The following is a 72,089-nucleotide window of genomic DNA, read 5'->3' as shown; positions in this document are numbered from 1 at the left end:
TCTGTTCCCGAAGGGCTCTCTAATGAGAATCATTCATTCTTTGACAATAGTTGGCATAGGAAAATGAAAAGATTCGTGGAAGAAAATAGAACCTCTGCCACTCACTTTACAAATATACTTAAGTTAGAATATATCATCCTGAGCCAAAGGGCCCCTTTCTAATGTCATTCTTCATTCTTAATAAAGATACGTTTAAAGAAGAGAAAGATCTTAGGTTTATGGCTCTTTGGTTACAAGAGGCATCCCATACGACAGTATTAAAAATGAAAAATTGTCCCTTCATTAGTAAGGATGGAACTTTTTACAATATGGGGCCAGGCTGGTGAGTGGTAGGACTTTATTTTATAAAATAGAAGACAGTTTTCAATTTTTATTTATTTATTTTCTTTTTGAGAGAGAGGAAGAGTGTGTGGAAGGACAGAGAGAGAATCTTAAGGAGGCTCCATGCCCAGAACAGAGCCCTACAAGGGACTTGAGGCAGGGCTTGATCTCACCACCCTGAGACCACAACCTGAGCTGAAATCAAGGGCCAGATGCTTAACCAGCTGAGCCACCCAGATGCCGCAGTAGGAGAAACTTTTTAAAGAGGAGATATTAAAAGACCCACCAGGATAGTGCTTCAGTCAGACCCACTGCAAGGAAAAAGTACACATAGATGTTGAAGACTGGAATTTGATATCTCTTAAAATTGTTGTTACCACATAGACCTTGGAAAGGCACATACCAAGTACATGGATTCTGTGTGAAGAACGATTATGGGACTGTAAGACCTTCTGAATATAACCCTAACAATGGAACCATGCAGACCGCATGCACAAAGAGATTAAGGGACTGCCAGCTTGGTATGATTTTAAGGGCTTCAGGTGATTCTTTCACTATCACCAACCCAGCTTTTGATGCCTGACATTCCACTATCAAAAATTAATTTTACTTTCATTACTCATGAGTGTTCTTTCAACCCCTGGAGAGATATCATTGAAACCTGTAAGCCACTTGTATCTTAAAACCTTAGTGTACATGAGATTTTAGTCCTTGTCCAAAAATAGAAGAGCAGAGCACATAGAAAGATTGAAGGTGGTGGAAGGAGACAAAGACACACAAAGGCTGTACTGAGCCCTGAGTGCTCATTTTGATGGTGGCTAGGTGTGTTGTGGCTGCCAGCTCCAAGGGTCTCTTGACCCTAGTACGTACATTTCTATGACTGGTCAGTGCGGATAGCTTAGCTACATCGGTAATTATAGTCCTGCTTTATAACATGCTCTCCAGTCCCAAATTCAGTCTAACTTCCATATGTAATTTACCACTACTTCCAACCTTGAAATGATCCCAGGTGTTAAGTGTCATTATCCCATTTTAGAAAACCGAGATCTTCTTGGTCACACAACTACTATGTTTGTCTGTGTTATGGCACTCAAATGCCAGGTACCCTTTCATTCTCATTTTTAGCTTCCACCCAGAATTATTAGTAAGCAATGTGTACAAGGAAAGATGACTTAGGAAGGATTCCAATCACACATGCTCAAGCTACCAACCTTGGGCATAGCTCCTGTCCTCAGCTCTTTGTGTCACAAGATTAGTTTTTTCTTCCTAAGTGATCTAGTCTTGTTGGATCTTGTTTCTTCCATCCTAGACATGACGATCCCCTACCCTGAGTGCCTCTCCCCTCCATTATATAGAGAAATCCTCATCTAGATCAAATCCTATCCTGAAACGGCATTCCTTTCTTCATTAAACCAAAGCCCTGATGATTATCAGATGCTACTCATCTTAGAAACAATTTAGAAACCTTTTTTTGTTTTTGTTTTTGTTTTTAGCATAGTCTTTAAGAGTTTCAGGCTCTTCTCAAAAGGCCCATCATGAAAGTGTCCCAAGAAACTTGGTTTTTCACCTTCAAGGAATCCTCAGACCAACTTCTCAGAAAATAAAATATTCTCTGTGCTATTGTTATTATAATTCTATGTTAAATAGATAATTAGAGTGTATAATAAGGCAGGGGATGGTTTGATAATGGTACTCTCGCTTGCTACATAGAATAAGGTTATTGAACTTCTCTTTGTATTGTAATTACAACACCTTCCCTATTTATTTCACAAAGATGTTGAGGATCAAAACTAATTGTTTTTTTCTTTGTTAACTATTTGTTTTGAAAGGTATAAATGACTATGTAAGCCAAAATGAGGTTTATCATCATTATTGCAAAAGGTTTATCTTTAAATAAATTAGAATATTAGGCAGATGAGTCATATGAAAATAAGCTCTCAGTCTAGAAAAAGATCACTGTCTAATAATTTACTGAATAAACACATATAAGTTAGTGTGCATCCAGGGCTGAAACCACTGGATTATAGGAAAAATTTGAGTAAAATAGTATTTAAACTCTTTATTATGGTATAAAATGTTCTTCAGAATTTGGGCTCTAAAACTTTTTTTTCCTTTTTTTGAGATACAATTGACATATATATAAAATCACACATTGTATGATTTTAACGTGCAGTGTGCATAGATTTGATACATTTACATAGAGCAAAATTATCACTGTGGCATTAGCTAACACCCCCATAATTAACATTTCCTTTATGTGGTGAGACAATTTAAGATCAACTCTCTCGGTAACTTTCAAATATACAGTATGTTGCTGCTAACTATAATCACCATGCTGTATGCTAGAGCCCCAGAACTTATTATCTCACAGCCAGAAGTTTGTACCCTTTGAGTGTCTCCCTATTCCTCTCATCCTTCAGCCCTGGGTGACCACTATTCTATTTCTAGGAATTTGGCTTCATTAGATTCGACATATAAATGAAATCATATAGTATTCATCTGATTTATTTTAAAAGTATTATGCCCTGAGGGTCCACATGCATACGTACATGCCACATCTTCTTTATCCAATCATACCTCACATCATTGCCTAGTCATCTGTTGACAGTTACTTAGGTTATTTCTATATCTTGTCTGTTGTGATGAACATGCAATGGACATGAGAGTGCAGATCTTTGAGATCGTTTTCACTTCCTTTGGATATATACAGAGAGGTGGGATTCCCTGGTCACATGGTAGCTCTATTTTATTTTATTTTTTTTATTTTTATTTTTTAAAGATTTTATTTTATTTTTTAAAGATTGTATTTATTTATCCATGAGAGACAGAGAGAGAGAGAGAGAGGCAGGCAGACAGAGACACAGGCAGAGGAAGAAGCAGGCTCCATGCAGGGAGCCTGACATGGGACTTGATCCTGGATCTCCAGGATCACACCCTAAACTGAAGGCAGCGCTAAACCGCTGAGCCATCAGGGCTGCCCGGTAGCTCTATTTTAAACAAGAGGAACCTCCATGCTGATTTCCAGAGTGGCTGCACCAATTCACACTCCCACCAACAGTGCATGAGGGCTCCTTTTCTCCACATTCCCACGAACACTCATTGTCTTTTCTCGGACAGCCCTTCTAACAGGTGTGAGGTAATATCTCATTGCGGCTCTGATATGCATTTCCCTGATGATGAGTGATGCTGACTATCACTATTCATGGGCCTGTTGGCCATTTAGGTATCTTTGTTCCCTGCCTCATTTTCAAGTCTAGCCTCTTCTATCCCTTCACACTCCACACCCACCCTCCCAAGCACCATATATTTTCTAATCTCCATGATGTTGCACATGTGGTCTCCCAAACCTGAGATTTCCTTTCTAGTCTGTTTGGTGAACCACCAGTCATCCTTTAAGACCAAATCTGACTTCCGTAGGCAAAATGAATGTAGAGTCCTCAATATTCCTGCAGGGTTCCATGTGTACCTCTACTGCTCTGACTACTCCTACTAATGGCACACATAGGTTTTTTTTTTTTTTTTGGGGGGGGGGAGGTTTTAGCTAAGCAATTTATTAGGTGGCTTACATTGAATGTCTTTAATTCTTATGATTAAAAGGTAATCATTTTTTGATTTGTTACTTTAAGTCAGTAATAACTTACTTTGTTCATTGTAGTTTATATTCCAACAAATATCTTTTGTCAACTTTTGAACAAATGAACATCCTGAAAACCTAGTTTGTGGTGAGCATGATACTTGCCACTAAAATAAATGGCAGTCTCTGTCTTTAGGGAGATAATCACCAAGTGAAGAGGCAGGCATTTAGCCAACAAATAAAATTAGAAAGGCTTAACATCAAGCAGAAGCAGCCTGACATTACCTAAGAGAACCTATAGGGAAGTGGCCATTTATACACTAGCAGAGGGAAAGGAAAACATAGAACAATGAAGCAGGACGTATTTCCCCTGTGACAAACAGGTGAAATACACTATACCTATGTAATCAAACTTTTGGTCACATTGCAAACTTTGGTTTGCTTTGTAAAGTGGTGAGAAATGTTATAAGGTCAAATGGCAGATGATACAACATTTATTAAAAATCAGTAATTTGGGGGTTGCCTAGGTGGCTTAGTAGGTTAAACATCCAACTCTTGGTTTCCGCTCAGGTCCTGATCTCACGGATTGTGAGATCAAGCCCTGTGTTGGGCTCTGTGCCCAGTGGGAGTCTGCTTGAATATTCTGTCTCCTCCTTCTCTCTCTCTCTCTAAAAAAATAAATATATCTTTTTAAAAAATCAATAATTTTGTCAGTAGCCTCTCTATATCCCAGATCTCAACTAGGAAAAGTCACTCTCTTGCTCTGAGGTTTCCACCTGCCTTCTAAATGGAACATACAAATGCGAATACCATACTTGGGGTAACTGTGACCACCTGACTTTCCTACTTCAGTTGAGTTTTTCCTTCATTACCCAATTGGAAATCTATTTGAGGTTTTCCAGGGCTATGAAACAGCAGAGATTTCTACATTTCTCCCTCTGCTTCCAGCTCCAAAAGAGGTTATTTGGCAAAATGAACATGGAGTATGAGAAGTAACCACAAAACAACTCTATCCAAATCCTAATCTATTATTATTGATAGAATCCAAAATAATGAAATTTTACTATAAGGCATGTTAACGTTGTTAGAAGGAAAATGTATCAAAAATATAGTATCAAATATAACATTTTAAGCTTGACATAAATTAATATATGACAAAACTATAATGTAATTGAGGAAAACTATAGTGCCCCTAGGAAGTTGTAGCTGCGGAGATTAGAAATATAAACATGTTTTTACATGCTGAAGCCATGGAGACAAGTGTTTGTCTAAGCTGTTTTGTTCTGTTCAGTTGGCTGGTGGGTAGGAAGGAGAGAAAAAAAATCTTGGTAAAAAATGTATAATTCTAGTGTATGCTGAATTTAATATATATGTTATAACTTTAGTGTTTATTAAGAACGTAACACATGTTTATTTGCTAAAAATTGGTGTTTGACATTTGCTGGAAATGTTCTATTTTCATACAACAAAGTCAGTTGTTATTAACTTTAATTTACAAATTAGGAAATGATTATATTTTAATTGTGAGAATTTGAGATATTCAAAGTAAAATGACTAATCTGGTGCTTAGTAAAAAGCGGGTTGACATTGTATCCGGTTGTTAATAGCAGGAATAGTCAGAATAACTAACACATTTGGAAAATTCTGCAGGCACAGAGTGGACCATACAATTCCCTTCACCTAAGGAAGTTGGATTTGGGTCTTTAAGGATGACTGGGCATTCCAACAGCCCAGAAAGGAAATTCCAGGCCTGGGAGACAGAATGTGCACAGACATGGAGATAAGGAAATATGTGGCATTTTAGGAGGGCTGGTGTGGGTGGAAAGAAAGAGGGGGGGAGATTGGAAAGGAGGCAGAAGCCAAAGTCTGTAGGGCTTTTTATGCCATGAGAAGGCATGTAGAGATTATTTCACCTGTGATTATTTTCTATAAGCCAGTGGCTTCCACCCTGGAGGAACACATTACTGAACTGGGGAAATTTTTTTAAATACTAATTGGTTCATCTCCCTCACAACACACACAAACATATAGCCAGAGTTTGCAAATAGAAATACAGGATACCCAGGCAAATCAGAATTTTAATACTTTTTTTTCTAGCATAAGTATGTCCAGTGCAAACTTTGGAACACATTTCTAATAAAAGTATTTATTGTTGACTTGATATTCAAGTTTGACTCAGTGTCCGGTATTTTTTTTTTTTTCCCCTGGGAACCTACTCCTTTAGAATAATCAAATCAGAATCTCTGAGATGGCTTCTGGTCAACAGGGTCTCTTAAAGCCCTCCAAGCATTTTCACATGCAGGCAGGGTTAAGAACTCTGGGTCTAAGTGATGGACACTCGGATAATTTCAAACAAGGAAGTGGCATATTTGAAAGATCACTGAAGGAATAAATGTCCTCACCATTTTGTGGAGGAGAAGCTAAAGGAAGGAGAGACTAGTGACAGGGAATCTGCTATGAGATAATTTTGCAGGCATCTGGTCAAGAGATGGAGTTGGCTGGAGCTGTGGTAACATAGAGAATAAGTGATTTTTGACCAGTGACTCAGGTCATGTCAACTAAGAACTTACGGGAACATAGGTCACCATAAGAGTAGATGACCACTGGATCCCTGCCAATGTGGCCATTCCTTAGCTCCCCTCCTCCCTCTTCTTCCTCCTCTGTTTTAGGCTTGAGTATAGCTGCCTTTTATTACCTAGGTGACCTTGGACAAGACACTTAACCTTTCTAAGACTTGGTGATTCTTCTGTAAAATGGTGAGGGAGTAGTAGTAACCTATTTTGGAGCATTATTTGTAAAGATTACATGAAACACATTTAAAAGTCTCATGATTGGGATCCCTGGGTGGCGCAGTGGTTTGGCGCCTGCCTTTGGCCCAGGGTGTGATCCTGGAGACCCGGGATTGAATCCCACGTCGGGCTCCCGGTGCATGGAGCCTGCTTCTCCCTCTGCCTGTGTCTCTGCCTCTCTCTCTCTCTCTCTCTCTGTGTGACTATCGTAAATAAATAAAAATTAATAAAAAAATAAAAGTCTCATGATTAATAGGTTATAGCCATTATTACCCCCCACGTTGTTGTGATTATAAATTTAATCAACCGGATTCTGGTTGCTTTTCTCTTTCACTTTCTCTCCCGAGTCCTCTCCCATTCTTGGTTTCTAAACTCCTTCATCCTCTCCCCTCTCCCTCAACAGTGACTTTTTGAATCCTGGAGCATCTGGTGTTACCTGAGATATGCTGAGGAGAGTTTAGACTCATTTAAGGCAAGAAGATAGAATTAGTCTGAGTATGGTAGCTGTAACAAATTCTGAGAGGAAAGGACTATAGAATGGCCTAGGGAAAGCCTGAACTATACCATTATTCTGTTCTAGATAGCCAGCATCAAAGAATCAGCGGATCCGAGGTCAGGCAGCAAGGGTCCTAAACATGTATGAATGTAGCATGATATTCTATAAATTTAAATAATAGACACACTTAGGCACAGCTTTTTAGTTCGTATAGCCTGTGAGGATCTCACTCCACATCCAGCGTTTTGCATTGGTTGTATGTAGAGGAGTCCATAGGGAAGGCTCTTCCTTATTTGGACCATGGTCAAGAAATAAGTAATAAAAGTCACTCTGGGGACACTCCAGGAATTTCTCGTGTGGACCACAGTAGGTGACATTATTGAATGAATGCTTATTTTTATGATGTGGCAAATGGCACTGTGGCTAAATGAGAGAATGTTCTTCGTTTTAGGGCTAAAGGATCATGATGACTTATTTCCAGATGACTTAGCAGAAACCATTTGAAATAAATACATACACAGACACATGGATTCGTATTTATATCTGCAGGGGGCCGGGAGAAAAAACAAATATGGCAAAATTGGTGAGTGTAGCTGAAAGCTATGTGTGCTCTATTACTTTTTAAAAGAAAATACATCTAAGTTTTAAGATAAAGCAGCAGCAAGGAAAGTAAATTCCTAAACACATAGATACATGCATGATTTAATTGACTAAGTAGCACCGAATACATGATTACCATTACCCAAAAGAGGAGGAGAAACAGGCTCTGGAATCAGACAGATCTGAGCCCCAAACTTGTGCGGCTGGACAAGTTAGAAAACCCAAGCCTCAGTTTCCTCATCTGTAAAAAAAAGAAAGAAAGAAAGAAAGAAAGAAAGAAAGAAAGAAAGAAAGAAAGAGCTTAACAATGATATCGGGACTCCCTCCCTGCTACTCCTCTGTTACTATTGCATAATTGAGTAAGATGATAAAGGTGAGGAGCTTAGCCCCAGGCCGGGGACAGGCCGAGAGCCCCAAGCAGAGTCCTCTCTCTCACCATCGTGACCCCAGAGCATATGGGAGTAAAACCAGGAGCATCCTGCTGTTCAATCTTTGATCTGCTGGGTTACTTTTTTTTTTTTTTCCAGAAAAAAAGCAAAAATAGCATTTATTTTTTTATTTTTTAAATATATATATATATATTTATTTATTGATGTTCGATTTGTCAACATGTAACACCCAGGGCTCATCCCCTCAAGCGCCCTTTCTTTGACTTAAAAATGACCTGTCTCCAAGAAACTGACAAGTCAGTAAAAGAGCAGGGCCACTCTTTCGTGCGGGTACAGAAGCACAAATAAAAAGCCCTTTTCTGGGATCCCTGGGTGGCGCAGCGGTTTAGCGCCTGCCTTTGGCCCGGGGCGCGATCCTGGAGACCCGGGATCGAATCCCACATTGGGCTCCAGGTGCATGGAGCCTGCTTCTCCCTCTGCCTGTGTCTCTGCCTCTCTCTCTCGGTCTCTGTGTGACTATCATTAAAAAAAAAAAAAAAAAAAAAAAAAAAAAAGCCCTTTTCTATAGAGTAGGTGGCATAAGGGTGGCATTCCCCCTCACTGTCATCACTAAAGCCAGCCATAAACAAATCATAAAAAACGTGCTTAGAAATTTCACTCCCCAGTAATAGCCGAAACAAAGGCAGAAAATTGCAGCTCTCTGTGTAATAACTAAGCCTCTCGTTATGTGCTGCTGTATTAAATATAAAACATTTTCATTTCCTTTGTATAGGAAATTCAATAGGACCTGAAAAGGGGGTCAACCAAGTACTGTGACTCCCACAATAAAATGTGAGTGGTGCTAATATTCCTTTTCCAACTCTCGAGTGACTGCAAATAACCAAACAGATAAAATGTAGCTTTCATAAAACTCAAGGTTTGGTGGAGAATTAGCATGAGACTTGTACTTGCTACTTGCTAACGGAAGGTTGGCCAAGAGCTCAGATTTATGCCATGAAATTTAAATGGTTCTCTCTTGAGGTTTTCTTGACAATATCATCGTCCGCGGCTGAGTTCGTTTATTGGCACTTTAGTGCGGGGATTGTTTTTGGAGGGGTGGGGAGTGGGAGGGTAGGGGTGCCGGTAACCTATTTCTTGAAGAAACCCGGCACTTATGGGGCTCTAGGGGATTTTAAAGCAGGGAATTTGGAAGAGGAACACATGCAAAGAGTCTCCAACTGCTGAGGCAGAATCAACAACGTTTACAAAATTACATCGGGGGGAAAAAATAACATGGTAAGATCACAGTTCTTTTGTTGGGGTGTTTATAACATAACACATGGCTCCGTCTCACCAGGCTTCTGAAATTAGAATGATATCGCTAGAAGATTTGTATGGATCAGGCTTCGAATTTGCATGCAAGTTTGCAGGGAATTTTGCACAAAGCTGAAATCTCAAATTGAATTCAGACCCAGGTGTCCCAGTAGCCAGGGCGCGCCCGGTACAAGGTCGCTAACCGATTTAGAAATGGGAGGTCACAGATTAACGTTAGGGAAGGACGTTAGGCCTATAAGCAATTCAAGCAGAATTTAATTACAAAAAGGGTAGCTGAATAATGGCACACATAGCTAAAGGCAGCAATAGATGCAGGAATTGTAAATCAGTTCAAGGAAGCGGAGAGAAAACGGAAATAAAATAAAATAGGGAAAAAAAAAAAGAAGAAAACAAATCAAGTCTCTTAAAAAATATCCTAGGGTTAAGTGAACAAGCCTCAGTGGATCAGAGTCAAGGCTTTAATCTTTCCATGTCCCTGTGCTTTGAAAAAGACACCTAAGCAGTAGTTCATTGATTTCCACAAAGGCCAAAGACCTGGGTCATCCACCCAATTGAATTCCTTTGTGCCGTCCACGTGCTCACCCTATATTGTCTGTCCCCTTACAATTTTATCTCCCCGTGTACACATCTCTCCCACCACGGGTAGGACACAATTATTCTGTTCTTGCCAACACGAGCTACATAATCAGCCTGGGAGCTGACATTTCATCCCCGCCCTTGCCGTGCACCAGGGGAATTCAAGGTCCGCGTCCTCTGGGTCTTGTCGGGGCCACATAGCACTGCAAAAAAGAATTCGCCTCAAGCTGGAACTTTAAAAACAAAAAACAAAACAAAACAAAAAAACCCCCACACGTCTAATAATAATTATGCTGTTCTTTAAGTGACTGTATTTCTGGACAAGGAAATAAAAAGAAGGCCAACGTTCAAATGCCAAAACAGCAGAGGATGTGTGTGGAATGGAGCTTACAATGGAACTGCCAGCAAGCTCGAGCTAACATTAGAAGCATGTGAGAGTTGGCAACCCACGCTCACGTGGAGCGAAAGAAACATTTTTTTTTCTTTCTTTTTTTTTTTTTTTTGTACATTCCAGTTCCTGTTGGTTCTGATCCCTTGAATGTTGCTTGGGATATTACGCTCTCAATTCCAAACAAATTTCAGCTAAACCTCAAAATATTTTCAACGAGGAGAAACCAAACATGATTCCTACTAAGCATAATAAATCAGCTCAAATCTCAGTAAAGCTTTCAGAATCTACTTAGAACCCTGAGGTGTTAGAGTTCCCAGGAAAGAACTAACCATTCTCATGTCTAATTTGTAATGTTTGGGTTTTGGTTTTAGGTCGATTTGATATTTTTAAGCGATTTCACTCTCACTCCCCCGCACCACTCAATCTAGCGTCCACCAGTGCTTTGGGATCAGGCTGCTTATTTTTAAAAAAATAATCCAATTGACATTTATTGGGCAGGTGGTAGCCAGGCATCTTCTCTGGAGGGAGAGAAAATTATTTTAGGTGTTTCCCCATTCTCCTGCCTTTCGGACTAAGTGAATTTCAGCACCTGATCCAAATCACAAAGGTCATCCATTAGCAGAAAGCAGAAACTAATTTGGCTTTCCCTGGCACCTCTCATACCCCGTAATTGTCTAATAGTTTGCATGGTGATAAGTTGGAGCCTTGGAGAAAAATGGTTTGTATGCAGGTTACGTATCAGAACGCCACCACGTTCTTGGGGCCGACTTGCAACACCGCTTTAGACGTAAGGCTCCACCGCAAGAGGGTGGCTGTTAATTTATTGACCAGCCTGCTTTACATCGAGTTGTCTTTCTTACCGAATCTCAAATAACTATTTTGTTCTTCATTAATAATCTTAAAACAGCAGCTACACAAGTAGATTTCTGGTGGATTTTCCCCTTTTGTCATACTCTCTTCTCTCCTCTGTCATTAGTTCAATGACTTATGACTTCACAGTGGTAGGCCTAGAAAAGACGGTTGACAGTTTGAAACCAATATTTGATTGGCATCATGGTTTCTGTGACATCCTAGATACAGATGGAATGTGTGGGGTAGATTCACCCTCTGCCTTCCAATGGCTTCTTTTATAGAAAATGAGAGAACAGATTGATTAAGAAAACCTAGAAGAATAAATAAAGGTAAGGAATCTGCTGATGCAGCCCTACATGAAGAATTGTATTACTTATTTTTAGATTTACGCTTAGAAGACAAAGAAATCTATATGAGCCCCTGCCTGTCTCTATCTTTCCTCCAAGCTCTTTTAAAAAATTATATATATGTATTTATATATATATATATGCAATCACTTTGACATTATTCCAGAGAAATACATTTTTATTCTTTCCTATTGATTTATAACTTCTTATTTTTCTTACCCTTGTCAAAACTTTTCACTTATGACCCAAGAGCCAGGGAACCAAAATCAGTACTGTCCTGTTTTGAGTGTCATCGTGTGGTGATCCTAAGTGGCCCCTAAACACTTTTGTCAATATTTATTGATGGGATCCACAGGCACTCTGAGTGATCCCACTCTGGAGGGGCATAAACCAATGGCACGCTGAACGGGAGAAGGACGTGGTCCTGCTGTAGGCCAGAGCTGGCAAGGTAGCACTGGGCTACTCAGGGGTCATTGACAAAACGTCAAACATTTCAAATTTCTGACTAGCTCGCTGACTAATGCCATGCTAAGCAGAAACAGGACTATTTCCTCCAAGGAACCATCAGGCCCACAGACACACAAACACACAGAAATAAATACAGTTTCTGTGCGTTTTTTTTTTCTCTTCCAGTTGCCCGCTCCCTTGCTTTCTCTGTCTTACATGTGTGCTCTCTCACACCCACACACACATACACACACATACACACACACAAATAGTCTACAGGGAAATTAAGCGGTGCCAACGAAACAGTGTACTGAGAAAGTTCTTGGATAAATTAACAACGCAATTACATTACATGACATGCCACAAGATGGATGAGGAAAACTTGGCTGGTATTATGTTCTGTTTTCAAATTGCAATTTATTTGAGGGTTTTAATGGATGCCTTATTAAAACATCTCGGCCCTGGTCAGGTTTCAGCATATGTCACAGTGGCCTGTGATTGATGACACCCTCTGCTGCTTCTCTTGCACATTTGCAGGGAATTTAAGCAAAGAGGGAATGAGCTGAGGCCCAGCTTTGTATTGATCGTGTGGAGGTGCGCTGCCTGGGAGCACAGTCTAATAACATTCTCTTAGCTGAACTGCTTCACATGAAGGCATTTATTACGAGAACTAAAATGTTATATTGCTCAGAATAAAAGAATATTGTACAAACAAAAGAGTTAGCAGTGAGTGGGGGAGACGGGGAGGCACAGGCATGCTATGGAACCATGCCTTGTTATCTTTCAGAAGCCACATTTCTAACTGTTGGTGGAAAAAACTGAAGAAAGCTATGGTTAAAGAAAAGGTGAAAGAAAGAAAGGAAAAATGCTGTGGGCTTTATTTTTGCTCATTTCAACCAGTTATACATGTAGAACAGCAGAGTTCTGTGAGAAAGAGAATGCCAGGTGAGGATTGAGAAGTGAGCAGTCTTAAAGTCATTTGGAAAATAACTAAATATCAAAATAGAACATAGGACATTATTTGTAAGGCTACCCAAAATCTCTCTCATTTTATATATGCTGTTGTTAATTTTTCTGACAAGCGCCCACCAAAACACCAAGAGCCATTCACACCTGAAGCATAATTTTACTCCCATCCAAATTGTAGAAGTTTGATTTCTGTCATGTTTTAATTATAAAAAGGGCTCCATTTGCAATTTCAGCACTTGAAGTTTCATAAACCTGTATGTGAATTGTCAAGAAATGGATTAATGTTTAATCAAAAAAGCAGGATTCCCTTGGATATGCTGTATATGCAGGTACATCGAGTCACAGAAAAAAGACTAGAAGGATATAAAACTAGTTATTATTAGAGAAATGATGGTACTTTTCTTCTTTGTGCTTTTCTGTAGTACCTGAATTTTCTGCAACAAATGCATAGGACTTTTAAAAACAAAAGGATAAAAAAGCATTCTAAAGATGTTTGTGATATCCTGATTTATAAGAATACTTAGAGAAATCAGTATCCTTTGAAAGTCTACAATAAATATAATCTCAAGGAAAAGGATTCATTTTGCAGTAATATGTGAGTATTTCTTAGTAAGCAGACTTGCTGCATTGAAAACAGAAAACCACATGAATGAAAAAATAGTAACAATAGACAGGATGAAAATATCCCTATGCAACACGAAAAAAAAAGGTTAAGAAATAGAAGCTAAAAACAGTAAGAAGGAAACAAGAAAGTATGTTGCATTTCAAAACTCTGATAACATTAGGGCTTGTCAATCTCAGTCCAAAGGAGTTTATTTATTTATTTATTTGCTTGACCTGCTGATTGCTATTATTTGAACTGCCACATTTATTATTTTGTTAGCCTTTGAGGGCCTATAAAAATCTCACCTAATTATATCGGAATCACCTAGCATCACAGCTGAAGCCAAAGAAGGTGCAAAAATGCCCAACAGCTTTTCCTTGAAATGGAAGGGAAAAAATAGTTAAAGAATGAACAAACAACAGAAACCAAGAATACTCAGGAAAGCCAGCTTTATGAGTCTCCCAAGAAATGGATACAGAAAACATTTTTTAAATGTTGACAGAAACTGTTAAGTTGTAAAAATGGATTTTTTTAGCATTGTCAGTTGAATGCACCTTCTAATGTGTGAAATACCAAATTTACAGTCTTTGACTAGATTGTGATACCTTTGGTGGAGTGGTGCTGGGGAAAAAAAGGGAAATGTTACTTAACCTCCCAGGTCTCTTTTTCTCTTGGATCATAGATTTCATATCCCTCTTCTAGGCCTTCTTACGACCCTTCATCTTCTGTGACTGAATGCCTATCTGATTATCAAAAGGGAATAACTTTCTTTCCCTTTTACTGTGAAGACAGTTGCATAATGTCAGCAACTCTAGGTTTCTTTGTTCTAAAATGAGGACCAATTGTCCAGTCTTGGAGAATTACTTAATTACAAATTAATTTTAAGTCAGTTAATGTTCATTGAGCATTATCTATAACGCAGTGAGCAGGGCAGTAGCACCTCCGTTCTGACGACAGCCAGCTTTAAGAGCCAGCTTCTTCTCCCTACAAATGCATCCAGCCACACAGGCCACAAGTTAGTCACCCACCCACCCCAGCTTGGAACTGAAGAGCTAAAGCAATAAGATGAGGAGGAACGGCCTTTGTCAAAGCAGTGAAAACAAACATTTATCAATAATTGTGTAGCTCAGCTTGTGTGAACAAGCTATGGATGAAAACACCCACGGGTATGCCCTATCTTTCAGGGTCATTCACGGATCGTAGGCGGCCTTTATAGGAAATTTCCAATAGTGTAAAGCCGATGATGAGCCCAGGGCGGATGGGAAAGAACAGCCCATAGCAAATGGTAAAGCAACATCGGGAGGGACTGGGGACCGTGCCCTCCGCAGGAGCAGAGTGCCACCGTAGGGTGGGACACAGGAGGTGGGGGGGATCACGGGGCAACGGGGGAGGAACACAGCACAGGAATAAGAAGGGTGAGGTGAACACCCTGAACTAATACAATGTCACTTATCAATCATATCTATGAGGTCGGGGCAGGGAGGGCGGAGAAGGCCACATAGGACATGAAGTCTTGAATTATTGTAGCTATTCTCTGAGGCACTTCCACCCTGAGATCCAGGCAACATACACGCTTAGTAAAGGAGAAATGGAAATTCCGATTCTCACCCAGAGATGCAAAGCTAATGCAACTGTTGGACTTACAAAAGGTCCCTGGTAAGGAATATTTGCTCCCTGGTAAGGAATGTTTGCTGACCCAAACTCATGAATATACATATACTTCACTCATCATTCAACTTCTGAGTGAATCTGTATAAGTACAGTTCACGTGGTTTTCAGTTATTCTCAAGTAATCTCTTCGCGTTTCAAAGTCCCAATTTAAGTATCTATGTTAGTTAGGTTTCTTGGTTGCATCAGTGATTGATTTTGGCTGAATTTGCAAAAGGCAATTCCTTGGAAAACCAGTCAAGAAGCTCGGAGAAGCGGTGAGACTTTAAGTAGCTAGGAGTGGGGAGGGTCAGATCAGGTCCTGGATGGCCTCCCCCCCCCCCGTCTGAGGGTTAATTTTGCAAGAAGCCACTAGTTCAGGGTCCTTCTTCGTCACTCGTAGCCTACACTTTTTCGTATTGTGTATGGGTTCCAAACGCAGTGAGCAAGAGGGTAGCCTAATGGGTGAGCCCTTTTCCAGTCCGCTTGCATTCTGTTTGCTTAGGCCCTGTGGACCAAAACCGATCGCACAGTCAAGCCCAGAGTCCACATGGAGTGGAGACACAACTACACGAATACAAGGTGTGATTCATTGAGGGCCATTACGGTGTCTGTTCACACACTCAGCTTCTGACTTCCATAATAGAAGGGAAGTGCCTGAACTCTTCCTCCGACACAGCCAAGTCACAATGAATTAACGGAATAAAAGGGAATAAGGGTGACATTAAGAAGAATAATGGATAATGGGTGGCAAAAATACATGATAAATGGTCACCATGGAATGCTAATTAGATTTTTGAAATGGAACTGAATCCACATAGACACTGTTTTATTCCTCTGAAAATTCTGGGCTGCAGACAGGTATCATCCATAAGGAATTCGTGACTTCCCTAAACCACCAGTTCCCCATTACAATGCGTGTGAACTTTCCAAACTAGCCAAGAAAACTATGAATTATAATCTCCATCTATTTTTTCTGAACAGCCATAATAAATATTCCTCAACTGATTTAGGTTACATCTGTTCACATTTCAATTCTTGTGTCTAAATGAAAAATAATAGAAGCCAAATATGAAATGTATATTTTAAAAGAATCTCACTGCTCTAGAAACTTGTTATCTTATATGTCACACTCAGTTTCTTTCCTTCTGATTGGTAAATAGCAGTTACTGTACACTGAGAAATGAAAATAAGTAGATATTTTCTGGCATTTTAGTGCACAAATATAACCCTTTAACCCACAGCATCCAAAGGTTAAGTCTCAAAACTGAGTCCATTAACCTTCCTAAATGGTTGTGATATTAAAAACTGGCTCTTAATAGCTATGGGTCATCATCTAATGCAATAACCATCAGCAATAAAGAATTATGGATTAAGAACATTATCTATCTATAAAATGGTCATTTATGACACTTGTGCACAGACCAAAATGTACAGATACCCATGGTCAAGAGTTCAGGCCTAATAATATACATTATGCTTTTATTAGTATAGTTATGGTATTAGTGAGTTTTAAGAGAAAATCATTACATTTACAAAAGGTTCAGGGTGTTTACTTCAAACGAAACTAACAAAGAAAATCTTCTGAATTCTCTTTCACTGAGCTACAACTCAGCCAGGTGGGGCTAATTGACTCAGAAGGTCAAATAAAAAAGAAAATAAACATGTTTTTAAATTGTCTAGAGTCTGGGCTGCAGAACAAATTTGGACTCATCTACATAATTGAGCAACAGCCACTAGACCAAAGCTTCTGCGTCTTTTATCACATAGAAAACTATTTCTTTAAATTGAGCTTTTTTGGTTGTTTTTATTATGTCATAAAATTAATATACACTTACACGATAGTTACTATGTACCATCAGCAAGGATATGCTATGTCCGAATTCCATAGATATGAATAAAAGAAACTTTGATTTTCTAATAGAGACTTAGCCTCAGTCAATATTCCTAAGGACTTCAGTTCATTTTCTTAAGGAATTGCCACAAAATGCAATCTTCTGAAGAAATAGAACCATAGGGGATCCCTGGGTGGCTCAGCAATTTAGCATCTGCCTTCGGCTCAGGGCATGATCCTGGAGTCCCAGGATCAAGTCCCACTTCAGGCTCCCTGCATGGGGCCTGCTTCTCCCTCTGCCTGTGTCTCTGCCTCTCCCTCCCCCGCCCCTTGTCTCTCATGAATAAATCAATAAAATCTTTTTTAAAAAAAATCTTTTAAAAAAAGAAATAGAACCATAAAAATAACCAAAGTTATAGTTTTTAAATATATGTACTGTATTAACCTGTGTTTTTGTCTTCAGCCCTGCAAAAGGAAGAAAAAATGTACTCAGGGTGAAATCACATTCAACCTTGTTCTAAGGAGATGGAGAAAGACAGATATAAGGGGGAATACAGAAATTTGGGGTGTTTTGCATCTTCTAATCATTTTTTAAAAAATTCTCTGGTTAAAACATTTGTGTTTTCCTGTGTTATCTGAAATTCATTAATTTAGATTTCCTCCTCTACATTTATTTAATTTAGATTATCACTATCTGACTTTTTGGATACAGAATTAATGGTCCATGTAATTCCAAGTGACAATGAAAAAAAAATGTCAGTGTTCAGAAACATGAAATACAGATTTATTAATAGAAAAATCTAGCATAAATAGCAGATCCCTAAAATGTGTTTAAAAACACATCAGCAAGCGACTTGTAAATATACATTTCCCATCTCAAGGAGCTGTTTAGGCCATCTTTAAAGATTTTATGTATTTATTTGAGAGAGAGAGAGAGCGCATGGCTGGTGGGGGATTTGGGGGAAGGAGAGAGGAATAGAGGGAGACAAGGAGAATTCCAAGCAGTCTCCATTTTTAATATAAAAGAGGGCTAAAAAAATTAAAATTAAGAAAAAAAAGTAACCTGAGATCATGACCTGAGCTGAAACCAAGAGTCCGATGTTTAACCAACTGAGTGAGCCACCGAGGTGCTCCTGGCCATCTTAATTCTTTTTAAAAGTTGTTTGCCTTTTCCCCCTGCTTCTAGGAATCAAAGCTCTGATGCATTTAGAACCTGAGCCTCCTGAAGAGAAGCAACGGTGTCTTTGTTAGTGAGAATCCTTGTAAGTGATCTAACTCAGCTCACCTGGGCCACACACCTTCTTCCCAGAGTCCTTCAAGGTATCTATCACCAATTCTCCATGATTTCCCGGACTAGGATGACTAACATCTGATCCACTACTGATAATGTGTGAGCCTCAAAAAAAAAAAAAATGGTCAAATAAAATTACTAAAAAGTACTGCTTTTGTACTCCCTTACCCCATACTTACTCTCAACTTACTGCTGCCAATCTCAGGTCAGAATATTCCAAACCAATGCCAAGGAAATCAAGAAATTCTACAGGGTTGAATTAGCAAGTCCTATTAGTAAATGGTATGCCATACTAAATTATTAGGTTAATAGAAAAATAATTTCCAATACCAAGTGACATTTTAATAATCATAGAAGCATAACTTTTGTGTTTTACCTGCTCTTACAGAAGCCTAATGTTTATTTGGTATGCCAAACTTAAGCTCCTTGGAAGAAGGATTCATACCTATGAACCTTTATATCCAGCATCCCTAAAATGGCAATCAGAGTTCCATACATATTTATAAATTGATAATAACAAGTACTAAGCATCCTATAGTTGACTGTTCAGTGTACTTCAACAGATTCTCACAGTATAAGTTCTTGAAGTGTTTCCAGTCATGTTCTCAACTGGGCCACCAAGTACAGAGTTGAGAGCAAGCTTGCTTTCTGTTGGTAAATCTCCTTAGGATCCATCCTGTAATGTGGCTAGTTTGCCAGACTGCTTTCACCACAGGATGTTACAACAACATAATAATCAACCAAACTATGTTAACCAGACTCCCCAAAGGCATATATTCCATGAAATAAGTAGAAGCAATGCAATTTCACAATAAGTATAACATCGTTTAAAATTGTTGCCAACGATTCTCAAAGGTGTTATCTCTACATGTGTTAGCTCTTCATACAGATATCTAGAGTTCTTTTTCTGGAGGTATCCTTGTGACTTTCATTATAATCCATTGGGATTTCAGAAAAATATTTTTTTCTTTTTTCTACTTATGCTTAATTCTTAATCTCCTCCACTCATCCTTTTATTCTTCACCCACTCCCCTTCCGATTTTTGGATACTACAAATGATCACACAGTAGAGTTCCCATTTCTCGATATTTCATTTCTTTAAATGCTGGGCATTCGACAAGTTTTATTCGAACCACTGTCAGCTGGATCATTAACCAGGTACTGATATAGAGGGAAAGGGAATCTGTTTTACAGGAGGTGTCCCCCTGAAGTGTAAATTAAGTCAAACACTTCTTGAGTAATTGTATAGGGGAGTATTCAAAATAGTCACTTTAGGAGGCTTTACTTACTCCAACAACACAGATATTGTTAAAAACCCTAGAGCTTCTCCTGTGAAGTTGTCTTCAGGGCCTATGGTACATTTTATTGAAGTTCATTTGAATATCTAAACTTGAGTACTTTTTATTTAAACATGGTTCAGGAATGGAGGGGATAAACAATAGCCTTATTAGAGCTCACCGTAAGTCAGAAGGTTTTTTTTTTTTTTTAATTTACAAATATTCTTAAAGTTAAGCCTTCTTTCAAATAGAAATATGGTTGTGCTTAGATGATCTTGCAGGAGTTGTCTTCTTGTGGTAGAAGGTGGGGTTTCCATCGGCCTTAAGGAACTGGAGTACTGACGACTATCAGATTCACCTAAAATGGAAGCTGTCTCTACAGTCCTTTTATGGCTTGAAGACTTTTTTAAGAAAAGGCAGGAAATAAAGATCAGGGGTCTTTTCCACTGGGAAGCCCCTCCCTAGGAGCACCAGTTATGGGAATTGTCACAAACAACATGGAAAAATAACAGAGGACATGAACCCCTCCCCTCTACTACTTCCAGCTGGATCTCCAGAAAAATATATATATTAATCAATCAGCTCACTGATCTTGACAGAGCCGAGGACTCGGATATGTCCAGGACTAAGGCCCAGAAGTTCATATAGAGTCTTATTCACCTTCTGTTCCCTCCTAGTCTTTCCTCACGTCCACTATTCCTCACTCCAGCACCCTCCACAGCCATAGCCCATGGAGGCATTTGATATGATGATGAAGGAAGGAAGAGATGATCAACCTTAGCATACTGCCCACTTGTCCTCTCTCCACAAATGCACTATAGGGGGAACAGGAGTTATGTTCTTAAGCTGTCAAATTAAATATTCAGAACACATTGAAATTCCTTCTGTCTTTTCCTTTCTCCATCCTGTTTTTCAATCGTTAAGATTTGGGGCACTTGTCTGGACTTTGTTATAAAGTTACCCACTTTCCTACAGAAAATAATTTCTCCATCCTCATTTTCTCATCTTCTTTTAAAAAATTATAGACCTAGAATACAAATATATGCGCATATACATATAAATTTTATGCATCTATTATATATATCTACGTATAAGTAAAAGACCTAGGGATGTCTAATCTATTTCTAGGAGTTGGAAAAATAGCTATTGCTCTCAGAACCCACAATATAACTTCTGAAATAAGTTCTCCAGCTAAATATTTTGTATGTTCAGCTTTCTTTCCATAATGCCTCCTTGGGTGTTCATGTTATCAGCATCTCAGAAGGCCCTTATTAAAGGGCTAGGATTTGACAGGCAAACCAACTGTGCCAGTTGCCAATTTATTGCCTCTCAGCTCCAAAGCCACCCTTCATTGGCTGCTTGTGATACTGGAACATTTCTCCCTTGCCAGCTGGCACGAGGTTAATCTTTGTTAGTAGAGGGTATTGGAGGGACACTAGAAGAGGAAGGAGCTTCTTCTGACTCCTGTGTGCTTCATTTCTTCCCCCTTTGCAGCACTGGGTTGGTGTTTGGGACACACAATGGAGCTTATTTCCCCTATGGATACTCTGATGGCAGAAATTTGATTTGTTCTGTTGCCACCCAGACAAGAGGACTCTCATAAATCATTACAAATGTATCTAAGTTAATCAGAGGGAAGTGTTCCATTCCCTTTACCAGTTATCGGTCCTAGGGTAGATATGCAACCAAGTTGCAAATGGCAATATATGGTATATGAGGGAAAATACCCTAGAAGAACTTCCAGGAAAGATTTCTTTAACAAAAGTACACGAGATACAGGCAGCTGCATTTTCTGTCTCTGGTGTACCAACACCAGAGACAGATGGAGATGTGATGCGTGGGGCGGAGTGGCCATCTTGAGCCCCATAGGAGTAATAGCTGTAAAGCCAAGCATGGCAGAGTAAGAATAGAATCTGTATCTAGGGATGCCTTGGTGGCTCAGGGCGTGTTCCTGGGGTCCCTGGATCGAGTCCCGCATTGGGCTCCGTGCAGGGAGCCTGCTTCTCCCTCTGCCTATGTCTCTGCCTCTCTCTCTGTCATGAATAAATAAATAAAATCTTTAAAAAAAATCTGGATCTAGTGATGTGGTTGAGCTGCTGGATTAACCCTGAGGTCCCCTACCTTCAGACTTAGCATATACATGACAATTTTTTAAAGCCCCACACTATTTGGGATATTTGTTTTCTGATGAATTGCAGTTCAAAACACTCTAACATTCCTCAAAATGAACTTAACAAACACTCCCACTATACACCCATAAACCCCAGAATCCATTTTTATGTTCTAGAGAAGGCTAATCCTTATTGGAGGTCCTTAGACTCTTAGGGATTCTTGTCAAGAAGGTCAAGGAAATCTGAAAATCTTCACTCAACTGCTACAGAGATAGGATCTAGCCATTTTAAGACATGGAAAAAAATTCTCTACTGACTTTAGTTCTCTCCGCTTCCATTTTGGTCACTTTGTGAAAACACTGAAATTTATTTTCTGGTAGCTTATAAGGCAGCAAGATAGTCAAGTAGTTTAAAGAATGGGATCTGGAGTCCAAAGGTCTTTGTTCAAATCGTATTCCCTCTATTTTGCACAAAATATATGACACACAACTAATAGGGCTGCTGTTTACCACCTGTAAATAGGTACAATAGAACCTGCTTCATAAGGTTGTATATGGAACTTTGTTAGCCTTGAATACAGCTAACTTATTTTTTATTCATTAAAATCTCAATATTGCTTCAACAGAGTGCCAATAGACATATTTGGGGAATGTTCAGGACAATCCAGACAGAGGATGAGAGGCTTGGAAGGAATAATTCTGCATGGAAATATATCTATTTGGGATCTCATAAGAATTCTGAGTGGAACTCATATCTTTTGAAAAAGACAGGAGAAATAAGCCCTCCAACCAAAGAGGTGCTAATGGAGGGCTTCTTCCCCTTCATACTGGAAAGGACACTACTGATGAGCCTTGCCAAGTGGAGATGGGGCAAGTTGAAGATTATCCAGAAGCTCTCTAAAAGTGTGTGGGTTTAATGTCATGACTGCAAGGGATGGAAAGAGAACATTTTCATATACTTTGAAGAGCAACAAGAAACATTGAAAGGGAGGCCTCTTCATATTGTCTCCCCTACCCCACCACTCCTTGTTAAGGGTCAAACAGTTGTAGCATTGAAAATGTCACTATAAGTCACAGAGGAAATGCAAACGATGACCCTCTTCTCTCAAAATAAGCTGAAGCACCTTGTATAGTAGCAGAGCTTACAAAAAATTAAGTAAATAAATAATGGATGAACACTAACACCACTGTGCATTCAACACATCATTTAAGTCTTGGAACATTTGCAAGTGTTTATTTGCAAATATGTGCTTCTGGGCATTCACATATCCAAATTCCAAATCTGCGTAAACTCTAAACATTATATAGATAATGCAAAGTTTACACAAGGGATTCCAAAAATCCATCTTTATAGCGCTGACACTACATAAAGCAATATTTTCTGGTAATAATGTAAAAACCTTGAATTTTCAAATTGTTTCCTTTAAAAATAATCACCAGGCTCAGCCCTGGGAATGGTCTGATGAGGCAACACAGTTTGTAACTTTCCAGCCCTGTGCTTTGACTATTACCCTGTGACATTTGGTGTTCATAGGCATACTTAATCCCATAGCTTCTCTGCCCTTGGCCCACTCCCACTTCAGACCCACTGACAGTAGAACAAACAAAAAACCCTTTTGAAGCATTAGGACGAGTTTTGAAAAAAGTTCCATGGTTTCCCATTAGTAAGTATTCAATCAGGCATTCCTAGAAGAAGCCATGGAAGGAATCATGAAGGTTAATTCCAGGGGTAGGAGACAACCATGCATGTAGAGAAAGCTACAGAAAAGCCAATAGCACCTTTTTAATTCCCTTAAGATTTCTGCTACACTAATTATTGGTGGTCATATGAGATCACTGTACTTTATGAAATCACCCCTTTCACTGGGGAGAAGACAGGTACGTGTTTTGAGACCTGCCTGTAGCACGGGGCAGCCTTTGAGGACTGCTGTGTTAAACAGAAGTACAAACCAGAGCCCATGTGTTTTCTGACCTTATGGCAACTTGATATCTAACTAAGTGTGGGCATGTGTTAAGTCATATTCTGGTCCAAATTAAGAAACTTGAATTAAGAAACTGCTTCAGGAAGTTTAAACACACACACACACACACACACACACACACACACATGCATGTGCTTTATCTACATGTAAAACAAACCTCGGACCAAACACTGAAATCTTGCTCCGTGGAAAAATTATGAAAATATAGCTCAGAAGCACCAGAAACACCCAGTATCTGCCAAACAGATCTCACATGAGCCTCTCCCCTGCAGCGCCAGCAGTCCTGCCACTTTGTACCCTACCACTTACTCCTACATACGATTTGATTTGGATGAATGTAGGCTTTCTAGGATTTTTATGTGTCCCTTTATTTTTCTGATCATCTCTAAACCATGCCCTTAAAAGTAATAGCCTTTGAGAATCTCTAGGAAACCAGAATTTATCTTTCTTGCCTATGTGCATTTTCCCCCAAAACACACCTATCTTGCAGGGGTTTTTTTGATTTGTTTTGTTTTACATAAACTAAAATGTAATCGGCCACTTTTGGACACACAACAAACTCAGGTTAGACTAATAGAGTTATTAGTACAAAGAGAAGCTTGTCCATAGCCTGTAGATGGCTAACGAAGGAATGTACCTACAAGATATTTTGACTGCTCAAGAATGCCAAGACCTCCAATATTTTTTTCCTCTAAATTCTCTGTTAAACTAATTCTGTGTGATAGGCAGATATGCCCTCCACATGCTGGTGAATTAAAATTCAGCTTTCAGTGAATAAGATTAATTGCCTCTTCAGACAAAGCTGGATTTGCGCTCCTATTAGAGAAAGGGGAGGGGGAGAAGCAAGGGGCAGGGTGCCAGCTAGACTGCAGTATTCAGTTACACGTGAAATGATTTGTAATTCTGAGTAATCACTTAGGACAAGCCCTTGCACCATTTTATCTATACATGACTCTAGGCCAAAGTCAATACTCATAGTAAAATAATGAGATGAAGCTAACTGAGCCCTTTTATTAATGCTCCAAGGAGCAAATCTGATGCTTGAGTTTCTCCCATTGAAAGTATTCACTTCTTCCTAAAAAATGAACAAGTGGGTCAGGATGCCCAGTAGCAGCCAGGGTACCTGCTTTAGCAAAATCATAAATAACCAACCCTTCTTGCCTTCCCCCTTTTTGTTTGTGAAACCAGGCTTTACCCAGCTGCAGGTGAAAACACATGAATTTTGCATTACCTCTAGGCTCATTAAAGAGATCTGGCTCTCTCCTAATAGCTTCCCCTCACTTATGGGGGACACACTCACACACACACTCACACCATGATGAACTTTAAGAGAAACAATGAATAGGACTTTTGCTCTCTCTTCCTCATCAGTCTTGTAAAGAAAATCAACTGTTCTAGCAAATGCACAGCTTGGTGACAGAGTCAGCATGCAACTGTGAGGAAAATGAGATGGATAACCAGCTGTCCCAGTTTCCTGGAGATGAGGTTTGGGAAGGGAGAGGGTGCTGAAAAGGGAAAGGGCAAGAAAGGGTGTAGGGAAATTCTTGCTTTTAGCCCTTTGTGTTGTTTTTCCCATGTTACCACTGGTTGGGTGACCAATCTGGCAAAACAATATTAGTATCAAATGGCTCCCTCCCTAAGTAGTGGGCAGTATAGAACTCTTCTCCGTACTGGTTGAAGGCCTAAAGATCCACTAGGAAAACTTTAAAAAATATATTATCCTTCGTGTCATTTTCTAAAACTTGGAGAAACAAACTAATTTATGTGAGTAAAATGGTCTTTTATCAGAAAAACCTCGCAAAACATTTCTACTCATCAAAAAAAAAAAAAAAAAGTCTAAGCTTTTACTCATTAAGGCAAAATCTCAGCACACAGGTACTCCAATAAAAGACAACAAGATCCTTCTGGACATAAACATACCTGCATTCCAATTCCAGATTTGTCTCCCTGTTTGCTAGGTGACTCTTCCAAGCCTCTTGGCATCTCTGACCACAATCTTCTCATCTGTAAAGAGAGGATCACACACTGACAGGCAAATTGTGATGAGCAAAGCTTAGTTCAACATCAAGTGCATAGACATGGTTATCTACATCCCTCCATCCCCTGGATTATTCATTATTCGGAGGGGCACAAAACATCTATATAAACAGACCCTATAGAGATTTCAAGTAGATTTCTCCTAAGACTTTTCTAGTTAGAGATTTTGATTGGTGACCAAAAGAGCTTTTTTTTTTTTTTTTTTTTTTTTTGAATTTCACTTCCACTGGTCCAGTCATTTGTAGATAGGCCAGCAAACAGGAAATTTCCCTTTAAAAAGCTCAATCACAAACCAAACCACCAGTCATGAGTCAAAGAAAATTGCTAAAAGACCCAAGTACCTACATACTGAGGACATACCAAGCACACGTTAATGCCATTATTCTCAGCCATACCTTGGTTTTCCACACATGCTGAACTTGGAATGGCATTTTTAAAATGGAGAGGTCAGGACATACAGTCCCCATGATGATACAGCTTGTGGTATCCTGGGAGAAACTTCAGTCTCATGAGGACTCAAGGTATACAACACACACAGTCACATGAATTGCTGGACATACAAAGAAAAGGGCCTTCAGGTAGAAGACAAAACACATATGAAGTCACCAACACTTAGAAAAGTTTGGCATGAGAGGGACCATGTAACAAGTCTGGTGTACTGGAGCACGGAGAGTAGTTGGAGTAGTGGAAAGAGCATGGAGAAAGAAGAGAAGACAGCATCAGATGGTATTTGTTGGCAATTCTAAGGTGTTTGCCCCTGATTTGGAGGCCAGAGGCTCTGAAATTTTAGCGTGACAAAGTATCATACAGGGAGCTTGTTAAAAATAGAGTCCAGGGGTGCCTGGGTGGCGACTATTCATTCCTGCTTGGGTCATGATTTCCGGGTCATGGGATGGAGCTCCATATGAGGCTCCATGCTCAGTGTAGAGTTTGCTTAAAATTCTCTCTCCCTCTCCTTCTGTGCCACTCCCTCCCACCTGCCTCTCCAAAATAAATTAACAAATCTTTAAAAATACAGAGTCTAGGTCCTGCCACCATCAGTTCTAATTCAGAAATCCTGATGTGGTTCCTGAGCCTCAGCTAACAAGCTCTCCAGGTGATTCTGATGGAAGGAGATACATAAAACTCACTTTGAGAAACATGGCTGCAGGATATGGGGAGTCATGAGGGACTTACCAGAACAGTGATATGATCAGATATACAACATAAGAAGATAATAGTTCCTTGAGAATAAATTGGAAGACTAAGCCTAGAAGGATGTGCATAATCCAATTGGGAAGCTTTCTGACTGAGACAGGAGAGAAATAATGAGACGCTGAACTGAGTACTATTAGATGAAAATATAAGGAAGAAGTATAAAGGAATATAGTGGCTTACTACTTGTAAAAGGAAATACGTTAGCGTGACTTCAAGTTTTCTATTTTGGGTTCTGCTAATGATGATTCGGTTTGTTGAAACAGCTTATATAGGAAGATAAATAATTTGTGGAATATGAGTTAAATTTTGCATATAGCAGGTAAAATGGTTAAAAGTATGGGCTTTGGGGTTAGATAAGATGGATTTAAAGCCTACTTGTGAAAAAAAAAATAAAGCCTACTTGTGCCACTTCTGTGTGATGTGGCAAATTAGTCTACCTCTCAGATGTAAAAGTGGGGGAAAAATTCAGAGATTTTGATAAGTAAATCAGTTAATATAAGAAAAGACCTCAGTACAGTGCCTGAAGGTGATTAATAAATGCCAGTAATATTAGTAACTACTATTATTTTAAATGCCATCGTCATTAGCTAGCCTGAGATATTTCATAGACAGATGGAAATATCATCCAGATGATTATTAAAACTCTGTTACAGGTAAGATCACCCAGAAAGATTTGAAGAGACAAGGACTAATAGAGTTCAGGGGCATATAAATGCTTTAGTTAATAGATGAACTGGATGAAGCTGAGGAGTGGTCACACAGAAAGAAAGTAAAGCCAGAAGATACTGTGTCCTACGCTTCAGATGGTCAGAAAAAGCCAGAAAAATATCCAGTGTATTTGACAAATGGAAACGCACCGGTGACCTTAATTAGAATGGTTTCAATGACTTATAAGGTTGCAGAGTGAATGGAAGCTGGGCAAATAACCAAAATGATTGCATGAAAGGACAAACTATGTGGTAGCAAGAAGAGTCATAAGGTGGAAAAGAGTTGGGTTTTCATTTATTAAAAGAGATGAGCATGAGCAAACTTTCAAGCTTAGAGAAATGAGCCACTGCAGAGGAAGAAAGTCAGAATCGTTGTTGGAGGAGACATTGAGAAGTAATGGAAAGGATGAAATAGACCCCCCCCCAAAAAAAAAAAAAATCCTAAGCGGGTTCTGGCCTTGGACCAAGGAGCGGAAGCTTCCTCCCTCAGCTCTGAAAGGAAAGATAAAAAGACATGGTCAAAGTTTTAGAAACTAGAGGTGCAGAATGTAAAGGTAAACGCATTCCTGTCAGAGAATACAAGTTTTTCTCCAAAGTTAGGGGGAGATCTCTGGTAAAAGGCAAGTGGCTCCACTGAGAGGCAGGTTAGGCACGGGAGGAGAGAAGTAAGAATTTGGAATAAGTAATGAGGGGCAAGGGGGTTGACCAGGGACTGCAGATCCCCCTCGGCCACGCTGAGGCATGATGTTCTGTACACTTACTTGGTTTTTCTCTTCTTCCAAAACTTGGGTGGTTGTAAGATCAGAGAAGATGGATTGCGGGTTTCATTTAAATTTTGCAGAGCAGATGTGGTAGAAACACAAGGAAATAAAAAAGGATGATGTTGGAGAAAATGGAGTTAAGGTAAATAGAGGGAGATTTAATAGGGAAAAAAGTGAAGACAGAGGAAAGCTGATGTCTGAGAGCAACCCGAGGACTCAAAAGAGTGGGGAGCTCAAAACAGCTAAAGAGGAGCAAAGGAATAAGGAAAAGGAAAGACAGAATTGAAGGATTAGAGTATAAATCAGGAGCATATAATTTCAAAAGTGGAGGAGTCTTAGATATTGATAAAATTGTGTGAATGGCCATGGACAGGACTGCCGCGCAAACACTTCATGACTGCAATGCAGAGGTCAGGCACAGTCACCCCTCCGGCTGGAGCAGAGGACTGGCATTCCTCCATCCAGGACCAGGGATCTGGACTGTGGAGAGTTCTGGAGAGGTCTCAGGGGTATGGGGGCGGCTGGCAGAGGGGTGGGAGCATTGGAGCAGAAAGTGTTTCACATCCAGGGCTTAACTGTTTGCTTTTAATGATGCCAATCTTGCAGTCGGCAGATCGAAGCCATGAACTGGTGACTGAAGAGGAGGAAGTTGAAGAAGTTAAGCAAAGGTGCTGATGTGTCTTCCACATGAATGTGGAAAACCTCTAGGATGGTGAATGGAACTGATGTGGAAAAACATCCAGGGGTGGTTCATTCTTCATTGAATGCAGACAAGTGCCCTGGTGATTGGTAGAAAACAAGCAGTAGGAAAAACTGAAAACAGTATAATGTGATGCATGGCAATCCAAAAAAGATAGTAATTTCCAAAGAAATGTAGAAAATCAACCATCTGGACATTTAGGTTGACCTCTATTCCGCTTAGAAATATGGGAATCCGGGAGAGACTATTCAAGGAGTGTTTTTATTTTTGTCTTCAACTTTCACTTTTCCTTTTCTTCCAATGCATAAACCCAACTCCGAGGTTTGCTTTCTGCCTCTCAGCCTGGAATATCTGGTGATTGTTCATGTCGGCTCTCATCTTCCCTAACTTGTAACCCTTGGCCTCTGCCTATATAGGTAGACGTTGCCATTACTTTCATATTTTTTTGACACTCCAAATAGAGCAGATTTATGAGCCTGTTTATTTGACTGTCATCAGGAGACATTTTATTTGCCTTTTGTCTAAAATGGGCCCATTTGAGTAGGAACTGGACTGGGGCTTGGAAGTGATCAGTGGAACCCTAAAATCCCAACCATGTGTAGATCTCTCCCTGGCACCGTCCTCCTTTCTTTGCTTCCTCTCTATCATCCTGACTTTGCTTCTTTTTGTCTTTCCCATTTATTATTTTCTCCCTTGTCCCTTGTTTACATCTGATATCACTCTTAGATATCCTGAAGCCACACAGATGCCCCCTCTCCCTCATCTCGAGACCTAGACTCTCTAAAAAAGAAGAAGCAAAGACAGACTCATAAATAAAACTACTTGACTGGCCCCCAGGCATCCGAATCTATTTGTATCATTGATTTCCCTTTGTGTCTTGTAAACCCACATTTACTCATATACCTCCCAAGTTTTGTCAAGGGCCTCTGATAAACCAAATTGTCTCCCTCAGTTTCCCCACATGGAAAAATATCTATCATTTAACCTATCATTCTCCTGAAACTGGTAACAGATTTAATACTTTAAGCTACTCTGTTAAAAAGGAAATATATTTTTAAAGTCAAAATAAAGCTGGTGTGACTGCAAGATGGGCATCATTAAAAGCATGTTATTTATGTATGTAAGATGTATGCTAAACGTAAGTGGTTGAAATAATTTAAAATGAGTTTTTATGGTAAATTAGAATATATAAACACCTAAACCCCATCTTTGAGTGAAAATTGACCTATTTGGAGAATTTTCTCATTTAACAAATGTCTGTCTACAACATAAAGAGAAAAGGAAATAAATATTTGTATTTAGGCTTATTTAAAGCTAAAAATACATAGATTTTTGATGCACAGAAAAGGACTTGGTAAAATGTGAGCCTTTTTATGTTGAATAAGAGAAAACAATGAATAATTCTTGATATTCACTTAAAATATACTATTAGAAAAAGAGTATCTCAAAAATCTATTTGTCTTTTTTTTCTTCTTCCTCCTCTTTGTAACTCGGGCAGGAAACCTCAACATTTTATTTGATTATTTAAGAGTTCCCTTTGGAGTGGAAGTAGATAGAGCTTGATATCACTATGTATAAATAAATAATTTGAAGGTTTCTATGCCCAGATAGAATTCTAAAATCAGATAAGTGGGTTTCATTTTATCTCTTGTTATTTTAGTGGTGGGAAGCCCAGTTTTTGCCTCCCCTCAATGGTCTCTAGTCCTCCCAAGATTGCTCCCTCGGGCTCTCCTGTGGCCTGAGGGATGTATTTAGGATCTCATCAGCTCTTTTAATCTGATTGCCATTCTGCATTTTCATCTCTGCTCCTCAGCCCTCTCATAAATTGGGAAGAACTGCACCGTCTCCCCTTTCTCTCCACCTCCTAAACCACACTCTACCCACAGCAGCACAGGAGTTGTAAATGCCAGATTATAGATCTGCTTCATTATGAAAATGTGTTTGGTGACACTTTTCTTCTGAGTGTCAACAATGTAAGAGTCAGCAAACAAGCTTATAACTGTGTGCCATTTCATATCATGATGGTTGTTAGTGATGGCTGCATGCTTTATAAAAAGGTAAATGGAATTCATCAGTTCATTTCTTAATTTTTTTTAACAAATATTTGCTTAACACCTAAAATATGCCAGGAATTAGGCAAGGCATTCAGAAAACAGAGATGAATAAACATGTTCCCTGCCTCAAAAACAAAACAAAATAAAACCCTCACAGTCAAGTAAAGAGACAGTCACATAAGTAAATTATTGTAATAAACTAAGACAAAAAATAAAGTATAAAATTTCATTTCAGCACAGAGGATGAATAGCTAACAAGACTGAGAAGCAGCTCGGGGGTAGTCAAATTGGATATCACACAGAACACCACGTTGAACTATCTCCGAAAGAGGAGTATGAGACCAGGGAGGGAGGCCATTTCTGGCAAATGCATGTAGAAAAGAAAAGATAAATAACATAGTTACATACATGTCAATAGTTTGGCATATTTAGAACATAAGATGACAGGTGGCATATTGCTGGAGTTGAACATCATAAACTCCTTTGAGGAAATAATGACATTTGTTTTCAGGACCAGGATTTCCTCAACGTAGTCTGTTCCTGAAATCTCAGGATAAAGCAGGAGAACAGCTAAGGCTCCCAGAATCGTAGAAAACTACACCAGATTCACGATGCCTTCCAGGAGCAGATAATGTGATGATCTAAGCCCAGTTCAAAAGTGGCTTTGACAAATAGGGAAAAGGTAAAGGTGATTTTTTTCTAAGACAAAAGAAAATGTACTTTATCCCTATGTGGCCCTATCACAGTATAGAACAGAATTTGTAGGAATTTAAAGAATTAAATACCTAACAGAGTTCGTCACCAAAAACCATACCACAAACACAATCATTCCTTCAGAGATCCTCTTTTCTTATCACACCTTTATTCTTCTAGAGCATTCCCACTGCGATGATCCTTTGACCTCGCAGAGAACTGCAATCCTTTATCCTTATTGCTTCCTTTCTATCTATCGACCAACCCCCTCAGGAATTCACTTTCCTCCTTCAATAGCCCTTGTTCCAGAGCTCTTCTTTGTGATGACTCTTTTGCAAATACCCTCAATTCCCTGGGCTCTTTCTCCTTTCCTCACAACCAGTTAGCAAACCCCACTGATGAATCCAGCAACGCGTTTTCTCTGGGCCGGTATCCAACAGAGCTAAACACTGCTGGACAAAAATCTTACAGCAGAGAAGCTGTGATCATGATTCTTTACTGGTCACCAGCCGCAAATGCTCATTCAACACTGAGAGACTAGAGCACTCTCCCCCTCACCACCACAGCGACTATTCCACACCTTGTCTATGTCCCTGCTACTGCCCCAGCCTCTTTTGTTCTCAGCACATCACCTGCTTCAAAGTTCCCTGAGAACCTAGAAACTACATTCCACGTTACCGTCTCATCACCAAATCCACATCTGCAGTCCTCCACTCATCTGCCCCCTTATTATGAAGGAAGAGCCAACCTTTCTTTCAGAATTCTATCTGTTCTGTGTCTCAGGTAACTGTCCCCTTTCCTGTTTCTTCCACTTCTCTCTAATGGATCATTTCCATCAACATTCACATACTCTCTAATAACTCTCATGTTCTAAAAGAAAAAAATGAGAATCAAGACAAAATGTCCTTCATGCCACATCCCCAATTAGTGTCTGATTGCTCAGCTTCCCCTCAAACCAAAGTTCAGCCACACTTTCCCCAAGGCAATCTTGCTTACACCGCCATCCCAGCTCCAACAGATCACCACCGATTTCTACCATCAAACCAGTTCGTGTATTACTCAGCCTTTCAGCAGCTTTCAAAATCCTTTCTCACCCCTTCTCTCCTGACATTGTCTCTTTACTTCTGCAATAATATACTCTCCTGGTCATATTTCTAGTCCTTTGGTTCTTCCTTCTTGGACCTAAAACAGAGCCCAAGGTGTAGACTTGTGTGCAAATAGTTGATTTGAAAGGTGATCCAAGGGGGGAGGTATTAGGGACTTGGTAGAGTAAGATAGGCAAGGAAGATAAAGGGATAGAAGTGTGCTATAGGGTCAGCATGGTAGGCAAGACAGGTAAAGATATTAATTCCTCTGAGGCCTCCTAAGAAATATACAGCATGCTTCCCCTTGATTGTCTAAAAGACTTAGCAGCTCCTTCCTTCTTTACCTTAAATTATTATTTAATTTTTGTGGTCCTCAGGACTCAGTTCTGGGCTGTCTTGTCTTACCACTTTATTACCCTTTCTCAATAATCTCAGACATTCTTCTGCTGTATGTAGCACCCAAAATGTTTACAACCCATAGATTTTTATCTACCACATAGACTGCTATTCCAAGTATAGCTTTCTATGTGACTTCTCCCTTTAGAGACTCATCAGGCATCTCATTTTCAGGATTCCCCAAATAATCTCTTCATCTTTTCCCATTCCTGCCTTAAATCTGCTTCTTTAATTTTATCATAGCTTAATAATATTCACTTCCATTCATTCAGTTACACGCAGTAGAAACCTGAGTCATTTGACAACTCCCGTCTTCTCCCTTCCTACGTCCAATCCATCACCAAATCCTACCAATTGTATTACCAATCTTTATCTAAAATTTGTCCACTCTTTATCATCTCATTCCTCATCTAGACAAGTGCAAGAATCTGCTTCCATCTCTGTCCTCCTCCAATCCACGTCACACACAGTAACAGGGATGATCATTCAAAAACAGATAACAAATTGTAGTACTCCTCTGCCTAAAGGATATAATTATCTTTATACTCTCTTGAGGTAGGTAACACTTTATACTGGTTTTCTGGGGACGCGTCCTCTTCTCTGACTGTTGTCCTAGCTTAATTATCAGTGTGGATCCACTTTCATTCTTCAAAGTATCCCATTTTGGATGATAAATTATATGGTCACCCTACTCTTAAACACAAAATTCCCATATGATTTATTCTAGTCTCATCTCCCGTAGTTCTACACTAGCCAACATGAAGACACCAACCATTTTCTGCTTCAGAGTCCTGAAGGCAATGTGCTGTTGCCTCCAAGAACAACGCGTTCCTCTGAACCGCTGGTCTGGCCAACCTCTACTCTTTCACCAAGAGTCAGTCCACTTAAGGCCATCTTCTAAAACAAGTATTTCCATAATATAAACCATTTCTACCAGGTTGCTTACTTTTTTCTGTATCTTCTCCCTTTCATTCTTAGTGTAATTATAAACGTATTTGTATTCCCACTGTATGGTAAGCATAAGGACAAAAACTATCTGCCACTAAGTAATGTATATTCCAGTACAGCTAGGATCCCTTGTGGGTGTTCTTTAATATTGTTGAAAGAATGGAGGACAGGGGAGAGGGAAATACTGGCCAAGGCCTTTTAATACACTCACTTTCTAAACCTGAATAAATACAAATTCTCTCATCACTCTGACCTACCAGAGTGCAATGAAGATGTTGAAAGAAAATGCCAACATTGGAGGTGCGTGTAAAATGTTCTCATACTTTGTGAACATGAACAAAACCCTCTAAACACAATGGAGACAGATTCCACAGAGGCAATAGTTGGTAAAGAGGGGAGCTTTATTAGTTCTCCCAAAACAAGAAATTAGGTAAAAGAATAAAATCATGAAAAATTCCACTTAGAACAGAAAACCATTCATATGAGAATATATCTGGAATTCCCTCATAAGGATCATAAACTGATGCCATTTAAGAGCCCAGAAGACCCATAGAGGTGAGTTAGTTTAGTTCTTTTTTTTTTAAGATTTTATTTATTCATGAGAGACACAGAGAGGCAGACACATAGAGGGAGAATAGGCTTCTCACAGGGAGCCTGATGTGGGATTCGATCCCAGAAGCACTGGATCATGACCTGAGCCAAAGGCAGATGGTCAACCACTGAGCTACCCAGGTGCCCTGAGCTAGTTTTAGGTTCTATCATCTCATAGGGAAGGGAGTTGAGACCCAGGCAGCAGAGGTGAACAAGTCCACAGGAATAAATGGTCTCCCATATTTCTATATAATGAGATAGGTCGAGGGCAAAAATACTTGCTAGTTTACTAGTGACTAATACAAAATCTAGTTAATGTACTCCTTTAGAAATGAAAATAAATACACTTGTCCTATAAGAAGATAGCCTTTAGATAATCTTGTACATCAAAAGCTGTCTTCTCCACCCCATCAGTCTTCTATCATGAAGAGATTAAGATGTTGTTGTTTAAAAAAAAATACACGTTCATATTTATAGAACCTGATTGCAAATGTGAATTACTAAATTACATTTCAGGGCATTCTTTTTAATTAAATAAAGTATCAACTATTGTCATTTAGCTAATTAATTATTTTGTCTTATATAAGTAAAATGTGTTCTTAGGTTTCTCCTCTTTGATGGGCTTTATTTTTCACTCTATGAAGAGACTATCTCTATTTATGTCAATGACTCTGACAGTGAACTCATAAATCCCTTACTAAGTTTTAAGCCTTCAAAAACTGCCATATATTTTACAGAGGAGTACTCGCTTTAAAGAATCTGGTTCTAGCATCAAATACTGAACACTTTCTTTACCATGTGAAAATCATGCATCCTTTTACAAAAAGCTCACACCATTTGTTTTTCAAAACAAACCAAAAAAGTCACCCATCCATCTCCCCACCCTGACCAGAAAGGTCATACCTATTGTAAGAAGTGTGCCTTCCAAGGATGACCTGTATCATTGCCTCGCGGCTGTTGGAGAGGCTACAATGACAGGATTAACACAAGGATGTGTAACACTCCTCCATGCCAACATAAATATCCCATTGTAACTTCTGAGAATGAGGGGCCAAACATTTTCCTTACAGACATTCTATGCCATCAGAAATTCCTCCCTAAGTTCTTCTGACCAAGTCCAGATTCATTGGCTCAGAGATCTTACATGCATAATGTTATTTGACCATTGAATGTAAATATGGTCTGCTAACTCCCAGTTTTCATAAATCTGAAAATTATTTTACATGTTTAAATGTGAATATTAAAGAATGCAAGCATTTTTAGTGTACATTAAAAGAGCATAATTTCTCTTCAGTAAAAATACAAAGAGCCTCCATAGTGCAGCAAGTGAACGGAATGGAGAGATAGATATGGAAAAAATTATTTACTCATCAAGACTCTCCAGTATATGACATTTTTCCAAGCTGGAAAGCTCAACATTCAGAATATTCTCCACCCAGAAATGTAAGCCAGTATTTAGCTGCTATGTGAACAATGACTTTGAAGGCTGTGAAGAACCCCAAGTGAGGTTTTCATTACAAAGACCTTATTTTAGATATGTCAGGTCTAACTTGGAAGAGGTAATTACTTCTATAGAAGTTCAGGGCTTGACTTTTTTTCTTAGATATCACGGCTTCCCTTTTGGGGGAGCAGGGAAAGTAACTAAGGATGCCCTGGAAGTGATTAACTTAAAAAGAAACAGCCAAGAGTATTTGATCCTCCTTTGATGAAGTGTGAACACTGGGCCTCTTTCCCCCAAAGTGGAACTGGCCTAAGCTAGGTCTGAGGGAAGGAAAGAGTGTGAGTAGAGGGAACGGGAAGGAATGCATTTGTTACTGTTTCTTTATCTCAGAGAAGCTATTTCAAGTGATCACTGGTGGGAACTGCTGATAGTCAATCTCGTATTTTCACTCCACGTTTGACATCAACGTTGTCAATAGGACATAATCGTCTCTGTCAAAAGCATCATTCATTTCCAAACTGCAGAGTTATTTACAGTCATGTCTTCACTCAATGTAACACTACCACTCAACACTCAGCTGTCCCTTCTCTGTTTTAAGTAAACGTTTGGGCAGACTTTTAAAGAAGCTCTATTTTAGGTTAGGCTAACAACCTGAAAATGAACCCAAAGGAAAAAAACCTCTTCTCTTGTCCAAATACCATTTGGACAAATGGATAAAGTTTTTCACAAAAACTGGCATTTCAAAATGAGTTCTGTTTGGTAAGAGACGTGGTGCTGAAAAGTGACATTTATAATGACAGCAATATGGATCCCCAATAAAGAAGACGGGGTTGCATTTTGCTCTAATTATAGCTGTTTTAGATGTGTGCGTGCATTTTTTAAGAATTTGGAATCAATTATAATAATGTAGTTTTCAGTTAAGCACCTACTCTAAATCTCTGTTTACAAAAACATGGCTGATATGAGGCTTTGGATACAACTAAACAGCAAATATTATGAGGAAAACTCAGTCTTATGCTTCTAAGCACCCAACCGAATAGCTATTTACTTCATGGCTTCTATGCACCCAGCATGGCACTAGAAGCTGTCTTGCACAAGAAAGAACAATGGCAATGTGAAGGAAACTAGGACTACTGAGAATCGGGCAGTTTTTTTCAAAAGTAAATTTACTCGTCTCTTCCTTCTTTTGTTTCAGAGGCCAAATTTTGAAACTCTTGGTATAACAAGAAGTCCCTCTTTCCAAGAGGTAACTACTATGTCTTTTTATTAGCAGAAGACACAGTAATAGTTAAAAAGAAGTGGATGGAATTTTGAAAAGTGGAAGCAGGTTATTTGACAGAATTTCGATGGTCTAATGACTTTCAAAGCTATTTATCCTCAGTGCTTTTCCCAAGAAAAACATAAATATCACTATCAACTGATGGGGCTCCTTCCTCTTAATATAAAATATGTCAAGTATATACACTTGTATATACTTGAAGTATTTTATACTTAAAAATAAATCAAGCATTCTAAATACATTTTTTTTTAAGAGAGACGGTTTAGAAGTGAGCAGGGGGAGCGGGAAGGGAGTAAGGGAGAGAGGGAAAGGGAGAGAACCTTAAGCAGACTCCAAGCCCAGTGCAGAGTCAGACTCAGGGCTTGATCCCACAGTCCTGAGACCATGACCTGAGTGAAAATCAAGACTTGGATGTTTAACAGACGGAGCCACCCCAGGTCTCCCTAAATACATTCTCGTCATCTGAACAAAATGAAACTTGGTTTATTTTGAAACCAGTATATTTTAAAATAATAGTACCTACTACTTACTGTGAGCCTACTGTGTGCCAGACCCTTTGTATAAATGATCTTATTTAGGACTCCCTCCAGACCATACATTTGTTACCATAACTCCCATTTTACAGATTGGGCAAGTACAATGGATAGAGGTCCAGGGATTTTCTTAAGGTTCTATATTACTATTAATGGTGGTGTAGCTAACATTACCATCAACATAAACACTATGACTTCTTCCTGGATTTGCTCATTTAGTTCTCATGATAATTTTGCGGTAGGGGCTATTGATACCTTCTTTTAATAGATGAAAAAAAAACAATATAATTTTAGGCTTTCAACAATTTGTGTTATAAAAGACCTTACTTACCTGTAGTTTATGATTAGGCTGGGATTTGAATATAGGTTTCTGTACTGAAAAGCCAGTGCTTTTCTCATCTAGCCATATCCACTTCTCCAAGACCCAAACTGGAATTTGAAACCATAGGTTTTGTTTTCAGTAAATACACAGATTCCACTTTACCTCACTCTCCTAACAGAAGCTTAAGAACATCAAAGTGGTTGCTTCTCATCCTTATTTCCCTCTCTTGTGATTCGCTCTTATCTCCCTCTTCTTTGCCTCATGCTTAGGCAAGCCTAACTGGGATTCCTGGACTCTCCATTTCATGAGAATCCTTCCTTTTACTTTGATTATCAGATGGCTTCTGGGGCTAATGCTGATATTTGTTTTTCACTGAACTGTCTTTCGCTATATTTCCCCAGCTTTTCCTACAGCACCTCTAATACCAGAAGACCAGACTCCTAAGAATGTGGACTATGCTTCATGCTGACTACTATACTGTAATTTTATCCAGTTCATTTTGTATCTTGGCTTATTGGTTGGTGTCAAAGGACATTATTTCTAGATATTCTCCATATCTGGTTACTTTTAAGAACCTTGACCTCAAAAATCTCTTTCATTGCTACAGTGGGTTGCACTGACTATGTAGCCCCATCTTCTTTCCTCTCAACCTCTTGTCTTTTCCCTCCCATTTTCATGTGAGTTGTTTTTTCTGTATTTCATTTTCTTTTCTATTCCCACATGTGCATCACTCCTACCACAGTCTGTTATGCTCAATCCCCACCCATCCTCATTCTGCTTTTCATGAACCCTACATCCACCATCTTCTTGCTCCCTCAGAATGAAAATATTTTGAGTCCCACTTTTTTTTTGTTACATACTCACAGTTAAGACAACCAGAAACAATATCTCTAGCTACAGAGCAACTCATACATAATGATAGATATGAGTTGTTTTTAATAAACACATCTTTTATCATGATTATTACTGTCTTCATGCTTGTCTATAATTATATGTGTTATGCTCTGGTTCACCTTCCTACTTCTTATGTTCTTGATTAGCATTAGAAAAATAAAAATTTAAGTTAATAATCATTAGTTATTGAATTGTCACCTCCTTACTCTACTTATTGACAATAATTTGGAAATAGCAAACATCTCGTCTGATTATTAGGCCATCCATTTACTATGACCTGGGGCCACTTCAAAATGATTAATGACGTGTGAGTTTGCTGCAATATTAAAAAGATCAACCTGAACCTTAACTCAAAGCATAACAACATCTTTAGAGTCTTAGGACAATTTTGCTCATTTTTTATTTCTAGATGCCTATAATCAAGTAAATATTACTTAATTTTGAAAAAAATAGGCTTATATAATGTATATAAAATTCAGTATCTACAGTTACTGTGAAGATCTGTACATCTTTTGAAATTTGTTAGCAAGTGATGAGCAGCCTGGGATACATACATGCGCACGCGCGCACACACACACACACACACACATTTATATAATTACAAAGAAATTGAAAGAATTACTTTTGGGGACATTTTAGTTCTAGGTATTACAATTCTATGGGATATTTCAGAATCCTTCTTGAGTCATCTCTTTCATTTGAACAGTAATTTACAGTCTGCAATGCATTTTTTAAAGATTTTATTTATTTGTTCATGAGAGACACACAGAGAGAGGCAGAGACAAAGACAAAGGAAGAAGCAGGATCCCTGTGGGGAGCCCGATGTGGGCCTCGATCCCAGGACCCTGGGGTCAGGACCTGAGCCAAAGGCAGATGCTCAACCACTGAGCCACCCGGGCGTCCCTGCAATGCATTTTTTAAAAAACTTAACTATATCGGGGATCCCTGGGTGGCTCAGCGGTTTGGCGCCTGCCTTTGGCCCAGGGCGCGATCCTGGAGACCCGGGATTGAGTCCCACGTCGGGCTCCCGGCATGGAGCCTGCTTCTCCCTCTGCCTGTGTCTCTGCCTCTCTCTCTCTCTCTCTCTCTCTCATGAATAAGTAAATAAAATGTTTAAAAAATTGTTAAAAAAAAACTTACTATATCTCACTTATTTCCTGCAAGGTAGCTAGGGATAATAATGATAGAAGAGGACTGATGTTACCAGATATTAAATGGCTTTCCAAGTTCATGTGCTAATTTGGGGCTTAAACCCAAGTCTTCTGATTCCTACCTCATGGCTCTTTCTACTGTACCACCGTGCTTACCTGAATATTAGATCAGATATATACTTCCAAAACTGAAAATTAAGCTTTAATTCTTCAAATATAAAAAAGGTTTAAAAATTTATTCCATTATAATCTATTTGATCTGGTATGATGAAGGAAAGGAACATTGTGATTAATTTTACTTTCTGGTTTCCAATTTCCAAAAATTCAAGCCTGGAAAAGATACATTTGACATCATCAGAAAATTTAAACTTTAATCCAAAGGACACTTCAAAATATTACAGTACTTTAAGGTTATAATTTGTTCCCATTAATTTCTACTGTTTTATAGAGATAGTGTCAGCTAAGAGATTTCCAACTAGAACAGCAAACCAAAGCACATTTTTTTTCTATATGGCATTACTCTCTAGCTGTGTCAATAAAAATACACCACAAAGTAATAAGGTTTTTCTCCCCTCAGAGCAGAAACATTTTAAATGCTTGCACATTTTGACACAAAAGCTTTCAATTATGTGAGAGTACTTTAATTTTTCTAAGTAAGAGCTTCTTCCTCATTAAAATAATGGTTGCAAATATTTTGAAAATATACTTTACTATGCTTTCAGATGAAATATTTATTTTAGATATATGCAGTAATCACCACTTCCACTTTGAACACCAGGATCATAAATACATGACACTTTTTTTTTTTTTTTTTTTTTTTTTACAAATCATCAAAGGTATTGAGTGAAGATGAGAAAGAAGAGGAAGATGGAAGCTAAAGTGAGTCATAAAATAGAGGAGTCAAGGTAAACCCAATAAGGTGTGTCTTGTGTGTATTAGTTTCCAACTGATGCTTACTGAGTTACCACAGACTTAGTGACCTAAAACAGCACAAATTTATTATCTTACAGTACAGGTGTTCAAAAGTTTGAAACGGGTCTTATAGGGGCTAAAATCAAGGTGTGAGAAGAGCAGTGTTCCTGTGGAGCTCCAGTGGAGAAACCATCTCTTGACTTGTGTGGCTTCAAGAAACTGACTGCATTCCTTGGTTTGTGGCCACATCACTCCAACCTCTGTCTCGATGGTTATATATACCTCCTCTGACTCTAACTCCCTCACCTCCCATTTATAAGGGCCCTTGTGATTAGAACGAACCCATGCTGATAATCCAGAATAGTCTCCCCATGGCAAGGGCTTTAACTTAATCACCCCCATGAAGTCCCCTTTGCCATGTAGATTTGGGGTATTAGGACACAGACATCTTGGGAGGCCTTTCTGCCCACACAGTGTATATAAAACATTACAACTTTTAAGTCAACATAGATATAGTGACATATTTGAAAAGAAACACTCTTGGGTAAAATTGATTTCTTTAAGCAGATATTGGGATCTGTGTAGGAAAAGTATGACATGCTAATGCTATATGTCCATTGTTTGTAAAATGCACTTCATATTTGATAAGTAAAACTAATACCTGAAAGCAGTCTTCCAAAGTGGAAGCATGTGCTTCTCCTTATAGTACTACTCTAGCACGTATGATTTCTAAATTGTGAAAAAGTATTTTGAGCCATGTGTGTACTGTGGAATGTGTCAATAAAATAAAGATTCTGATTAAAATTGGCATTTATGAGTCTCTTGCTAACAGCTACTACAAGATCAGCTGTGACCTCATTAGCAACACACGTGGTGAGGAAGGCAAGAGTGTGACTGTTAAACTGGTTTCCGATCTAATGGTGTCCCAGTGAATAAGGAGTTAAGAAAATATTGTGCCACCAAAATAAATTGAGGTAAGGCAACTGTGGTTTTTGCCTCTTATTCAAGCACTATCTCATCCTGTTTTTATTTTTTTTTAAGATCTTATTTATTTATTCATGAAAGACACAATGAGAGAGGCAGAGAGAGACACAGGCAGAGGGAGAAGCAGTCTCCCTGCAGGAACCTGCCGGATGCAGAACTCAATCCCAGGACCCTGGGATCACTACCTGAGCCAAAGGCAGACACTCAACCAACTGAGTCATCCTGGTGCCCCATCATCCTATGTGTTTAGAGTTATTATTGATAACACCTAGAAATTTGGCAACTTACAATGACTTTTTTAAAGACTTTGAGTCAAATAACTTCACTATTTAAAGACTTGAGGCAAAAATAAGATTACCATCATGATCACCATCATCATTTTATTATTTCACCCTAATTCTTAACCATGACTCTCTAGGAACTGCCCCATTTGTCTTTTTTGATAATTCTATTCTTGAATATTTTAAATGTTGTCTTATCTCTATGTGTATGTCCCTTTTTTCTATTAATTGCACAGTACCTGACACACAATAAGCAGTGAATAATACCATATGGCAATTAGAAGAGCTAAGGCTTTCTAAAATTCCTGACACAGTGCCTGACACTGATGTGCATTGAATAAATAGCAGTTAATGAAGATTTACAGATGTCGAAGACTGCCCTTGCATTGCTTCTGTGAGCCCTTAGATAAACATGATTGCAGAGTCAAAGGTATACTTTTCCACAAGATGCAGTTAAAAGCTTCCACAGAACTTTCATTGCATGAAGGCCACAGTCTTGGGCCTATAAGAAAGAGAAAAGCATGAGGAATCCTAGGGCTAGATGCAACTGGCTTCATACAGTGCTTTGGGATCTAGCAACGTACAGAGTGTCGTGGCCTTGCCATTAAACTCTGGAGACATAGATTTCATTGTTTCTGAATTGTGTAATAGCGCAGTGCCTGCCAACTGTTATCTGCTCTCTCCCAGTGTTGTACAATCCTATCTTCCTGCACAAATGCCAACTATCTGGCAGCCTAATTGTGATCATATAGATTTGACTTGAGGTGTGCTTCCAGGTTTACCAGAGAGTTTCCCTGGTGAAAAATAATTTATACTCCCTAGTAAGTTAAACTCGTGTGGGCTAAAGGCCAAGTGTTCCAAGAAATGCCGCCCAAGACCTGGTCTTCCTATTGCTTTCTCTGGATTAAAGTACGTGTATATATGTGTGTGCATATATATAAACATATATATGTATGAATTTTTACACACACACATACACATAATAATTTTCAGCCTTGTCCAAATATATGCAGCACTTAGGATAGCTAAGCCAAAACCATGTTAAAAGAAAATAAACAGGGACACCTGGGTGGCTCAGTCAGTTAAGCATCTGCCTTTGGCTCAGGTCATGATCCTGGGGTCCTGAAACCAAGCCCCAAGTCATGATCCCAGGATCCCGGGCTCAGCACAACATCCAGCTCCCTGCTTGTTCCTCTCCCTCTGCCCCCCACTGGTGCTTGCTCTTTCGTGCTCTCTCTCTCTCTCTCTCTAGTGCTCTCATAAATAAATAAATAAATAAATAAATAAATAAATAAATAAATACAATCTTTAAAAAGAAAGAAGGAATGTCAGTGCATGTCAAAATTTCTCTTGTGATTAATGAAAAATTCATTTAAAAATTTTAAAAGGATCACCTTTGTCTTCTTATGCCAAGTTCTCAATATCATACTCATTTTACTTATTTAGATTGATTATAACCTCCAAATATTTTGACTAGCCAACTTGAAGAGTTGCACTGCTCTTGAAGTGTGTATAAACTATTTTAATAAAGATTTCACCTGTGGACAACACCGTCTACTCTCATCCTCTGTAAACTCATAATTAAAGCAAAAAGTATCATTAAAGTATCATTTAGATACTAGCCTAAAAAGAGAAGAACCACCAAATGGCCCCAAACATAAGTAATATGAAAATATAAAATCATGAAAAAAAATTTTTTTTCACAGCTGCCAAGAGGAATTGAGAAGCGACGTTCCGCTAATGGTCTTATTATGTCAGAAAGCTTCCTGCGTGTACTTAGATCTAAAATAACCCTGGTCTCTAATTCCTCCAAAACGTCTTTCACCCAGCCATTCTCCACTCAGACATGTGGAAATCACTGTGGAGCAAGCAGTTTAAGAACAGCTTTCAACTACAGAGTCCATGCTTTGTTATTTGTCTTGATGGCTAGGAAGGAAAGAAAATTCTCCAGCACCTTTGGCGACTTTATGGGTACTCTTGCTTTGACTGAGTATTTCTAGTCTCCATAAAACTAGAACACTGAGGATGACATAGTGAAGGAGTCAGTTTATTCCAAATGCTGGAGTGCTTACTCTACCTTACATTTTACGAGTTTACAATTTTGGAGTCATTTGAACTACTCGTTGGCTCAGTGGTGCAATATTTTTTTAAAGTTATTTCTGACCGTAATAGACACTTTTAGACCTGCAGTGATGAGTAAGCCCCAGAGGCAAAATACAATAAAGATTTAAGGGGCTGCTCAGTTGCAGCACTGTAGCTTCTTTGTGGAGAAGAGGAACAGGAGCGGAAGGGCTGGTCTGCTGTGTGATTATTTCTGACAATGCTGTAGTTTGTTTAATTTTCAATTTTATGCCAGCACTTTGGGACATGGAAAGTATGATCTGAGGAAAGAAAAGCTTTCATCTAAGACCCGAGAAGGGTTTTTTGGTGGTTGTTTCCACGCTATTGTTGTTCTTTTTAGATTTGGTGAACAAAGTGTGTTTGAAGCAGATAAAATATCCAGAAACAGAACTCGAACTACCTCCATTATGCCCACACCAGCCCCTTGTGATGGGCTTCTATGCATGTGGAAAAGATTCATACACTGCACTCTATATTTCAATTATCTTCTCTGAATAAAGAAACCCCAGCTTATTCTCATATTCCATTGTTTATTCTATATGATAAAGGAAATGTAATCTATTTCTTATCATAAAACTCTGGGTTTACTGCAATATTATCAGAGATATGTTTGCTGTCTTTGAAGACATCCATCACAGAAGTGTTTGTGTTATCCTTGTTGGTATTTCACTTTACTAGATATATAAACTGGATTATAAACAATTCAGTTTAGCTTTCATTTGAGAACCATAGAATTTTAGTGGGTCCCAGGCTCAGCCAAATATTCTTTTATGGATATGTTTAGCAGATCTCTTTCCTAGCGAAGGCAATTAATGTGAATTTTCTTATACCCTTCCCTCAAGAGTAATAACGTTCAAAATAAAAAGGAAAGCAGGAAGGAAAGATGGAAAGAAGGAAGGAAGGAAAGAAATGTATTTTTATATTTCATATATAAACATATACTATTGATAATATATACATCGGTATACATATATGCACACATACCCATCAGGCAGTGTATTTATTTTTTCATAAATATATATATATATATATATATATATATATATATATATACACATACACACACACACACACGTGTGTGTGTGTGTGTGTGTGTAAATGCCATTTTATCACATTTATTGACAGTCTTGTGAACTGTGGTGACCTGACAGTGGCTGCCTGCATCAGACTAGAAGAATTTGCTGGCATGACAAAATTCTGGCAACTGCAGAAGCAGAGGTGAGGAGGGAATCTGTTCCACAATCGCACAGAACCTTCTGCCCATCGCACTCTCCTCTCTCACTCTTCAACCTTTCTTTGTCCTGTAGCTTCCCAGGTCTGTCAGCCTGGAGAAATAAAGTCTGGCCTACATGTCTTAGAAAAAGAATGTATTTTCTTCTTGATATGTTGGTGTCCTACTAGTCTAAGGATTTATACCTTTTTTTTTTTTCCTTATAATCAAGTTTCTGGAAAGACTGGTCTTACTTGGTGTCTCTAATTTCTCACTTCCTTTTCATTCTTAACTCTCAGTAATCTGATTTCTGATTCCATCAACTTTTAAAACTAGTTAATTTTCAAACTAGTCTTCTAGTGTCACATGTATACTGATGAGTCCCAAAGGACTTCATGCAGATCAATCCACAAGTCCATGATCAGTCCTCATCTCACTTGACCCATTGGCAGCATTTGATGAAGTATCACTTCCTCTTTCGATGGACTATTACTTCAGGCTGCTTTGGGGATGCTATACTCTCCTGGGTTTCCTCCTGCCTCAGCAGTGGTTTCTTCTCAGTTTCCTTGCCAGGTTGCTTCTCACCTTCCAGACCTCTCAACTGTCAAGTGCCCCAGGACTCACTCAGTCAACTTTGTTTCTTTTATATCTACATTACCTTTGGTGATCTCATCCTGTAACAAGGCTTTAAATATCATCTGAACATGGCGGCTGTAAATTTAGATTTTTAGTCTGGCCCTCTTATCTGAGCTCCAGACTCATACACCAACTATTAAACATCTCCATTCAAGTGTCTAATGCTCATCTCAATCTAACATCCCAAACCAGGTCCTTACCTTCTTCACTCCCCCCACACCATCTTAGGTAATGGCAACTCTCTGTTTCCATTTGCTCATGCCAGAACCTCAGAGTCAACCTAACCTCTTCTACTGCCCTCACTCCACAGCTAATCCATTAGCATACACTATCGGTCCTTTTTCAAAATACATCCCGAGTCTAACCACTTATTTCCTCTTCCCCCTCTACTGTCCTTTCCAACCACTATCATCTCTCTCCAGGATTATCCCAATGGCCTCCCAGTTGATTTTTTTCTACTTCCAGCGCTTGTTTCATTCAATCTATTTTAAACACAACAGGTAGAGTGATCTTGTTAGCATGAGAGTCCAATCATTTCCTGGTCCTGTTCAAAATTCTATAATAGATTTTCATCTCAAAGTAAAAGCCAAATCGCCATGGCTTACAATTTCTATACAGTCTGGTCTGCTCTTCACCACTTCCTACTAATCTCTTCCTGACTCTGCTCTAGCCTCGCTGCTCTCACTTTGTCTTAAACCTGCACACAAGTTTCAGGGTTGGGGCCTTTGCACTCACTACTCCCTCCTCCTGTTAATATTCTTCCCTTGACATCCACATAACTCACGACTCTGCCTCCTTTATACAAATGAAGGCCTCATCTCACTGAGGCCTTTTCTGGCCAACTATTCAAAATTGCAATGTCATCACCCCTATTACCTATTAAAATATATCTTTAATGTCATTTTAATATATTCAATAGTTATCTGTTTCCCCATTTCACCCTATTCCTACTAGAATATAAATTACATGAGGGCAGGGATTTGGAGTTGTGTGACCTATTTCTATTGCTGTAACCTCTAGAGCAATTATTTGCCTGATATACAAATGGATAAACAAAAACAAGAATGAAATCTGTATTTCTCAGATATATAACTTCAACTAGATATTTGGTATCCAAACATACGGCCCACTGCTGCCTCAAACATAAATCCATAACTACACTCATCATTTCACCCATGAGCTCAAATCTGTTACAACAATGACCAATTAAGAAAATACACCAAGCCCTCAATATTTTTTAAGAGATCAAATTTTAAAGAGATCAAAATACACTCAATATTTGTTTTTTGCTTCCTTCATTCTCTACTCTGCTTTTTCTCCTACTTCCCTAAGTACCTGTTCGTAGTCTTCTGCTGGTTGGTACTTGTCTTCTGAACACCTGCTAAAAGATGGTATTTCTACTCACCCTTGAAAATTCTTTTTTTTTTTTTCACCCTTGAAAATTCTATTTAGACTTCTTCTCAAAAAATATTTTCCTGCAAATTCCCCTCTTACCTTACTACCTCCCTCCCCATATCTGCACACACAACTGAGCACCCTGGGTAAGCCCTAACGTATTTACCATTTTGTATCAAGAGTATCTTCTCAGCACTCAGATTCCCCTACAGATTACAAAGTGTGCAAGGGTTATAACCACGTCTTTGTTATCTCTATCATCTTTGGAATCCAAGGCCTTAGCAGAGGACCACATCCATGTTAGGTGCTCAATAAATGATTGTTGAATGACGAATGAGTGAATGGATGAAGGAATAAATGAATAAGGTAAGATTCCAAAGCATATTAGAAGCAATGGGTTAATGCTTTCTTGCATACTCTGATGGATTCGTGTGCTTTTATTGGAGCATTTAGTAATACAGCTTACAGATGAAAGTCAAAGATTCATGATCATGTAAAACATGTCTTTACTACCTAAGCTAGCTGGAAAGCAAATAGACTAAGTTAGTCTGACTTGAAGTTATCCAGTGAGATTCTGATGTCTGTTCCTGCAATTTTCTGGATAAAGTGGCCTCGTGGCTTTCACAGCAAATTTATAGTGAATGTAGAAATATAATGCAGGCCAAGTCAGAGTCCTTTGTGTTTCTGCATTAAATGGAATGTAAGGTGGTCTTGAATCCTGGCCAATGCCAGAGAATTATTTGCCTTTTTTCCCCCATTTGCTTTTTTCCCCTCTATATGTCACATGAAAAAGTTTGGTATTTAATCAAATTACCTTCATTAGCTGTATTTTCATTTAAATGATACAGAGATGAAAAAAGATAATAGTTCCAGAAACATTCTGCTCTTCCATAATCCATGTTGCCACCTGTGGAAATCATACAGAAAACTATTAATAATTGAATCTGATGCTGTGGCAGTAAAATTCACAGTATGCTCTTATTAGGTCTGTTATTCATGTTGCTTCCAAGCACTGTATTCCATTATTGGTGAATATTATTTGTGAATATGATCACTAACTTTCATAATGTACAGCACCCATATATGTATGGTTCTAAAGAATAATATAAAAATATAGATGCTATAATTCAAGTGTAAAAAGAAAAGTTAATTGGAATTCCATTATTAAAAAAGAGGATAAAAAAGAGAAATCTTTCCCATTATTTTATATAAATAGCATGCCCATACGAGTTAGGGAATAGTTACATTTATTGATCAGGCTTATCATTATACTGTTTTAAATGTGATTATGCATTTCCTCCTCCATAGTACAAGATGCATAGATTTTGCTTTGACTTCGTTCTTTGGGTTTGGAGTTTTGTTTGCGCTGAATTGGCTTTAAGAAAAACTCTTTTAAGGAAAAAGACCACATAAACTAAAGAATCTTAATGTGATGTCACCTATAGTGCTTTGAAATATTGAGATTAATTTGCCCTAAGAATCTGAAGACAACCATTAACTTTCATCTGTATCATGTGAAAGATGAGTTGTGTGAAAAATAAACTATAATGTGCCATTTATAGCATGATGAGAATTATTCCCAAAGATAATTTTTCTAATTTTTGAGTGGCATCAGCTGCCTAGGCAAGGCCAAGGGCATTAATTATAGAGAAGATGCTAGGGAGGAATACTTATGTACCTTTCATTGTTATAGAACCTCATTTGGGAGTTAATATCAGTGCTGTCTCCAATACCATTCATCTGACACTTGGTAAATGAGTTGTCAGTAAAGGTGAAAATATATTAATAGTGCAGATCACTTGAAATGGGTGCTCTTATGTGTTTTACCAGAAAATTCTCCCTTCGGTTAACTCAATATCTTTTCTGACACATTTTCGTTGCACTAAAGTATCTTTTATAGTGTGTCAGAGTTATGAATACTGATAGACCTTCTCCTAAAGTGCCCCTCAAGTTCACTGCCATTTGCTCATTAGGTTTGCTTTTTATTGCATGTCAGAAAGTGCCTCCTTTTAAGCACCTACTAATAAATGGGAATTGATGAGAACCTTATCTCCAGAGCAGGCGGTAAATTCAAAGGTCTTAAATGAGGAAGTCTGTGAGGCATCGAAGACCAGGGCCTGTGCCCGTGGATCTTGATCTGGCTTACAGGGGATAGTTTATTTGATGTTAAGATTGAAGAGGCATATATTCCTAAGCACTACTTGAAGTTCGAAAATAGAAACAGTTCATTTCCCCATTGATAAAAGGACATAATAATCTATCTTTTTAAAGATGTCTCTGGAATCATCTTCAACTGCAATTTATTTATATGAGCCACGCGAATTGTAACTTTGCAGGAAGTGTTAATACACTCTTTCCAACGCTAACATAAAACGGGCAAGGTGAAGGTGTCAGGGTTAGATGAAGATGGAAAGACAGAGAAAAATGGTGGTGGGTTACTAACTAACTGGCGATGGGACCAGAGGGCCAATACATATGATCACTTAGTCTCTGGAAAATCTGTGGATGAGGCTATAGCAGTGGAGGCAGGAGGATGGGACAAGCCAGTGATGTCTTTGTCTCAGGTATGGGGCTCAGCATGATCTGAAAATCCAACCCTGAGCTATCTAGCTTTGGGAAACTTCTCAAAGGCAAGAGCACCTCTAGAAAGCAGCTCTTCAGATCCTGGGGATGTTGTTGAGCTGGCCTTGGTGAGCTCCCAGTAAATGGGAGAAAAAAAATATGAATTAAGCTTGCTGATAGAATGAAATATAGAGAAAACGTTGGATATGTGAGTTCTAACCATGGCAAGCAATAGCTCGCTGACTCAAAGAAGAGACAGGAAATCAATAAGCCAGAAAGGTATAACTGCCCCATGACAAATCATTGGTAAAAGAAGGGAAGCCTAGAACCCTAAAGGTTTTTCAGAAATTCTGAATTAGTGTTTCCCAATCATTTATTTACCACCTTTACCGGTTTTGCCATATCAACAAAATATTTTTAAATTAACATTTTTATTGAAATCGGTTCACTTTTCCACTTAGCCTTGTTCTAATGTGGTAATATACTAGTTTGATCTTTTCTAATATGTATTAAAATAAAGACATAACTTAAAATAAAAAACTGAGGAATGTCTGGTCTACCTTAAAACTTCTCATGTTCTGCCATTGGCACAAGTTCTGTACTTTGGGAAGCTCTATTCTAAATGAGAAAAACTAAGCGTCTATCGTAGATTTTAGAGGAAGCTTAACCATCAGAGACCAGGGGAAGGGACTTAGTATTTTTTGTTTGTAATTTAGACCCTGTGCGTTTTCAGAAAGACTCAGAGGTGGCTTAAAATTAAGACATGTACTTAGTGAGACTGTGAGGTAAAAAATATAAACACCAAAACCTTGTAGAAGAAAGAAGCAAATCTACTGTCCCCCCAGGCTAAAATAGTTACTATGTTGGATTAAATTTATCTCTGTGCTTTCTGGAAAGGTCAACATGATATCCAACTCACTTGTGGGTTCTATGACCTCTGTTGACCCTTGTTATTTAAGGGAAATACCCACATGGAAAAAGAGGGTATTCTTTTTCTATGTTAAGAAACTTCGAAGTTTCCTAGAATTTCTATTGAAAATCCACATACCCAAGACATCAGTTTCAAACCTGACAGATTTCACTAACAAGAAGAGTGGGAGAGCTGGATCTGTCAAGGTGAGCAGTATGTGCGGGAGTCTGTGAGGCTTGAAAAGGGTTTGCCTGACAGAGGTGAGAGTGCACCTGAGGTCTGATGTCACGAATCCGTGGGCAGCCAGGACTGCTGACTTCTATGCCTGCTCTTTTAGTTACCTATTGCTGTATAACAAACCACCTTAAAACTTAATGGAATGGAGACAGAAATTGGTTAATATTTCCTAAAGTCTGTGAGTTGACTGGGCTCATCGGGGCAGTTTTCACTTTGGGTCTCTTGCATACTTATAGGCTGCTGTCCCCCCGGACTGGAGTGAGCTGAAACTCAACTGGGCTGCCCTTTCTAGGAGATGCACTGTTGATACTAGCTGTCATCCAGAAGCTTAACTGGGCTGGAACATCTAGACATGTCTTTGTTACATGGCTTCAGTTTCTCACGTTATAGAGGCTGAGTTTTGAGAGTAAACATTCCAACAGCAAACACTCCAAAAAGCAGGAAGCAGATGCTGCCAGGCTACTTATGGGTAATGCTCAGAACTGACACACCATCACTTCTGTGTTCTACTGAATAAAACAATCTCAAGGGTCACTCAGATTCAAAGAGTTTGGAGAAATAAACTCTTAATGAGGGGATGGTGAGGTCATAATGTAGAAGAGTACGTAAAATAGGAAATACAAATATGACCATCTTTGAAAAATATAATTACCACATCTCCCAAGAGCCTTCTGCACCCTGGAATCAAGGCAGAAAACACACAAACACAGGAGTAATCTGGGCTTGGGGATCGTATTTTAGGAATGGTGCAAAATAGTATAGGCAATGATTCTAAGTTGTAGTGACTTTGGCATGTAAAGAAATTCATTATGTAATATGGAGACAAGAAAGAGCCCCAGACAAATGTTCAACTCCTGGTGCAGCACTTGATTAGCTATGTAGCCTTGGCATAGTAACTAAGTCTTATATCACTGCCTCTACAAAACAAGAAGTCAGGGTTGGGTGATCTATGAGAGCCCTCTGCATTCTTAATAATTAGGAAACTATGAACTCAATGGTCACTCACTTATTGTGGGACATGGGGAATGATATGTTGAATGAAATGCTCATAAAATAAAGGAACATATTTGGACCAGGGTAGGCTTTCTGGGAATCAATAGTTGACATTAAATACTGTATAGAAAGTTATTGATGGCATTGATTGTTAGATTTGTCCTAGAAAAGCATTTCTTAATGATCTTCTACAATATACAAACTTTCAAGTTGGTTTTTTTTTTTTTCTCTTTTGTGTTTTTCACTTTAATCTAAAATCTGGCTAGTGGTCTCTGGCCTACTCACAGATTTGGAAGTTGATTATCCGGAGTCAAAATAATCACTTTTTAATATTGATTTGTAAATCAATATCTCCACTCATTCAAAGTATTTAAGTAGGAAGTCTTTGACTGTGAGTGGCTACGTGTGATCCCCAACTTGGTATTAAATTATATCACGTGTATCTCTCTGCCAGACTAATATATGATAACTGAGCCCAACTGCATGTGAAAGAAGACAGTGCTAATTCAATACTCTCTGCTTTTGAGGAAAAAAAATGAGAAAAAAAAGCAGACACATACCCTGGGCTCTGTGCAAGTGCTATGGGATTCTGGAGCTGTGGGCGGTGAGATATGTTCTCTCTAGTGTACAATGGCTGGAAAGCAAATGTGAACTGGCCAGACATCTTCAGAACAGAGGTTGTAAGGGAGCTTAGTGGAGGATATAAGCCTTGATAGCTTTTTGTATCATGCAAATTTAACAATAATTGCAAGTTTAAACAATAGAACCAACTTGTTGTTGTTGTTGTTGTTTTTTAATAAACAGCAACGAGGAAGACAGTTGGACATCTGGGAAGCCCCAGATAAAACTCCTAAAGGTCAATCCATCTCACTCCCGTCATGGAAAATGGTCCCCTCTCTGAAAACCACCCCTCATTTATTTTAAGGAAAATGATAGAACAAATTGTGGCATATTCCAAATTCTTTCCTGAAATTGTACATACCTACAACTGCCCACTATCAATGAAAGGCTTGGTGAGTGACTAGGCACTGTCCTTGAAGGCCATCAAATGTCTATTCATTCGTGGTTAATTTTTTTGCCTGTTCAACAAATACTTCGAATACTTAGTGCCAGGCTGTTTGCTGTGGCTGAGTCCCTGGCTCTCTAACAGCCATATGCCCCTACCCCTTACATCCACACCCATCCATAGACACAGCATGGTACTAACTGCCATGCACCAACTCCATCTTTAATTGTTATGGCCTCTCACTTGGCACACATATGCTTCTGCACGTTCACTGCTTAATACTGAAGTGGTGTCTGCTTCTGAATGTGGCCCCAGAGCCTGGGATCAAATAATACTGTCTCCTCCCTTTAGCCATCCAGCTCAAGAGCAATAGTGGCTTTCTGTTCTTGCTAAGAGTTACTGTACTCCATCTGTGTGGCTTCCTCAGCATTTCCCTGTGTTAGAATTCCTCCTACCTGGAGTAGTGACTATACCGATCTGGATGCAATCTTGAGTTCTCCCAGTGACTCTCCTTTTCCAAACATGGGTGACGATTCCATCTTTCCTTGTATTCCAGATCCTTCCTAGTGTCCCTGATTTCATGTATTCCCCAAACAAGGTCAATGTGGTTGAAACACAGCCTTGTTCTCTAATATAAGTGTGTGATTCATTGGTTGTTTCATTTGATCTGTGAGTAACTATGACAGACCAAGAGGGTGTCTAAACTTATATAAAAGCCACGTCATAATAAACTCTTCTAATGTAGTTCACTTAACTGTGTATGACAGAGCTTTCGTAGAGAGACTTTCAGATAGAAGTAACAGAGAAGCTTTTGACATAAAATACCCCACCACCTAAGAAAAGCCACAGCAGAGGACAGAGGGAGGGAACTATTGAAAGGCAGATGAAAGGTAGCAGAGCACGGGAGATGATGTAAGAGGACAGCTAAATCTAAAACTCTGGAAAGTCAGATACTGTTGAGGTTATCCTTGGTGGAGAAGTCTTGGCAAAAGTCTTGATTTAACATATCAACATAATACCCCCAGTATCACCATATCATCTTTAATTTTATGGCCTCTCACTTAGCACACATATGCCCCTGAACCCTGAATGTTCAATATTTAAGGAGAATTCTGTGGGGGACCACATCTTTTATTTGTAATCCTTTGAGAAACTGCAGAGCATAAATACCTTGCTCCCAGCCTCCTGTCTTCCTGACAGAGAGGAGTTGCCGGTAGTTCAACAGAAAATGTTATCAGATAAAGGGGATGTTTTACTAATGGTTTCCCTGCATTTGATTATGCATATACTATGTTGTCTTTGAAACATACCAAGAGATGTATGTAAACTGTCTGGAACTTAGTGCTTTTATAACAACAATTTTACATAATGGGAGTAGCATTCTCATATGCCTGCTATTCTTCTCCCCAGGCAGATGAGATCATCAGACACATCAGCCCAAGCTATAGAGTCTGGATGAGGAGAAGTGCTCCATGCTGTGGATTTCCTGAAATCAGTGTCTACTCTCTATTGTGTATAGAGGTGGACAAAGCCCCTTAGAGGGAGAAAAACCTGGTTTCATTGGCTTGAGAAATAGTTAATATTTAAGAAGGTGGTTAGTGTCATTTCTCCCCTCTCACATTTGGAAGGAGTCATATCTTGGAGTTTTTGGAGTAAGCACTGGGAGATGGCTGAATGAGGGGATCGTTGAAGCAAGAACTTGAGAGGGCATGGTGGGGACTCCTGGGTTTGCTTTCTAAAGCAATTCCCTAATTTTAAAAGTGCCAGTAAAAGAAATGGGGCTTGGGATGTGTTCTCAGTTTCCCATAGGAATATGTACACAAAATCGAAGTCTGCTTTACCATGTGGTAATTTTAGCAACTTTTTGACTATCTCTGTTTCTACATTACATTCTGGTATCCAATTTAAAAGCCTCTGTAGACCAGAAGGATGCTGCTTAAGGGAAAGAAAAAGAAAAGAAAAGAAAGAAAAGAAAGAAAAGAAAAGAAAAGAAAAAGAAAAGAAAAGAAAAGAAAAGAAAAGAAAAGAAAAGAAAAGAAAAGAAAAGAAAGAAGAAAGGAAGGAAGGAAGGAAGGAAGGAAGGAAGGAAGGAAGGAAGGGAGGGAGGGAGGGAGGGAGGGAGGGAAATCCCCTTTCTGGAATATATTATTTCCTTTTAAAAACAAAAGTCTGTGTTTACTTATAATAAAAGCATAACGGTAAAGTTCAAACACGTTCATATCACCTCTTTGTATTTAGGCAATAATCAGGAAAGAAGAACCAAAATAACCCATTATAATGATAAACACATACACACATACACAGACAGGTTTTTTTTAGACATTTCTGATGTAGAACAGTTCGAAGACATATGTTCTAGCAGGGTCTAAAAGTCAAAAAGGATTGTTCCTAAGCAGAGTATCAGTGATATTTTGCCAGGGATAATGAAACCTTTTTAAAATCTGTATGCAGAAGGTAAGTAAGTGATAGCATAGGTCTTAGGAAGAAGCAAAAAAACTATTTTATGCTCATAGATCTAGGTTCAGACGCTATACTTCTACTTACTAGCTGTGTGACTTTGGAGGTTTCATCTCTCTGAGTTGATGTGCCATTTGCAATGGAGGTCACTCCTAGCTCACAGGCTTGTTTGAGTAATTAAGTGAGATCACGCAAGGAACATGCTTGCTCATAGCCAGTGCTCACTTACAATCCTCCTCTACCTGTTCTTTCCCTCCTACTTTCCTGTTTCAATATAGAATTGAGAATTTGAGTTAGAGCAGCCACAGTAATCTTAATAGAGCAGGGCTGAGTCTACAAGTCACACACACATGACTCATCAGCCTACTTGCTGTTTGCTGATCCTGTGAAGAAGACATACAAGTGACACACAAGAGCCCTGAAATTCGGATTCTATTTAAGAGGTGTGTTTCCTGAAGCATATAGCAGGTCTTTACATTTTGCAAGGCAAAATTTGAAATTTTCTGGCACACTCAGACATAAGACCAAAAGACAACGAAGCTATTCATTACTTTGGGCATGAATCCACCTGTTTCTAGAAGAGCCTTAAATTGTCATTGAGTTTAAAACATGTTCTGCTTAAAAACTCAATGCTTTCTTTTTGTAATTCTGTATTCTATTTGAAACTCAATCACAAAAGTGAACCTTTAGCAAATATGGTTCAGGGTTAGCAAAATACCAAACAGGATTTGCCAGAAGTTTTTTTTTCTTACATTTTAAGCCCCTACTGAGTTGGGGGAGAACACAACCCACACATTTCTAATTCATTTACAATTAATAAAATGAAATATTTTATCAGTGGTCTGCTGTCCAAAAGGGCTTTTGAGAAACTCAAATAGTTTTCTTTTCTCTTTTTTTCTATGTCTATACTCATCTATAGCTAAATGATTTCTAACTAGTAATGCCTCAATAATAAGAGATTCCTTTCACTTCGAAAGCTGGAAAAATGTGTACCCTTGTTTTTCACTCTTCATCAACAAGTATTTATGACCTGATCATTTGAATATAATTTTAAGATTCTTATAAAAGCTTGGGGTGCCTGGCTGGCACAGTCAGTTAAGCATCCAACTCTTAGTTTCAGCTTGTCATGATCCCTGGATCAAGCCCCATGATGGGATCGTGCTTAGGGTGGAGTCTGCTTAAAATTCTCTCTCCTTCTCCCTCTCCCCCTCCCACTCATCTCTCTCTCTCTCTAATAAATAAATAAAACCTTTTAAAAAATAAAAATACTTAACAAAATCTTACTGAATGTTAAACAGGAAACATTCTTTTTTGAATGTTAAACAGGAAAAAAAAAGAAGTCTGAACATGATAAAGCACTTCTCCATTTGTCAGTCTGTATCAGAATAAAGATTAAAATAATAACTACCTTGTTCTTCTAGTATCTGACTCTACATCAGATAATTTACTATAGGTTAACAGTGTCTTTTTCTGTAAGCAGCATCCTAACCAGAATGTCTTTCTCAGTGTTAAATATTAATATATATGATCTAATATGGAAGAGTTGGCTTTTCCTAACCACCCCTCTCACCCCATTCATATATACCCAATCCCTATTATTTTCAAAAGAAAATAATGTAACACATCTGCTGCAATCCTAGGGATGGAAGAAGATGTAAATTCTATTGAAAGTCCATGATGCTGATGACAATCTGCAGCCTGATACACTTGAAAGTACTGTGCAAGAGGCATAGGCACTTCCATGAAATGCTCCCCCACAAGAGCATCATATGTGAAGAACGTCCATGGAGGTATAGAGTTGAGGTGCTAAACTGTGACAGTAGAACCATCTCCCAGAGAGCAGATTCCCTAACCTCAATCCCATGTCAAAGGGACTGACCCATCTCAGAAAAATTGTCTCTCTAAACTGAATTTCTCATATGGTTCCTAAACTATTTTATTGCATCGAGTCCTCGGTGAATATTCAAATCCAGCTGGATTCCAAGCTTTCCTATGGTAACATGTTGCACTCTGGAAACTGTTAAAAACCATAGGACCTTAGGGAGGGTGTATAGAAATGAGACACTAAGAACCACTTTGTAAAGGAAACAAGCAGAAAGCAGAGCAAAATGCAGCTTATTGCTTATTGCTTATTGCATGGATGCTGGAGACAAGTGGCATGGGTTTAAAACCTTACACTGCCCTTTACTACGCACTCTCTATAGGTGAGCTACCTCACCTCTATGTGCCTCAGATTGTCAAAGGAGAGATTGTAAACAGTACTTTCTTGATATAACTGTTGTAGAATTTAATAAATTAATTCCTATAAAGCAAGTATATCTTCCTCACAAATAGCTCATCCATTTCACCTTCTATATCTATATTGCCCATCCCCTGCTTCTTCAGAACCAAGCCACACATCTGCCTCCTCCAGGAAGAGCTCTGGGATTAATCCAACTTCAGTTCAAACTCTTTACTCAACCTTGCAACTCTAATAGTGATTAAACTATTTTTATGGGAATTTATTGTTTTTATATGTCTGATTTCTGTCTCTGATTTTCTGTCAAAAAAGTCAGCTCTTGAGAGTTGAAATATTTTGTCTTTTATTCCTTGTTCCACCCTACCTTTTAATCTACACATACTGCAATATTAAAAATAATTTCTTTAGTTCATTTCTTTAGCTAAGAAGGGCATGTCACTAAAAGAGGTTTTTTGTTGTTTTTTCTTAAGAATTTATTTATTTATTAGAGAGAGAGAGAGAGAGTGCGAGAGAGAGAGAGAGGCAGAGACACAGGCAGAGGGAGAAGCAGGCTCCACACAGGGAGCCCGACGTGGGACTCGATTCTGGGTCTCCAGGATCAGGCCCTGGGCCAAAGGCAGCGCTAAACCGCTGAGTCACCCTGGCTGCCCCCCCCTTTTTTTTTTAAGGTTTTATTTATTTATCCTTGAGAAACACAGAGAGAGGCAGAGATATAGGCAGAGGGAGAAGCAGGCTCCCCACATGGAGCCTGATGGGGGACTCCATCCCAGGACCCCAGGATCACACTCTGAGACGAAGGCAGATGCTCAGCCACTGAGCTATCCGGGCATCCCAAAAGAGGTTATTTTTAATTAAAAAATATTTAATTGTGGTAAATACCTACAAATTAATTTAATAATTAAAATTCATTATCTTAACCATTTTTAAGTGTACAGTTCTGTTGTATTAAACATACTTACCCTGTTGTGCAGCTAATCTCCAAAACTTTTTTTTTCTTGTAAAACTGAAACTCTATACCCATTAAACAGCCCCCTATTTCTCTCTTCCCCCAGTTCCTGGCAACCACCATTCTAATTTCTGTTTCTGTATATTTGACTATTCCGGATACTTCATGTGAATGGAATCATGTAATATGTCTTTTTGTTACGGGTTATTTCATTTGACATTTGTCCTCAAGGATCATCCATGTAGTAGCATGTCAGAAAATCCTTCCTTCTGAAGGCTGAATATTGCCTTGTGGGTCTATACTACATTTTGTTTATCCAGTCATCTGTTGCTGTTATTTGGGTTGCTTCCACATTTTGGCTATTGTGAATAATACTGCTAAGAATATGGTGGGTCCAAATATATCTTTGAGAACCTGTTTTCAATTATTTTGGAAATATACCCAGAAATAAAATTGCTGTAAAAAGTTTTGGTGTCTAATAAATGCAGGTATTTTTACTGCAGTTGAAGAGATAATTGATACTTTATTAATTCAGCTAGTTATTGAATGCCAGACACTATGCTAGGTCCTGAGGACTAAAGATCAGCAAGACATTGTCCATACCTTTAGGAATCTCATTCACATTATTTCAACCTTATTTGGCAGTAACAATAACAAAATGTGTGTACGTCCTAAGAAGGAAGCAAAGGCTTCATACTAAAGGCTGTATCAGCTGGTTCTCATGTCATAGGTGGAAATTTCCTAGGTAAAGAATAAAGAAAAGGCATTCTAGGGAGAAATTAAAAAACAAGTACAAAGACACAAGCTACAGCATAGCATAGCATGTTGCAGGATCATGAGGTTGGTGTGGCTGGAACATAGGCCATGTGAAAGGGACAATGAACTGAAGACCTCCATGATGCTATACTTAGGTCCCATTGTGAAGGACACTGGATGACAATATGAGCTCAAAGTTGAGCTCCAAGAGAGTTCTGTTAGGAAGCAATCGTGATTTGATTTGCTTCTGAGTAGAAAGATCAAGAGTAGTAGGGAAAATTGTTCCAGAGATAGTACATAAGAAGCCATTGAAAAAAGTGCACGTAAGAGACAATGAAGACCATCTTTTTGTTTGGTTATTTTTGGTAAAAGTGACATCTGAAAAACATTTGGAGGCAGAAACCCAAAGAGAAACCCTAGATTTTCACTTATTATTTGTCATTGAACCTCCCTGAGCTTTAGGATCCTATCTATAAAATATGAACAATACTGCCCAGAGAATTATGAGGATTGAGCAAAATGATGCATATGAATGTGCTTTGTAAACTGCCAACATTCTGTGCAGATGTAAAGTAATATCAATATTATTATTATGTACTCATCAACCTAATAATTTATTCAAAACAGTGCATCATTTTAGATGTATTTTCCAGCTAACAAGGTATCCTATTTTCACTAATAACACAAGGTTGAATAAATCAAACCTCATTAAAAAGAAGTCAATTTTTTCCAGTCTCTTGCATTTAAAATGAATAATGTAAAATAGTGTCGTAGAAAAGGAAATGGAGCTGACTAATAATTCTGATCTACATGGATTCATTTTTGCCCATGTTTTCTCCAAGTCACATGACCCTTACTATCAGTGAAGACTGCAAGTTTTGGATGTGCATATAACCCAATAAAAAGTTTGTCTTGTGTAACCTCTCAGTTTTCTCAGCCACACACACACACACACGATGGAAATATGGGGGCAGCCCAGGTGGCTCAGCGGTTGAGTGCCACCTTCAGCTCAGGGCCTGATCCTGGGGACCCAGGATGGAGTCCCACATCGGGCTCCCTGCATGGAGCCTGCTTCTCCCTCTGCCTGTGTCTCTGCCTCTCTCTCTCTCTGTGTCTCATGAATAAATAAAATCTTTAAAAAAAAAAAAAAGAAAAGAAAAAAGATGGAAATATGGGACATTTGTCAAGATGATTTGATATCATGCAGATGGGCATTATATAAATGCATATACTGTTGGGATACTTAAAGTGCTATGGATCCAAAGGAGGAAATTTTAGTTTTGAACTGACATTGACTCTAGACACAATGATGGTAATAGGAGTTAGCAAGACTGTCCATTTATTCCATGCATTAGCAGCCCTGAGTTATACATTTCCCAGCTATGCCATGAGAGGAAGGCATGGCAGCCCTTGAAAGCTTTCGCCCCACCCCCACCCCCTTGAGAAGAGATAGAAAGAAAATAGCAATTATTTTCTGAATCTAGAATAAATTTACTAAGAATTTGACTTGGAAAAACAAAAATGGAACTGTGACTACTCTTCCTCTCATGCATAAGTAGTCAGGAGGATAATCGTTAGGATGATTTGGAGGGAAATTTTTAGCTAAGCAAAAGGGTTACATGTCAGTCAGAAAGTAAGTAATGGATTGTTTGCATCAGTGGGTCATGTGTCAATATTTTTGGCACATACATTTTGAGCAAGACAGTAATCCTTGATATACAGGGTACGTTGCTTAGCATTTCAAATAGACCTTCAATTTTGGGGACTAAGTGGTAGCAAAGTTCAAAAGGTGGCATGTTGTACCTCATAAACAGGTATGGCTGCAGTTCTCTACCATGAGAATCCCCGATGGATTTCATTTGCTGGTTCTACAGCTGGGTTAGTAGAGCTGCCATCTAGAATGGCATATACTCCAAATCAAAAACTATCCTTCTGCCTCAGTTTCCTTTGCCATTTCAGTATTATTTTTTTTTCTTTCAAACGCTGTAAGTTCATTGTCTTTTTTTTTTAACCCCTTTAAAATACCTAGTTGGTGTTTTATTTCTGATGTTATACCCCTACTACTTCCAGAAGGGATCTGAGTCAACATTCCAAGAATATTTTATTGTACATCTCAGTAAATATTGGCACATTTCTGATTGTTTTCTCCCTCGGTATCTTAACCTACAGGTAAGGACATATTTCCATCCTGTCTCCTGCCATCTACCCCCTCTGCTCAGTTCCTACACTTAGACGAAATGAACAACTGCAATGTAAATATACCCTTTTTCACCAAGGGATAGCATCAGTTTGAGTAATTCCCAGTAGAATGATCCAGATAGCTTTCCCAAAGTTGCAAATTAACAATTAAGTGAGACTGTTACCGGCCTGAAGTGGCAGGTTAATCATGCTCAAGGAAACCTGGAGCTGAGGCACAGCCAGCAGGAAAAGGAGCAGGAAGTACAACTCTGCATAATAGCTGCTGCAAGTCAGCAAGGAGTCTTCAACAACAACTGGACCTCAAGCCCCACCAAAATGAATAAATGAATAAATAAATAACCAATGATAAGTGACATCAGGCACCTAGCCGTCCCTTAGGAGAGAAAACAAATGAAAAAACAATGTACTTTCTTTAAACCATGCCACACACCTGACAGCTTCAAATTCCTTAATTGGTTTCTTTATCATTTTCCATAGCAGATAAAAGCACCTGGCTGATAGGCAGAAAAAATCAAAGAACTTCAAGGATGTATTACATTTTGCATTAAAGGGTCCCTATGTTCATCACAACAGTATTCCCCTAGAAACTTCTATTTCTTAAATGAGAAGAGCATAGATGATGGTGCCACCATTCAAGGAAGATGTCTGGGAGATCCTGTAGGGAGGAGGCTGCCCCCCAAGCAGGCGTGTGAGTATTTGCTTTTATTACCTTGGGCTGCCCAGCCGCCAACCCCAGTGAAGCCTCCCTTTGGGCAAGCAGCCTCTTCCCTTGAGTGCAGTTGTATTGGGAGCTGCCCCCAATTGTCTGTATGAGCCAACGCCCCACACCTCAGGTAGCACCTGGTTCAGCCTCAGCTGTTCAGACACCCACCCTTCTGGGGGAGGTGGATGTGAAGGGGTACAGCGAGACACACCAGCCTCTGGTTCTCCAGAGCTTCTCTATTTCTGCTGCTTTTCTGCATGGCCCTCCAGATCTCCAGTGATTTGGTAGTCCTGGAGCTCTTAGAAAATCATAAAATTCCCTCTGGGCTCAAAATAGACAGAGACACTTTTGATACTTGCAGCCATGAACCCTGACTGATACTGTCAGTGTTAACAGATGGGAATCTTGCTTGGAGTGATATTTGGCTACTCAATTTCTTTGCTCTACGTGGGGTGTGAACTTAGCTTAGGAGAGTTTTCTCTGGCACTGGGTGAGTGATCTACTTACTCCACTGAGATCCATTGGATCTGACACTCCGGAAATAAGCGCTGGAGGTCACAGATACAGCACCAGGGCATAGCTCTGCAGGAAATGCTAAAATGAAAGGCAGACTCCACTGTTAACCTAAGGGATAGGATGACCTGCTGTTATCCTCTCTATTAGGATGGGAGAGACACGTGGATGACTTGCAGACTTTAGGATATATAAGAACAACTTTGGAAGCTTACTTTAGAAATGCAGTGACCCAATCATCCTTTCAGAAACATTAACATAGGGGTATGACTTGCAAAGAATCTTCCTTTCTCACTCCCCAAGTTCCCTAAAATTTCTATTAGACTATTTTTGGTAAAAGAGAGAAATAGATATTATCTATAAAAGGAGTCTTATTACTTAAGAAATGGAACAAATCAATGTACAGTAGTATTATATCCAAAGTACACTTAGCCTGCTAGGATTCAATACTGTAGGCTTAGAAAAAGGAAATGAAGTAAATGGAGAAAGAAACTACACAGAGTGCAAGCAATTCTTTCCGCCCTCTCCAGAAGAGGACACAGGCCCCTGGTCAGCCTCAGCATCACTCTGCCTCTTTAACTGACCATCATACCAAGTAGGAGGTGATTAGTGTCTGAAAATGTGTGCTATTCTAGCAGCAGGGTCCCAAACCATATTAGATGCTTTATCAGGTATTCAATCAAATGAGCAATAATCTGCTCCATGCTGGCAGAAAAAAAAAAATTTCCACGTTGGATTTATTAAGAGACTTTTTAAAGAATCTTGCAGGTTCATTTTGCTCACAGTGATTTTCAGCTACATGCTAACCTCAGAACCTGATCTCCTAGTAAGAGGACTCTGCTGTTATCACATTCAGTCTTGAGAGAGGCGACACAGTGTAAAGTAGGGGTTAAATGCCTTCACTTATAGCCAGATTGATGGAGTTCAAATTCTCCCTCTGGCATTTATTAACTGTGCAACTTTGGGCAAGTTGCCTACCCCTCTCTTCTCAGCTTCTTCATCTGTGAAATAATGGTCTCTCCTTCATAAGAAGGGACTCTGGGTTATACAGTGTCAAAACCACATGCAAATGTTGTTATGAAGAAAGATAGATTTGCCTCCTCACTTTTCTCCCTCTCCCAGAGTCCTGCAATATTTAGTGTGTTTGACTAATGCTACCGCATGGAAATTCAAGCAAAGCGAAAGCAAGGCAAATGCTGGAATAACATCTGCCTTCTTTCACGTTGGCAACCACTGTGTCTGTAAGCAGAGCTCCAGTCATGAGATTCCACATGTGGGCTGAACGATTCAGCAAGTCTTTTAGTTCGGGAATTCTCATAGCAGGAACTGTGACTTGAATTAAAGCTAGATGCCTTCCATGGCTACCGGCACAGGTTAGGACCCCCATCCTATGTTCTCAAACCATTCTGTAATTCTCCGTGGTGATGCTTACCATGATGTTATTTAATAATTAGTGTCTATCAACCCCTCTGCTCTTGCCCTCATTCAACCCCAATGCCCTAGAATGTCAACTTCATAAGGACTTGTTCAGTCCTGGATCATCGATGCCTAACACAGTGCTTTGAGTAATGCAGGCACTCAATAAATATTTACTGAATGAATGAATGTGTGAATGACAATCCTGCACATGTATAGGTTTGAGATCTTTTCTATTTTTAAAGTGGAGGCTATGAGTAAGGAATGGGACTGATACTCATTTCTATATTGTCAGTTTTAAAGTCAGCCATATGCTTCACCATACTAAGTGTTCACTCAATTCATCTGAATTCAACAAACACTTCTTGAGCACTACCATGTGCTACAGTGATCAGGATACAGAGATGCTCTCAACGAGTTCATCCTCCTCCACAGCTCCCTTTCCTATCAAACACACAGGATGGGGAACTTCATATTATTCTTCCATAAAACAAGCATTTGTTGAGCAATTGCTGTGTGTCGTGAATATCTCCAGCTTTACATTTCCTCCTTGTGTCTACTTTTAATGGTATAGATGGGGACCTGAGTTCTCTTGCCTGTGAACAACTATTGGTTTGCTTGCATGGGTTTAAATGGGTCCTTCTGGGTGTGTCACCTGGGTCTGAGACAATGACATGTTGTGTACGGACCAGACAACACGGCAATTAAAAACCTCAGAATCTCTATATTTCTTACTCTCCCGAATCCTTTGCAAGCTTAACGGCTTTAGAGGGCAGCTCTCTTCAAGTATCAGTGATATGATCATTTCGACATTGTGGCTCTGCTATCTCAACACTTAGCTTGCAGGGTTGCCATGGTTTAGCACTGCAAGTTTTCACCACACATTGTTATATTTTACTATTATCAGAAGCAATCCCAATCAGTGGAGTAAATTGTGAGATAACTGTAGACCACTAAGGCTAGACTAGATATGAAAGAGTATCTTCCATTTTCCTATTTTATAATAATGGAAGCTAAGGCTATAAGATCATCCAAGATTTCAGAACTCATCAGAGGCAATCCGGGAGCTAGAAACTAGGTGTCCAGAATCCCTATCCAGTATATTCTTCCCATTGCATAATGATCTGCTCACAACACTGTCCACATGGCACTCTATGTCCTCCCCATCAGTAGAAGGCAGAATCTGATGAAAAGAGTCTTACGTTTCAACCAGAGCCAAGTGTCTCATGTCAGTTGATTAAATGCAGAAGAGCCTTCTGTCTAATTTCAGTAGAAATTACAGTTCCTTAGACTTTCCATTTCCAATGCAGTATGTTATTTGCAAGGAGAAATTCAGTAGCAGGAACTGAATTGGTTGAGCCCTGAGGCCTGTATTTTAAATTTTATTAAGTATGTATGTTGCCTTCCCACATCAAGCACATGCAGTTAACTTCTGGTTTAGAAAATTCGCTGGCATTTATTGGGCATATATGAACTGGATTGTATCCTGTAGCGCAGTGAGCTTGATGTATAGGTAATTCTTCTCTATCTGTAATCTTCAGTGCTGTTGAAATGGATTTAAAATTTGGCAGTTTAATTTCCCATAATAGCTGAAAACAACATTTGGCAGAGGGGAAATTTTTAAAGAGAATATATTTAGAATTACCTGATTTAGGTTTCAGTTTGCAGGAAGCCAAAATATACAAGAGTTGTCTATCTCTCATCTTTCCACATAGCCTCTTCTTTTCATATTATCTATAACAAATATGCTGACCTTACACCCTGACATCAGAGGTGACAAAGAAGGTTATGGTGGCCAAATTCTTGGCAGGAGATAGGAACTCACGATCCCTTAGACTTGACATTGACCAAACCCCAAAGTTCTCTGTAATGCATGTGATGTGCTTACAAAACCCTGCCAGGAGCACAGTAGCCAGCAACACATCTTCAGGCCATTTCAAGTTCCAGTTAACAAGCACTTTTGGACATTTCCTAGGAAACTTACTCCTATCCCCAAGAGCAACTCTAGCACAGCCTCTCCCACCCTGCCCAGCAGCCTCAATAGTTCTGACACTACTGCATTTTCTGTAAGTCATTCTCACATTAGCAAAAAAAGAAAAAAGAAAGAATGTTTAAAATAGAAGTAGGTCTCAGTTTCTTCCTCCTTTTCAAATTCTGCTCTTTTAGCCCAATGCCCTCCAGCTGTGCAGGGAGATCAGTGAGTTTTTTGGATTCCATGCCAATATTAGTCTGAAAATTGACTGGCAGACGGTGCCAAGAGACCAGGGAATTGACTAGTATGCTTTGATGAATGTATACTTTCCCCTGCACTGTTAACCAATTAGCTTCTTGATTTGGATTGACTCTCCCCAGTCCAAGCCAATGCCCCAAATGCACATGCTAGCATGGGACCCAATATGCTCTTGAGTAGCAATAAGACAGCTAATGCTAGACTCTTATCACAATGTTATGTGAATTAACTGGGAGTGGAACAGGTAAGGCTTGTCAGCACAACTAGATCGCCTTCAAAGGACTCTCCCTTCGGGAAGCCAGCCCCACAGGAGCACAGCATCTGTCTGTGAGACATCATATTTATTCTTGATACCCACCTCACCAAAGACCTTGGTTAAGTCATTGAACGTGCTGGGTTCTACCCATCTGAGCTGCTGCGGAGTAAACATCCTAACGTACTCATTTTTCTCTCTCACATGATGTAATCTTATAATTACATTATAAGATGCCTTGAACAATTATAAAATAAGGTGTTATAAATACAAGGTCATTCGTGGCTTATGGGGATATTAAATGGTACAACCAGTGACTACTAATGTAGAATATTAGTGCATTAGTTAGGGTGATACCTGGTTAGCTGTGACAGAAACCCTAAAACAACAGGGGCTTATGCAAGACATAAATTCAGGGTTTTCCAATAAAGTCTCAAGGAATAAAATTAGTAAAATGGTTCCAGAAGGGTACCCCCAGGCTCTTTCTGGCTCTGACATTGCCGCACTGGAGCCCTTATGCTCATAGTCCAAGATGGCTCCTACACCTCCAGGCATCACATCTATACTCCTGATGCCAGTAAAGAGGAGAGGTACAAAGGAAAAGAAAGAGCAAAGGACGTATGCCAGCTATCTTTTAAAGTAATATACTGAAAGCTGCCGTAAAACATGTCTACCTACGTATTATTGGCCAGATTTTAGTTAACTGTCATACTTAACAAGGGAAGGTGGGAAATGGACATCCATGTGTCCAACTGAAAATCAAGGAAGAATGAGTTTTGGGGTTGGAAACTAGAAGGTTCTGCTAAACCTAATAAAATCAAACACAGGCATATCTTATGACCCAGCAAGTCCATATTCAGGTATACATCTGAGAGAGAAACTCTTTCACATGGCTAGACAGAAAAATGTGTAGGGGTGTTTATTGTGGCACTGTTTCAAATGCTTAAACTGCCCATCAGAATGAGAATGAATATGTAAACTGTGGTTTATTCTTCATATGAAACAACATACATGATTTAAAATCATTCATCTCGGGCAGCCCGGGTGGCTCAACGGTTTAGTGCTGCCTTTGGCCAGGGCATGATCCTGGAGACCCGGGATCGAGTCCCAGGTCAGGCTCCCTGCATGGAGCCTGCTTCTCCCTCTGCCTGTGTCTCTGCCTCTCTCTCTCTGTGTCTCTCATGAATAAATAAATAAAATCTTTAAAATAAAAAAAATAATAAATTCATTAATCTCATTCACTTAAATTGACTTAGAATATGGCTCAAACAACTTTGAGGGGAAAATAGCAAGCTTACAAAAATATATATTAAGCATGATACTACTTATGCAATTCTTAAAAATGCATGGTGCAGATATCTTTGAAAGTTAGCATTATATAAAGGAAGGTAGAAAACATCAAAACGGTGCCATGATGCCATTGAGGACGTGAGGGGAAACATATTTTATGTCATGATTTTCCCAACATTTGCCTCCATTTTCATAAAATGGATTGTGATTCTCGGTTCAAGATATATCATTGAAGCCACCACCGAGGACTTATTCTCTGCCTTCATTAAACTTAAATATTTTCAAATGTTTACTTCTTTACTCCCAGAGGAGGACAGCATTCTAGTTCAACCTAGGACCATACCTACACACCTTGTAGGCAAGGATTTTGTCCCAATCACTTTTGTATTCTCGGGGGACACATAGTTCAGTAAACCTTGGAAAAATGAATGAATAAATGAATGAACCTCTGTCCATTGTTATTTGTCAATATGTTTCAGTGCTAGTACCCTATAACTATATTTTTTAGAAAGATCTTTCCTGCGTTGCTTGCCAATTATCAAAGCAGATACTTCTTACCTGAACCTACTTCATGGTGGCTGTGTCATTCCCGAGTATACTCAACTCCACAAATGAGGGCATGATCTCCAGTTCTTTAGACTGATTTTTTTTTTTTTGACAGCTATTCAGCGGCATCTTGTCAAAAGGAATCAAAATATACCTCAGAGAGGGGTCATAAAAAAGATACATGAAGAAATACTATGTATCGTTTGTGGGTAAAAATATATTTATAGAAAATGGTTAAAATACATCTGGAAAGGTACCAATTTCAGAAGAGTAACTACCTCAGGAGAGAAGGGCAGGGGAAAGGGATGAGACGTCAGGTTTAACTGTATTCTGTAATACCTTATTTAAAAAACAAGCAAAAATGAAGAAAGCTTGAAGTAAAATTGCAGATTGTTAACTTCCAATAAATCTGGGCTATGAGTATTTTGATATCCGTTTGGTTATTTTCATCATGTTTGAAACATTACATGTTTCTGAGCAAAATATTTAGTTGTGGAATATTAGGAAAAATATGGTGCAGTTTTGGGGCACCTGGGTGGCTCAGTCAGTCAATCATCTACCTTTGGTTCAGGTCATGATGCCAAGGTCCCAGGATTAAGCCTCACATCAGGCTCCCTCCTCAGTGGGGAGCCTGCTCTTCCATCTCCCTCTGCCACTTCTCCTGATTGTGCTAGTTCTCTCTCTTGCTCTCCCTCAAGTAAATAAATAATTTAAAAAAATATATGGTGCAGTTTTATGGGTGGTAGTTGCTATTTCTTACTGCATTACTTCTGCAGCTTTGAGGCAGGTGCCAGATGAATATACAGAATGGAAAGTGAAGATCCACCCAGATGACTGCTACTCATACCCCGAATTCAGAAGGTCATCTGGAAGGAATCTGGGGATGGCTTCCACCTTCTGGAACTTTCCCTGAACCAAAGGAAGCAAGCATCAGTAGGATCTAGTGCCTCCATTGCTCCAACTTCATTTTCTGCCATTTGCTACTGCATTCTCTACGCTTGGTAACATGGATTATCTTTTTGAAGTTTTCAGTCATTCCAAATCTGTTTTCATCTGAGGACTTTAAACTTCCTGTTTCTCCTGCTTACTGTTCTTTCTTCCCCAAAATGTCTCCTCAACATTCAGAGCTCAGACACCTTCTCAGGGAGGCCACCCAGGATTACTCCAGCTAAAGTTAATTCCCCCAACTCCTACTCCATTTCTTCTCATGGCACTCACATTAGGAGGGTGGGTGGAAGCACAAAACACTGAATACTCTAGCAGTTTCTGTGAACGCATTATACGAAGATTGATTTAAAATTGCCCAGTAGTCAACAGAGGGCTGTTGTATCATTTATAGACCCAAAGACCTGTACATAGAGAAACAAACTCCTTTTTTAAAAAGTTTTGGTTTCAACCACCCTCTGATTAAATTCTAAATTAAAAACCTTTCCACTGGTTGGTTACTAGCTTGCTTATACATTTCATCTTCCAAATGCCATGGGACTATGCTCTTGGTCTTAGGTATAGAATTTCTCCCGATAGACTTCTTATATACAAAAAGCATTCATATAAATTTAGGGATTCCATAACAGATCTCCAAAGAGGATCTTTTTCCCTTCTGTTTTTTCCTGACTTCAGGCACAGTAAACTAGGGTTCACAAAGGAAATCCCATTCCTATGCTAAAACCTGAAACAGCAGCTTTTATCATTTAATAACTTAGCATCAATTATTTTCAAAGGGGAAAGAAGCTAGGTGTTATTTTTAAAAGGGAAAGAAGCTAGTGAAAAAATTATAAATATTGCTAAGTTTCAAAATTTTGAGGGAGCAGTATCCAGAGGAACTGAAATACCTCATTTACAAGTCCAAAATTGACACCTTTCTTTGTTGGAGGAGACTCTTTCTGTGGCTTGCTTGGAGAGTGTTAAGAAAAGCCTCCAAACTAAAACTTTTTTGTTTCTTTAAGTAGGCTCCATACCCAACATGGGGCTAGAACTCATGACCCTGAGATCAAGAGTCACATACTTTACTGACTGAGCCAGCCAGGACCCCATATTAAAACCATTCTCTCCACTGGCTTGCATTTTTTAAAGTTTTGGTTTCAACCACCTTCTGACTAAATTCTAATTTTGGGTCTATAAATGATTATTATGTATCCAACTAATTCCCAGTTGAAATGAGCAGAAGTTATTGGTGAAGTGTTCATTAGCGATAGTAATTGGTGAAATTTCTGGTTGAACTGGGTGTAAGTTGAACTTGTGTTCTCCTAGTGAAAATTAACTGTAACTGTGTTGCCTCCTGAATTCCTCCCTTTCTGAAGGATGGGAAGGAGAGGCACAGGATTGCCAAAGGGAAGAATCTCTAGCAATAAAATCAGAAGCTTTTGATATAATACAAAGGAGATGACATTTACAACATGACATTCACTCTCCACTGGCTTGCATTCATCCCAGTCCTGCTCTTCCTTTGTGGTCTGCATTCCTTACAATAATTCTCCTACTCCATGCTGCCAACAAGTTAATAAATACAAATACTTGATAATATGTGGGCAAATAATGTATCAGGTTACCACAGTTGGTTCTTTTTGTTACTGAGTAGTATTCCATTTGTGTATGTTCCGTGATTTGTTTGCCCATTCACCAACAGATGGCTATCTGGACTTTTTCCTACTCTGGGACTATTATGAATAAAGCTGCTGTGAACATGTACATACAA

At 39.0% G+C, this 72,089-nt stretch overlaps 2 long non-coding RNA genes across 2 annotated transcripts; one reads left to right on the top strand and one right to left on the bottom strand.

Annotated features, from left to right (window-relative positions):
• Window positions 1-11,223: 11,223 nt before the first annotated feature.
• On the top strand, window positions 11,224-22,991 carry LOC140622702 (uncharacterized). The gene is made up of 3 exons (XR_012022393.1): window positions 11,224-11,631; window positions 18,337-18,470; window positions 22,455-22,991. It is a non-coding gene; the product is annotated as an uncharacterized lncRNA (long non-coding RNA).
• Window positions 22,992-25,729: 2,738 nt separating this feature from the next.
• LOC140622703 (uncharacterized) lies at window positions 25,730-49,048 on the bottom strand. The gene is made up of 4 exons (XR_012022394.1): window positions 48,953-49,048; window positions 40,756-40,929; window positions 38,564-38,661; window positions 25,730-25,814 (listed from the first exon to the last, which is right to left on the bottom strand). It is a non-coding gene; the product is annotated as an uncharacterized lncRNA (long non-coding RNA).
• Window positions 49,049-72,089: the final 23,041 nt, after the last annotated feature.

Source organism: Canis lupus, chromosome 32, assembly GCF_048164855.1.
Source record: "Canis lupus baileyi chromosome 32, mCanLup2.hap1, whole genome shotgun sequence".
NCBI lineage: Eukaryota > Metazoa > Chordata > Mammalia > Carnivora > Canidae > Canis > Canis lupus.
This window is presented reverse-complemented; position numbering and strand designations above follow the sequence as displayed.